The 72,089-nt window shown below is 46.5% G+C and overlaps 1 protein-coding gene and 1 long non-coding RNA gene across 2 annotated transcripts; one reads left to right on the top strand and one right to left on the bottom strand.

The window, feature by feature from the left end:
- Positions 1-28,041: 28,041 nt before the first annotated feature.
- On the top strand, positions 28,042-44,587 carry LOC142771672 (uncharacterized). Its single transcript, XR_012886058.1, has 2 exons — positions 28,042-28,802; positions 44,116-44,587. It is a non-coding gene; the product is annotated as an uncharacterized LOC142771672 (long non-coding RNA).
- A 6,526-nt stretch (positions 44,588-51,113) lies between these two features.
- LOC119167045 (uncharacterized) lies at positions 51,114-63,455 on the bottom strand. Its single transcript, XM_037418456.2, has 8 exons — positions 63,187-63,455; positions 59,681-59,790; positions 59,417-59,614; positions 59,265-59,352; positions 55,981-56,196; positions 54,240-54,414; positions 54,052-54,125; positions 51,114-51,435 (listed from the first exon to the last, which is right to left on the bottom strand). The coding sequence occupies exons 1-8, from the start codon at positions 63,325-63,327 to the stop codon at positions 51,175-51,177; spliced, it is 1,263 nt and encodes a 420-aa protein (XP_037274353.1). The 5' UTR covers positions 63,328-63,455; the 3' UTR covers positions 51,114-51,174.
- Positions 63,456-72,089: the final 8,634 nt, after the last annotated feature.

Genomic DNA, 72,089 nt, shown 5'->3' with positions numbered 1-72,089 from the left:
GGAAGCACCGCAGCCTGCGCTAAAGGGTCCGTAATGAAATTACCGCATCGATGTCATTGGTGCTTGAACGCGGCTAGAAGCAGCGTAATTGGCCGCATCACGACTTGTGTGCGTCTCTATAGCTGTTTGCCGAGTTTCGATCGGCGAACGCTCCCCACGCACAAGGACAACACCGAGAAGCTGGGGATCGGCAAGCGCGAAGAGCGTATGGCAGCGCTGAAAGGAGTGATTTTCGCTATTTTATTTAAAAAACACATCGTGGGGCGGGGGGGGGGGGGGGGGTCACGAAGTCAATGCCCCGGGTAGGCAGAACACAATAAGTTAGCGAATGTGAAAACAACCTTGCCAATTGGACTATATACAACTCTGGACATACAAAAAATACGCACAAACAAACAAAAAAAACCGCAAGCACGTTTTTTTAAGTAGACCACTTTAAACAATACAAGGGCGCAAAGTACAAAGTAAAATGATATACCGTGTCTACATAGGTAACTTGTTCCAGTCATTAAGGGTACGCGGAAAAAATTACTATCTGAATAGGTTAGTGTCGCGGCTTTTCGACTCCACGTAGCTTGCAGATGTTTGTCTCGTGACAAACATCTGCAAGCCACATCTATAGAGCCGAAGGAACGGAGCTCAAGGCCAGACCTCACGTAGCCGTTGCAGCGCTTTGACGCCGCGACAAAAAAAGCCGCGCGCTGACGCACTGCGACGGACACGTGGAGTCAGGCCTTCAGGTAAATCTACGAGCTAACCATCGTTCACATGCCGGCTGAAGCGTCTTGCGTTTCAGGTCCCTAGGACGCAATATAGCGCCACATTTTCCCCTCGTGTCGCGTTTAAAGAGACACAGAAGAGCAAAACGATTCTTCACGTACCAATGAAGTACAGTTTCACAACCCAGCAAAAACCCAGTCTTACCGCGGCACGACGCTCGGTGAGAGAGAAAGCGCACAATGAGAAAATGAGGGTAGCTACGCCACCTTGAGTTTCCCGCGTCAAAAACCGTGACGTAAGAAACTTCGAAGACGTCTAGCGGGTCCTATACGTAGCTTCTAATCGATAAAAATGAACTACAATATCATGCGTGGCTGTCATAGAACTAGTTTAGGAAAATCTCATCGAGCCAGTATCGCGGAAATACGAATACATTACGAAATTTCTTACGTCACGCGCGGAGAATTAGGCAAAAAAATCGAAAAGTAAAACTTCAAAGCTTAAATTTCTCCGCTAATAACGAACTTATGTTGGTGAAATTTATCACATTACAGTTCTCAGTGTGCATGCCGTCAATCAAAAGCTAGTCGCTAGTTATCTTTAGTGCCACTTTAACCACCGTATTCTAGAACGTCCCTTCACTCAACGCTTCAGCTTTACTTGAGAAAGCAGATTAGAGCGCCGTCTGTGGACACGGCATGTCACTGCATATCAGCAATATTCTGCTGTGATTCTTGAGCAGCGCAGCGTCATTTCCAGCGGAGCGGTGGCGCAGTGCTCAGCTCTGTCAAGTGAAGGAAGAAAGTCGAGTCGAGGAGCGCGTTTGTGAATACGGGGGTAAGAAACTCTATACGATGGAAGAACGTTGCGCTGAAACTGAGCGTCGGTTATCTGCCCTTTGCATAGTCGCAAGTAACACCGGCGCACGTCGGTACCGCACTGCAAGCATGCAGTATGCGGCGAGTAGTGACGAAGAGAGATTACGAGAGGCAAGTGGACGCAGACAGGCTTCAAAGGAGAAGAGGCGATGTGTGAAGCACGCGTGACGACATCACGCGATAGCGTGACTTGGAGATAAGCGAGAACGTGCCGAACGCTCGAAGATTGCGATCAAAGAAGCCAGATAGGAAATTAAAAAAAAAAGAAAGATCCCACCATCTCCCGCTAAAGGGAACCACGTGTATAGATGCGAAGCAGCGGGTGCTGACGCTTACATTGGCGGCGACGCTGGCGCTCATAGCGGCGGTGCGCAGAAGATAAACCTGGGGAGGTGCAAAGCACGCAGTGATGGACTGGTGTTTCCTACCGGAACAATCCAATCGCTGCTAATGGGCAATGAGAGACATACGACTACGATTACACACAGATGCACTCATGCAGTCCGCTTTCAGTTAAAGCGCTCGCTGTTAATTTCTATTGTTCGACAACACACAGGAGAAATCTCCCACCGGCACTGGATTGCATTGGGGGTGGCCAGTGGTTGTGCAGCGCGAGCCATAGAGCTTCTCGCAATCATAACTAGAGGAAAATCTGGCGCTAGTGTGCTGCTGGATGCAAGGGAATGACGGGATACGTGAGCTCCAAGCTTGACTCGGGTTTGTATACCACAAAGATGCGTCTGGCTTCACGTTATAATGATTGATTTCTTAATAAATGAGCGTGTAATAAGCTATTTATTTTTTGTCATAGCACAAAACGTGTATTCAACCCTAAAACCTTCTACGTTGATGTACAGTTTTACGAGGCGTAACAAGCAACCAACGGCCGCTAAACTTGGCAGGCAGATGACAAAGCGAGCGTTCTTTCCGCCACTTTTCTTTCCTTCTCCGTTTGCTTGTGCCTTCAAGGTAAGTGGACTTTTATTTTAGAATATAATACGCGTAAATGAGATCCGCTTATAAACGTTTTGTGTTAGACAAGCTTTATTTAAGCAGTCGTATTCGCTTTTGAGCCGAAGTTTCGCTAAACACCAGCCAACGCAAGCCTCGCAGACATATATACCGCCATTCCCAGCGCTCCAACATCGCCCCTTGAGAAATTCGCGTAGACGGTGGCGCCACACTTCCTCTATAGATATTTGTGAGAAACTATATGGCGCGAGCAATCGATTCTTTTTTTTTTCAATCAAGAAACTCGCCAGCAGACGCTGCCTGCGTCGGCGTTGGGAGGCGAGAGAGGGGGTGAGCGTATAGAAGAAAGAGGGGACGCGCACTCCTCCCCGCGGCGAGGAATGCCTAGAAGAAAAAGGGAGGGGAGCGAACGTAGCTTAGCAGACGCTCCCTGCGTCGCTGTTGCGAAGTGAGAGAGAAGGAACGGAAGGAAAGAGAGAGAAGGGCAGGCGCATGCGCAGTGAGGGCGATCACGCCGCACGCCAGATAGAGCTCAACTCTGAGCTGCTTCGCTTCTAAAATAATCACCGCCCGAGTACTCCGTTCAGATTGTTAACCAGAGAAGCTGACACTTGGGGCCCCGGTGTTTATCAGTATAGATTAATCCCGACGGTTTCTTAAACGCGTTCCCAGAAAATATTGATAAGGTATGCACGGGAATTTTTATCGGTGTTTCGCGACCACGTGTTCCCTTCTTCATTTCTTTGGCGAACCAGCGGCGAGTAATGAGTATCGCCCAATATCTGCCGCACGTACGCGCTGGGAGCTTTTGCGCGCACAGGACAACTGAATTTTGGTTTCGCTTGGTAATACACTGCGTCGCTTAAAAACAATTGGCCTCGTATCTGCATGTTAATCTGCAAATGTCGCCGAAAGACGATAGTCTTGCGTATGGAGGCTTTGAACAAAACGTTTATTTGATGTTCTGCGCAAGAAAATCGGTAAATGGTATTCTGGAGACGCTGCGCTAGAGTGCCTCGAATCTGCAGCGGAGGCGAACGAGCGCACTAAGTCACGTCACACGTGATACATGAGCGCTATCTGGCAGTTATCTTGGAAAACAGGGCGCGCGCGCCCTGCGCGCCCGTTTCGGAGGTGATAAAGTGTAGAACGCAAGGCGACGGGTAGGTGCCACCACCATCTTGTCTTAGCAAAGCGTTGGAAACACTCACCTTTGCGGGCAAGCTTTGCATGGTCAGCGCAGCGTGATAAGCGCTACGGTCCTCAAAATTACTTATGTATGCCTTTTCTAGTAAAAAAAAATGCACATGCAAAATATATACGTGTTGTTATGGTGCCCCAGACTTGCGCAATATTTGCTTATTAATTGACAATTGCACAAGTATGAACGCTAAACCTTGAGCAACATTGGTGGGCGCTGCGGATGGGGTTGGCCGTTTCGAATACCCGGTGCTGTTAAGAGTGGACAAACAGACAAATGTACAGACATACAGACAGACAGACAGACAGACAGACAGACCAAAAGTTTTGCGTTGAAAGTCCCCAAGAAAGACTATCGTCTTAAAAAAAAAATTAAGCCAGCTTAGCACTAGTGGTGCCGAGGCTGAAAGAAGGGAGGAACAGGACGGCCTGCCCTCGAGTTTCTATTTTTTTCATCCTTTCTCTATATCCGTTTTCTCTTTGTTTTGCTTTTGTTTACTTGTATTCTTTCTTCAAATATTTACCCACTTCTTTCCGTTTTTTTTTTTGTGACCGCTTTTTCTGTCTCTTTGATGTCCACGTTTCTTTCGTTCTCTCTCTCTCTCTACTTTCCCTATCTCATTCCACGTATCCCTCTTTCTCTTCCCCCCTTCTCTCTACTTCTCGCTTGGCTTTTCTTTCTATTCCTTTGTCCTCTTTTCTCTGATTCCTTGTCGTTCTTTCTCTTTCTTCGTCCCTCTTTGTATCTTTATTTATGTTTCTCTCTGTCTATTCCCTTTTCTTTATTTCTTTCTCTCCTTCTTTGTCTTTCTCCCTCCACACTCGTTCTCTAGGCCATCAAAGTTACTGCGTCCCACGCCGGACGAATCGGCACACGAGTTCTGGGAGCAAACCTTTTCCGCACGAAAAAAGGGCACGTGCCGGTTCGCGATAAGTTTACTGCGAGATCTGCACGGTGCAACGATAAGCTTACACCAGCTCCATAGTAAAAGGGGCACGAAGTGCCGCGGAGACTAGACAGTATACACCCAGGGACACACCGAAACAGGACAACGACACATGGCGGCGCCTGTTGCGATTGTCAGCCCGAAACGAAGAGACTCGCGGTCGGCTGGGAAACTCAAGTGGCTTGGACGGGGGCAACGTTTTGCGAATCGTCCCCGTCAAGCGTCCCGACGGTCCCCCCCCCCCCCTTTTTTTTTTCAATCTTTTTGTCTCTATCTCATTCATCGCTCACGAAGACGTCAGCAATATGGCACACCGCTGACAGCCAAAGGGGAGCCGCGCTTACTCGTCGTGTCATAAAAATGAAAGAAAAACACAACAAAAGAGGCGCACGTCTGAAGAGTCTCCCCCCCCCCCCCCCTCCACTTCTTCATTGTCGCCACGACGTCGAACCGTAACGCGGCAGTCATCTTGGCAACGCAGAAAGAAAGGCTGCATAGATAGACGCGAGTGAGAGTCCATTGCCGCTCAAGTACTGCGTCTGCAATACACTGGCGGCACAAGGGCGCCGGGTCCGCCGAGGCCCAAAAACAACTCCCAGTGAAGGAAGCGGTCCGACGCGAAAGCCAGGGACCAAACCCAATGCCAGCAACGGACGAAAACGACCACCCAACGGTACGGTACGCGACAAGTTGTGCGACATGGTTGTTGTAGTGTGCCGTAGTTTCCGGGATTTAACTGGCCTCACAAGACGCTTTCGGAAAATGACTTTGTATATAGTGGCGTTACAGATTTTCCGCTTCTCTTTCACTCTTCCCCTGATTTTGCAGTGACGTTAGGGACCCTCACCTTCTCTTTCACTCTTCAGCACTTTGTAGTGGCGTTGCAGATCCTCTCCTTCTTTCTTTTTCGCTTTTTAGCACCCGATAACTTAGCAGTGACGTTACCAACCCTCCCCTTTCTTTTTCACTCTTCCCCCGATATTGTAGTGGCGTAGCAGATCCTAACCTTCTCATCCACTCTTCAAACCCCGACCCTTTCCCCTTTTCCACATAAACGACCTCACATAAGACACAAGGGCTCCGCCCACCTTGAACTGTGTGTTGTGGCAGTGTAGGGTAGTATAAGGCACAAAACCGGATGTTTGTTCTCGTTAACATCCTTCTCACTGTCTGTCTGATCTCGTAAAAGAACAATGATTACAATTAACGGCAACAATGACAACAATAATAGAGAGAAGAAATACAACTTCGCGGTTACCTTCACGTACCAGCCGCTTCGACCGATGGTACAACTTTCGTCAGGGTATGCGTCTTGTTAAACCTCGATAAAACCGGACCCTTGCACCGGATATTGAGAGCGCGAAAAAATAAAGGACGCTGCAAGGGGGCAGATACAAACGTTTCGGAAACATACAACGACCCGTACTGCAGCCATCGGTGTTTGATTCCAGTGCCTCCTGTTGTAAACCCTGGCGTAAGCTCTAATGGAAGTCAGATCCCCAGGGTCGAACCCAGAAATTTTCAGTGGCGGGGGGGGGGGGGGCGAGGAGGCTGTGTGCAGAACATTGGAACTGGCGGTCGCTGCGAAGGCGTGTAAATATTTTTGCGCCACACAAAAAGTTCAAGCACGAAAAACTTTCGGCAGGAATAAAGGTCAGAGCCCCCCCCCCCCCCCCCAATATCCCCCCTCCCCAGTTACCAAACCGCGCATCACCAGTCAAAACGGCTCGTAAATAAAGCTAACGGCCAAGTTGTGAACCTCATTACCCCCCCCCCCCCCCCTTATTCTTTTCACCTATTGGAAGTCTGCCACGGTGGATCTTCACTTACGGTGCTTGCGGGGCTCAACTGAAGGTGGCGCTTGTGATCCCGGCCGTGGAGGTCGCATTTCGATGGCGGCAAAATGGTAGAGGACCGTGTACAGCGCGAGATGTTTGCACGCGTTAAAGAACATCAAATGGACGAAATTTCTGAAGCCCAACACCACGGCGTGACTCTTGACCACGCCGTGGTTTTGGCTCGTAAAACCCAGGCTTATTATTAATATTATTGTTGTTATTATTATTATTATTAGTTGGTACAATGGAAAACAATCTCTTACCATAGATAGATAGATAGATAGATAGATAGATAGATAGATAGATAGATAGATAGATAGATAGATAGATAGATAGATAGATAGATAGATAGATAGATAGATAGACGGGTGACGTGTCGCTGTTTCGTGCGACGTTGGCATTTCACGGCACGCGAAGCGCGAGCAACAAGTGGATTGGGGAGAGAACGAGGAGGGGGGTGGACATTGCCGCACCAACGACCTCCTCGCGGAGACACAAGCCACCCTCCCCGGTCGAGAGGGCGCGAGAGGCGATTGAGAACGCCGGCGGACGCGAGCCCCGCGACTGCCTTGTTGCTGTGCGCGCTCGTCCGTCCGCCGTGGTTGCGTGCAGCCGGCCTACAGGGTGGAGTGTTGTCCCAGCTACGCTCTGAAATTCACGGTGACAGCTTCAAGACGGATATATCGATGGACTCTATAGAGCCTGCTGTGACGACCCTAGAAGTGAACTGCCAGAGTGTGCGGTGAACTGACGAGTTGAATGGTGGAATCCTGCAGTGAATCCCGTAGACTGATGACCTGACTGTACGAAAAAGCGGTGAGATCTAGGATAAGTAAGATGATCGAAGCTGTCACCGCTTGAAGAGGATTACTTGACGGAATCTCGAGTGAAATTCATGGCTGATGAGACTAATTAACGGAGCCCGTAGTGATTTTTTGGTAACATAAAGTGATGGAAGCAGTGGTGACTCTGTAGTGATCCTACTTCAGGATGGATTTACAGGTAGGAAATTCGGTGACTAGAAAAATGGACAGGCGATGGTCGATGTAATACGCCCACTTCAAGCGAATCGCGTGACAAAATAGGCGGTAAATGTTCGGACGGATAGAGTGCTGAAAGCTGTGGCCACTAATGAAGAACGGATTGAGTCTGCCAGACCGATCAAAAGTGCAGTGAGATCCAGAACGAATAGGCTAATTGAAATTGAATTGATCAACAAATCAACTGAAAGAACATGCAGCGAACGCATTGACGAATCATGCAGTGAATCTACCGGAACGATATCGCAAGAGAAGTTGAGGTGATTCCTGGATAAACCGACTGATGGAACTTGAACAGTGAACTAGATGACGAATGGAGTGGCCCGTGATGGGCGAACTTGGTTCAGTACGTTGTGTGTTCTTGGCCACTTGAATCGATCTATGCTGCGGTGATCTTCTGCCGATGGAATATGCAGCGAGTGCTGAGCCTGTGAATAAACGGAAGCAGCATTGAACTACGGGGTGTCTCGACCGGTCCAAAACGTAACGGAGATCCAGGAGGTGGTCGAGTTCATGATGGACGGCAACGCAAGACAAGGACGAAGCCAGCCGAAGAACACGAGGCTGAAGAGTCGACAGATGGTGACCTTGAAGTGACCTGGATTGATAAAAAGATGAGAATCATGGTCACCTTCCGGGCGATTAGCCAGATAGTGTGTCCGATAAGCACCCGGCCGCATTCACTGGTGGTACCTAACGAGAATATCCCGATGTACGGGAAAGCGATGGCGACGTAAGCGTACTACACGAATACCATAGGTGTAGTAGCGTGCGATGGACTCCTAGCTCACGGAAAATAACATACTAGAGAAATTACTGAGTCTGCAGTGAACATCAGAACTACAGCGACCTCCAAGGTAGACTGAGATATTAGTTCACCAGTGAATCAGGTCTACAGCTTGTTACTCTGTGTGGAAATTAACACTTTGTGCGTTCCAGCGTATATCATTTTTGTTATCCTTGCCGCGAGTGTGACAACGTCAAAGTAAACCGGTGACTTCAGCAAGTCGCACAAGGCCGTGAACTGAGCACTTGACTACTAAACGTTAGGTGACGTCACTGTGAACACGTGGGTGAATGCCAAATTATGTAACTGCGACCCACCTCTCCGACAGCGATAAAGCTGCCAGATACCTGCCGTCTATTGTCGAGTGCTTTCGATTCGAGTCCTTGAAGGAGCCCCCACCGATGTATAACGATTCAGAAGACGCCGACAAGATAACTTCCCCACACAAGATTACTCCCGTAAGCTGTACGCCAGTAGAAACGTACACTGTCCGTGTCTGGAGATACGAGTCTGAGAGTTGTAGAGAGAAATTTTTCAAGTAAGCTTGGACCGAGCGACGAGGCATTTTCCACTTCCTAATCTGCAATCGAAGCTTACCAAGAGCATCCGAGGGTTCGTCAAAAGGAAGTCTTGTACGAAGGTAATGGCATCCATCCGAGCTGTTTCAAACACTGTGCTTGCGGTGCCGACTCAACGGTTTTGCCTTCTTCGAACGTACTACACAGTCGAGAGCAGCCTTTTCTGCAACGTATCCACCTCTAGTCCAAGAAAATCACTTTCGACGATAGAGACATCTTGGGAAGAAGCAGACAGCTGGATATCTCTCATGGACAATGACAGCTGGCTCATCAGGGCTGTGTAAAAGAGATGTGTACCGTGAGCCCAGCTTCCAGGACATGAATGTCTCTAAGAGGTCTTCACTGAAGCACATCATAAAACCCTGTTCACTATAATCAAGGCTTAATTCTTCAAAAAAGAAAAAAAAACAGGTTGCGGTCTATAAGTCTTGTACGCGGATGTGCTACCGCACCTATCAGTGGTTACAACAACTCTCGCTCACTCTCCAACGTGAGATTTTCAAGTTCTTGCACGGTATAAACCCGTGAACTGTAGCTGTGCCGTCCGAACGTGTGCCTATATGTATACAATACGGCAGATTGAAGGAACGCCCGATAAAAAAAGGCCATCGTTCTTGAGTTACCCGCGCAATGCCGCTTCGGTAAGGTCATCCGCAACAGCAAGAAGTTGAAACGACGAACTGCGGGTTTCACCCAAACGTCTACCACGGGCCGCAACAAGGAAATGGAAGTGGCGAGACAAAACAGGTTAGTCAACCGGGCTATGTAAAACGCAGAATGTGTTAGCTGCAAAGAATAAGATCAACGATAACCTGAAATACAACTAGTGCAGTGATGGCAGTGACTTTTTACTTTTTGAAGCATACTTTGTAGCAGGAAAAGTACTGTTTTGGAGCAGCCAAAAGTGTTTTTGTAGCGAAAAAAATGCTAGCTTGGAGCACCTATTGGTGTTCTAGGAGAAAATATTAAATTTGCGGCACATTAATGGGAGTTAAGAGCATTGCTGAAGCGTCTCGTAAATATTATTATTTATTATGAAATATAATAACCAATGTAAAATCTATGATGCAATCAATGGCGGGCGGTCAAAATGTGCTGTGAAATGAACTATAATTTAATATACTAGTATTGGTGGCAAAACTCAAATCGAACCGGTAAAAATGAGCGACACATCTTATAAGTAACAACACCCCTACATAACTGTCGCCAAATAAGCAGCAAATAATCGGTATGAAATAAAAGCAATCCTGCTCATTCTCACATTTAACCATACCAGCCTGCACATCCAGATGAAAAATAATAGCCAAATGAGCTATATGCCAGTTTTTGTTGCATGAATGAGATCAAAGCCGATAATGCTGCACACTAGCACACTGGGATGATAGTACACAGATTCTTTTCAGTTTATTCAGGACTTACGAGTGGGTCGGTCAAACAGTGAAAGTTCGTCATTCTCATCGTCGCATTGTCATTTCGGAACAGGCTTTAAGCAATCACTAACAAAAAGTGCTGTTTGGAGCAGCATGGAGCAGCATTTTCTTTTTGGAGCAGTTGGAGCAGCACTTCCATCACTACCAGTGGATATATATGAAGGGTGCCCACATGAACCCTATGATCATTAGCCGTGATTTCGGTGCCCAAGTTAGGTACTATTTATAGGGAGATGGGCTAGCATATATACTTCACATCTAACCACTTGGGGAATCGGTAGAGGAGGCGACTTTCCGTCATATGCCGCAGTGAATGGCAGTTTTGAGCAATGTCATCTCCTATTACGGCACTATATGCATAAATTCACATATTCACATATTAACGAGCATATGTACACATCACCTGGATGATAGTGCATACGTTGTTTGTATAATGGTTTTGATCATAGAACATGATACTACGCAACGATCGTAGGTGATTGCATGCAGACTACCACGATCACAGATAGAGGCACACTGTATGAACTTGACTTTTTGATCATTAGATGTTTTCTCCTTGAATCAAAACTCAAAAACACTTTTTGTGTAAACCCAGCATGCAACTGCCACCGAAATACGTTCAATTCACACAATATGCATCTCCTATAACAGCAAAAAAACAAAAACAACAGCAGGGCCCACGAACACTAATGAACTAATTTTCAATTCACGCGAACAAACGTACACTTCCGAGCACCGCACGTCATTTTCCGATTCGCGAAATTCCTAATTGAAAGATGCTGGAACTTCAAAAGTAAACAAAACATAACAATACTAGCAAAGGGTAGAGCTTAAAGCAGCTTGAACAGAAGACGTGATGTCTAATAGCAAAAAAAAAGAAGAATAGCAGGAACATCCGAGATACTTACAAATAAAAGATGAAAAAGAAATATATATCCTACAAGGAACAAAACGGGATTGCCCCGGTCACGGCTCAGAGTCCGCTAGTACGGTCTCATTACATGCATGCCGAGGGGTGAGTGGAAAAGCTTTCGGGATGAATATGCGGCCAGTGTCCAGGGTATTACCACATTACACGGCGCTAACACAGCGGGCCAGTCAAGTCCCTTCAGAGCGGCTGAAAAGGTAGAAAGAGAAACATTAAGCTTAAGGAAAGTAAGGTAAAGGTAGTGTAATAAAGCTTAGCGGCGGCGTGAGAAATTTAAAAGGTATTGGACGCGGAGAGAAATTATATGGGGGGAGGGGGGCTCAAGATCATTAAACCCCCTCCCCTTCAACCGACAACGTTGCGAGTTTAATTAAGGTGATTGGACGAGCACAACAGGATATGTGTAAGGGCGGAAGTAGATGGTAGTGGATGCAGTAATCGCAATGAGCTAAAGAGGTGAACCGCGGTGATGCACAGTGAAGCAAATTGGACCAAGTTGGTTCTTACAGCGCGGCTGCAGCGCTGCACTGATATATACATACAGGACAATTTCGCAGTTCGTTGTCAGCACGCAAGTGTATTGATATCTTTAAATGGTATCACAAGTCGTGTAACTGTGGGGTAAGTTTGTGTGCGGCGCACGCACGCACACACACACACACACAAACACACACACACACACACACACACGCACACACACACAACACACACACAAATACAAACACACAGACACACACACACACAAACAAACACGCGCGCACATGCGGGCGAGAATTAATTGTGAGCAAAACACATCGACCAATCACAATTAGAGGTATGTAATTATAAGAAAAGCGGCCGACGGCGAATACGATGCTTTCACGGACTGACTGCGACCACTGCTCCATTGTCATTCACGCGCGCAATCAACGGCGCGGAAAGCTGCGCATGCGCTGTATGTGACGTCACCGGCGCGAGCTAAGGAACGCACAACGAGTGCCTGCGCGGAGTTCTTTCGATTTATCTACGGGAAGCAAACAGGAAAAAAGGAGAGATGGGGCAATCTTTAATTGCAAGAAAGCCCTCCATTCTTCCGGTTTAGAAGCTGCAATCCAGTCAGTTAGTCCTAACGATAAAGCTCCCAACTGTTTGTACAGAGCAACATTGCGAGGCGCCGTTACCAATCATGGCAAAGAAAAAAAGTTAAGAAAAGGTAAATTAGAGCATAAGAAAAAAAAAAGGTAAAGCCATTTAGCGAAACTGACTACGGCTTCTGCGAGCGCATTGCCCATGTTCTCAGAGAACGTAAGGGAGCAGAAAAAAAAATAGAGCGATAAAATGCAGTAATTACTGTATTACTAGCAGGAATCTACGAATCAAACGGCCCGCAAAAATAAAAATAAACAAAGACGAGATCAAAAGCGAAAATTCCTTTTGGTTCCTGCTACCTGACGAACAGGCAGCAGGAACCAATCTTCGAAACGCAAATAAGCTTTAATCGGCTTCGTGAAGCTGTAAGGTCGACTGGGAAGCTATAACGTACTCGGTTCGGCTTGTTGTGCATATACGTGAACGAGGCAGGAAATAAGAGCTAGCCAAAGCCAAAGCGCACTGGCTCAACCGAAATTGGGAGCTAGAAAAAAAAGAACACTAGCGACGAATCGATGCAACAGACGACGCGTTGTGTACATTCGTAGCAGACGACGAAAAGTGCAAAAAAAAAAAAAAACGAGCTGGTAGTGTATGCACACGGGATTAAATTGTCGTATATGAACATCATAAAAATGCCGCTGTAAACGGAAACACGAGCCATCCGCCGAGGTATATACGCCGTCTGGCGGGCCCGAATGCAGTTATGGAGCTCGCTTTGTAGAGAAACTATGTAAAGAAGAGAGACACAGGGGATCGTATAACCATAATGGGGATATAGAGAGACTATACGAGGCCCGCGCAGAAACGTACGCACGCAAGAATAAACTCATTATCCACTTTCGATACACGCGCGGCTAATTTTTTCGCCCGCCGGGTTAGATGCCTCGTTTGCAGACGACGCGCCGTAATCAGCCAGCGCTAGCAGACGACGGGTATACACAATCGGGTTCATTTGTCATCAGTAGGGTGCAGTGTTTCCAACCCAGCCGTAAGTTGGGACACAGACGGCGTGCATTTGGAATTTCTCGAGCTGTGCAGTACATCCCCGAGAGTTTTCCTGCACTGTCTTAACTATAACGACTACTGCTCGAGATAGCAAAGCGCAAAGTGAGTACACGGTTTCGTCTGCTATACTAGTTGGGTGCAACGTTTTCAGCACAGCCATAAGTGAGGCTGTATGTGGTTTGTGTTCGTATTTTCTCGCGGTGTCTGTAATAACGACCACTGCTAAACACATGAAAGCACGGAGTGCACGGTACTGCGATCCTTCGTGACAACTTGTGAATGCAATGTCGTTCGTGGTGGCCAGCTTGTTCCAGTGTACTTATAGGTGGCAGAAGATGTAAGTGTTTTCCGTATGGGCTGCGTCGGACTTCTAAAAGGTAGGGCAAACACGATCACAAGAAGTTCTCGGGTCACTAAATAAATCAGGAACAAGAAAGCAAGAATAACCAGAACTTGTTTCTCTACACGTTGCTTTACATTCGTTGAAGTTATCCTTCAGCGTAGAATCGACACACACACACACACACACACACACACACACACACACACACACACACACACACACACACACACACACACACACACACACACACACACACACACACTTATTAACTTTATTTTTATATATACTTGGCAAAATATGGGAGGGTAGGCTGCGTTAGAGCCGGCTATCCCAACATCATGGTAGTAATGCACAGACGGCCAAATCTTCAGCTATCGTGCATGTGTGCCAGTTGTTTCTGTGTATCTTTGCCATGCGACTGAATTAGGTTCCAAGAAAGGTGAGTATAAGTCTATGGCCAATGAGCATATGTCCACGAAGCATTTTATTGGTAACTTCTTTTTATATTATGGCGCTGAGACACAAAAAAGTGGCCACTGCGCAAAATAGGTAAAGTTGTGGCCGACTGTACAAGATACACACAAAGATAAAAAAGTAAAAAGAAACAAAAATAGAACACACACACACACACACGCACACGCGCGCACGCACGCACGCACGCACTTGCACAAGCCGCAATGTACGCCCCACCGCGTTGGTCTAGTGGCTAAGGTGTACTCGGCTGCTGACCCCCAGGTCGCGGGATCGAATCCCGGCTGCGGCGGCTGCATTTTCGATAGAGGCGAAAATACTATAGGCCCGTGTGCTCAGATTTGGGTGCACGTTAAAGAACCCCAGGTGGTCGAAATGTGTTCTGTACAACACTTAGCTTTAACCTCCTATTTATAAGAGCTTTTGTTTTCAAGTTTTATGCGAATGGAGCCAGCAATCGAATTCTAGTTGCTTAGAGGCGCATTCCGGTGTGCTGCTTGAAAAACGAAATGTCGCTAGGTGCTAGAGCCATAAAAAAATGAATTATTTCGAAACGTTAGGAGTACAGAGCAGTAGTCTTAAACGAAGACATAAAAAAAAGGTGTCCCATGCACATCAATTTTACAGAAATGGGCTTCAGCGAGCGCGAGGCTGTTGGATGATGGAATAAGCACATTTTTTTTTTTCAAACGAGGGTAAAATAGAAGCAAATCTACACTAACGCACTAGGGGGGAAAATATAATAGATAAAATGATAGATACGTAACTATAGAAAAAACAACAAAGGGTGAATGGGTGAAGTAAATAGAAAATTTTCGCCGTCGCAGCCCATCTGGTGCTCGATCGTGCCGAAAGGTTTAAAACAGGCGGAGGATAATACAGGAGCGGATGGCGAGGGAAAGGGTGAGCGAAGAGGGAAAATGAAATATGAGAGATGACGTGGAACGGCAGAAGGAACAAGCGAGCCAAGGATGGAGCAGAGGGGAAGAGAGAGAGAGAGAGAAGAAAGCGCGATCGAATCCACATTGACGGAGATAAGTGCAGACGTGACAGGAAAGACGCGCAAAATGAAAATTTATCACATTGAAGAAGAGCTATAACAAATTAGACGGACAGGTAAGCTACACAACCAGAGATGCACGGATAGGTATAAATAATTAGATAGACGGATAGGTATAAACAGATAAAGATAAGAATAGATAGATACACCCGTAGACATAGATGGATAGACAGAAAAAATAACAGATACATAAATAGACCGATCGACAGCGAAAATGTAGGAAAAAAATATGCGGACATAAGCGAGAGCGGTTGAATATAGAAATCGCTGCATGGATAAACAGATATTCTTTCACAAAGAATCTCTACCAGCTTGCTGCCTTTTTTTGGTTTTAACGCACGCAGGCACACACACACACACAAACACACAAACACACACACACACACACACACACACGCACGCACGCACGCGCACACACACACAAAGAGAGAGAGAGAGAGAGAGAGAGAGAGAGAGAGAGAGAGAGAGAAACTGTCGCGGTGATAAAATTTGCCAGAGGTAGTTGAGCACTATACGACACGACATCACTGCTGCCGCTTTTGCTGCTCTCGCCGCCATGCATCATAAGTATCGGCACCGTCCATGGCTGGCAAGACACTTTTGAGAAAATAACTCAGGGTATACATAGCGCGCACTCTACACATCAAGAGAGGCGTTTCTATATCGGGCTCGCGAAAGTAAAGCCCGCTCAAGAGGGCAAGCAGCGCGCTCTACTGGACGGACAAAAGCTGTGAGCAAGAATAAGACAAAGAAAAGAATAAAAAGCGGCAGCTACTAAGGAAGAGTCTGGAATACAAGCTGGATAGCATAACACTAGTATAGTCTTAATGTATTACGTATAATTGCCATTTCATTTCTTTATTTTCGAAATCACCTACCATTCTTAAAATAACATTTCGAATTCTCAACGTCTCATTTATGGCCCATCCCCCAAAAGTGGGTACGTGGCATTTATTGAAGAAAAACAAACAAACAAAGGTCATTGTCACCGAGATGTCTGTTCTGCTGGAGAATGATTCTTAATCGAATCAGGGCGGTATTGATCGCATATCTCTCAATTAGTAAAATTAAATTTCGTCTAACCATTAGACAATTCATTAGACTTACAATTATTATGTGATCCCCTCTATCTGATTGTTCGTTTCTTGGCCAATCCCCTAAAGTGGGTGTGAGCCGTGCATTTAGGCCATCATCACCACCACCACCATCAACACCACCACCACCATCATCATCATCATTATCATCAAAAGAAGACGAGACAGACAAACACGACTACGGGGCGGAAGGGCCAGGGTCTGGCTACGCCGGCTGGCAGCGCGGCAGCCCCGGCGGTGACGTCACGGCGTGTCTTATGAGAGGGCGTAGCGAAAGGTTAAGAAAGCCGCGGCGCTATAAATGCGTAGTGGAGGGCTGCATACTGCGCTTGACACGTGCATCGCCGTGAAGGGTGAATCGCAGGGGGTGAGAACACACATCGAAAGAAAGGAGGGAAGGATGGAAGAGAATAATTACAAAAGAAAGCAAAGAAAGACCTAAACGTAGAAATGACAAAAAAAGGCAAAAAAAAAAAACAACAACACCAGGACACCTTCAGAAATGCGTCATGACGTTCGTTTTCTCATTTCTCGCAAACGTGCGTATTTGATTCATGCCCGTAACATTCATTTTATTCACGCATAGAAACATAAGGACTTTGGTGTACCACACTAGCACGTATGCAATGTTATGCTTTTTGTAAGGTGACATTTTTACCGGACTACTCCAACTTTCAACTCACCGTTCCGCTCTCATTGTACTGCCCAGATGCTACATGTTTTGCTTGTGACGAACCTTCAGGACGTGTTAGCACTGAAGATGGCGGCCACAATGACGTCATATCTATCTATCTATCTATCTATCTATCTATCTATCTATCTATCTATCTATCTATCTATCTATCTATCTATCTATCTATCTATCTATCTGTCTATCTGTCTGTCTGTCTGTCTGTCTGTCTGTCTGTCTGTCTGTCTGTCTGTCTGTCTGTCTGTCTGTCTGTCTGTCTATCTATCTATCTATCTATCTATCTATCTATCTATCTATCTATCTATCTATCTATCTATCTATCTATCTATCTATCTATCTATCTATCTATCTATCTATCTATCTATCTATCTATCTATCTGCCGATAAACTCATATTGTCAGTAAAGTTGCCCTGTCGTTTCATTCCTTTTGTGCCTTGTCTGCCTGTCTGGGTGCGCTGGTTCACCACAAACACACACGCAAGCGCGCGAAAGGGCATGGTTCACAATATCCTCGACACCGGCAAGTGCCCCAAGATGGCGTCGCCACAGACGTCAACGCGAATCGTCAATCTAGAAGCATCAGGAGCGCAAAACTATAAGGGACACACGCACGCGCGAATAGCGTACCGTTGCGCTACAGAGGACCTTCGTCACAATGCTCCTCCTATAGCGGTGCACACGTGGCGTCGACTCACTTTCGCAATCTCTATACAGACGCTCGTATAAATAAACTTCGGAGCACGGCGTGGCGGAACGCGGAGCCAAAAATGTAATGACGCGTGTTTTCCAGTCCGGCGGGCGACGTATACATCCGACTCCGTTGATACGTGTGCCGCCGCTGCGGCGCCAAAATAACAACACGCTATGGTTCATCCGGAAGCAGCCAACGGGCTGATGCGCCATCTGCAGACCATAAACGGAAGCTTTGGCTCGCACAAGCTTACCGGGAATGGCAAACACCATCAGCTCGAAGCGCGCTGCAAGTTCTGTACACATTTCAACCAGTCCTTGCAAATCTTCATAAACAACATGCGATGCAGTGTACTTGCAATCTTAAGACTATCGAAGTCGAACTGTACTCTGTGACAGCTGTGCATTTTGAAACCTCCTGGGTGTACGCAGTGAACGATGCTATGCATAAAAAACGTATTAGGTATATCATCTCTTTACTTCTTCATTTCTCTATTCGTTTCCTGTTCTTACGTCCGCTTCCCTTGTATAGAGTAGCAAAACCAGGTGCAACCTGTTTCTCCTCCATGCCTTTCATTCATTTTCCTCTTCCTCGTCTCTCTCTTATGGCTCGCTGCGAACTCTAATGTAAGCACGTGGAGAATAGGAAGTGATTCTGCTGGGCATCTATATTGCTGCATTCAAAGCAGTATTGGCAGCAATTTCGGAAGCTGTGCTTACCGGCACTATACGAAACTCGTGCATACAGACAATGCTCTACAACTGCGAATCTCAGGAAATGCTATTAAAGCACACTTATCAGACATATACCTTACGATGGCGCGGGGCTGCAGTTGCAATTACGGTGACTTCAAGTGCCAGTGTGGCTGTTTGCCATGATCATCAGGTACGAAAACACACAAAATGGGCGTTTGTGCGTCACCAACGGGGCGGAGGGACAACGGAAAGGTCACAAAATCTTGAGCGATCACGCATGTGATTGATAAGAACCACATACCACGCCACGACGTCAGGGTACAAAAGGAACGGGAATAGCTTTGAAAAAAAGCAAGATATTGCGTTGTAGTTTTTGTAGAGTAAGCTACACTGGGTCGAGGTATGAGCAGTTTCGCGTGGCTAACGTTGAACAGCGCTGCGCATGCGTTAGGATTAGTGGCGTCACACTGCGCACAGGTGGCGCACCGGACAAGGCCTGGAAGCTCCTGGAGTGACAGATCACTATAGCCAGGGTTGACGGTTGACTCGCGCTTGCTCGCCAGTCTATCCATCCGTCCGTCCGTCCGTCCATCTAGCAATACGCATAATAATTATTGCAGGGCACACGCACGCTTACCATTACATTCGCTAGGCCTTTGTGAACTTAGACTTTCAGTTGTCGCCCAAAAATAACCAAACAACAACAACAAAAACATTGGTCTCATTACCCCATTAAAGACAAATATATACTCAACCAAATGACTGCACGTTGTCTGGGGGTATATGTATGATGCACTATTTTCAAACAACTAACGATTGCTTGCTTTGGTTTGGCTTACGACGCCTAAAGGGGCACTGAAACACTTTTTTCGAGTAACCATGGAACTAATTAACCGGAAGAGCGTATTGCCTTACAAATTAAACGCCGCAAATGTTTTAAAAATCCGTCCAGTACGAGCGGAGTTACACATATTTGTCACACGCTGCAATCGCATTCTCTCTTCTCTCGTCCCGACAAAAGCGCTGTAAGCTAAGCAGGGAGGAATGGGAGGGGCCAACAGAAAACGTCATGCGCGCCTCGTGACCTTGGACACTTTTTTTTCTTTTTTTTCCCTTCGAATACGCGGCTTTTTCAGTGCGATCGCGCGCGCACGCGTGGATAAGTGTCGGCCTCTCGCGGCGATCTCTGTAACAACCGAGCGCCCCATGTTGGAATAAGCCAATGGCTGACAGATGGGCTTACTACGAGTGATTTTTAGGCTTATTTCCTGAGTTGTTGAGAGAAGAGAGAGCCATTTTGAGCTGACTTTGATATTTTATTGTGAATTCAAGGCCAAGTCCTGCGCTGTAATATTTGGTTCGCGTGTCCTCGGGAACCTCTACTACCGATCGGCAGCATTTTCTGACTATGCTCAAAAAGTGTTGCAGGGCCCCTTTAACGTCCCTAATCGACACAGACTGCAAGAGATCCCGCAGAAAAGGGAGACTCTGAAATTGTCGACTGCACGGGGTTTCTCGAAATTCGACTGCCGCCGGCCGGAACCGAGCCCGCGTATTGCGGATCAGCAGCATCCGAATCCCCTTCAAACAAACAAACAAACAAACAAACAAACAAACAAACAAACAAACAAACAAACAAACAAACAAACAAAACGAACGAACGAGCGATGGCTTAATCTCGATGCGTGAAAAAATAGAGCTGAAAAATTCCTTAGGGACTCAGAGACAATTCCAGGTATTACCTTATGCCAATTAACGCAAAACGCGATGCAACTTAGGATAACCGGTAAGGTCTACTGTAAACACAGATTCTACTAGCAATGATAGAGGAATGTAAGCGATGGAAGAACATCGCGAATATTTGACATGTTTCAGACGAGCCAATACTGAGAATAGTGAAGGTTGGTGAATATTTTAAAACATATATATCTGGAAATCGAATGAAAACTACAGGCGGATATCAATGGTGAATATCAATGAATCTAATTTAAGAAAGTCAAATTTAAACCACTCATGAATATTTGAGAATGTGATTCTCAAAACGAATATAAATTATTGAAAGTGTGCACGGATTATTTGAGATGACGAACTGAATATTGAATGCTGGCACATATTTTTCACATAATTATGAAAAGCTTTTACACGTAATAGTTGTGATTACTTGCAAATATTCCCGTGAAAATGAAGATAAATTACTGGTAAATATGAGTGAATTATTAGATGCGAATCATATTACGAGCAAGCTTGATCCGGTGGCGTCCACGCTCCATTGCGCATGCGCCTACCCTCTCTCCCACTCTCCTCCGTACGCCCTGCCGTGGTGGTCTAGTGGCTAAGGTACTCGGCTGCTGACCCGCAGGTCGCGGGTTCAATTCCCGGCTGCGGCGGCTCCATTTCCGATGGAGGCGGAAATGTTGTAGGCCCGTGTGCTCAGATTTGGGCGCACGTTAAAGAACCCCAGGGTGCCGAAATTTCCGGAGCCCTTCACTACGGCGTCTCGCATAATTATATGGTGGTTTTGGGGGCGTTAAACCCCACATATCAATCAATATATGTAGTTGCGGTATATAGAGACTCCGACAAAGTGGATGGATGCGCTTTCATTTTTAACTATGGGGTGAACAAAACCCCACGAAGCTCGTAGATAATTTCTTGATTTTATATTTTGATTCGTGTGTGTGGCTTGTCTAACTCAACTAAGTTTTCCTCCTTTTTAAAAAGCTAACAAATTTACGGGCTAGTTTTGTGCGCTTTATGGTGCAGTAACCTCAGCTTTCCCGCCGTATTTATGTCGTCTGCCGACTTTTTCGCCACCACTGCTCCGTCTTTCGGGTTTTTTTTTTTTTTTTTGTACCGTGGACCTGTTTACCGTCCCAGTGCTACACCATGTGCAATGTTCAATACGCAGAAATGTACTGACAAATATTCATTGAACATTCAATATTCACGATATTGACTCTTCTCAAATATACTCATCGATATTCAATATTCCCTCCATTGATACGTTCGCAAATATTCACTAGCATTTTGCATTCGCTTTTCAGACATATATTCACCATCATTTAAAACTCGAAAGTATTCGCTTTAAAGGAATATGCTCACGAATATTCGCCGCCAACCAATATTCATATTATTTGCTCTTCTCAAATACTTAACATACATTGACCAGTAATTTATCTTCATTTACTGAAGCATGTTCACAAGTAATCATCAGTATTTTATTTTAGCGCAGCGTTACATCCATCCCTTTTCTGTGCAGTTGTCGTCGAAGTTTCGGGGGGGGGGGGGGTAGGTGGGTGGGTGTGAGTGTGTGCGCACGCGTGTAGTATGCGCCTTTTTGTGTGGAACTGATTTTTTTTTTATCTCGCGTCTATTTTTCCTGTTCTCCGCAAGAGGGCGCCGGTCATCGCCCCTTCTTCAAATTATAAAGGAAAGACTGCAGGCGTGGATAGAGGATGAGGGGGTGCTGGGGGAACTGCAGAATGGGTTTCGGAAACACAGGAGGTTGGAAGACAATCTGTTCTCACTGACGCAGTGCATCGAAATAGCAGAAAAGGAACACAGGCCCCTGTGGCTAGCATTTTTGGATATCAAGGGAGCGTACGATAGCGTGGTTCAAGAGGAATTGTGGGGAATACTGGACACACTAGGCGTGGAACATGTAGTCACTAATCTTTTAAAGGGTATCTATAAAGGTAACAAGGTAGTTATAAAGTGGAAAAAACAGGTATCCAAGCCTGCAGAGGTAAAACGGGGGCTTAGGCAGGGGTGCCCCCTGTCACCCTTATTATTCATGATGTACCTACAAGGATTAGAGGCAAAATTAGAGGGAAGTGGACTGGGCTTCAACCTCTCCTTAGTCAAACAAGGAAAACTTATTGATCAGGCACTACCAGCATTAATGTACGCAGATGATATAGTGCTAATGGCCAACAACAAGGAAGATTTGCAGAGATTGATGGACATCTGCGGTAATGAGGGAGATAGGTTAGGTTTTGGATTCAGTAAGGAAAAATCAGCAGTCATGATTTTCAATGACAACGAAGGTAGTGAGCTTAGAATACAGGAGGTCACGCTAGAGATAACAGATAAATACAAATATCTGGGCGTATGGATAAGCAATGGGACCGAGTATCTGAGGGAACACGAAATATACGTGACGACTAAAGGTAACAGGAATGCAGCAGTCATGAAAAATAGGGCACTGTGGAATTACAATAGGTATGATGTGGTGAGAGGAATATGGAAAAGGGTCATGGTTCCTGGGCTGACGTTCGGCAATGCGGTCTTGTGCATGAGATCAGAAGTTCAAGCAAGATTAGAAATTAAGTAACGTGGAATAGGTAGGCTTGCTTTAGGAGCTCACGGGAATACACCAAATCAGGGAGTACAAGGTGATATGGGATGGACATCATTTGAGGGCAGGGAAGCTAGCAGCAAGATAAAATTTGAGAAACGATTGAGAGAAATGGGGGAAGAGCGTTGGGCTAGGAAGGTTTTCAGCTACTTGTACATGAAGAATGTCGATACAAAATGGAGGAAGCGAACCAGGAAGTTGACTGGTAAATACTTAGAAAACAACAGGTGGCCAAACCAAAATAAACTATCGGTTAAGAAGAAAGTGAAGGAAACGAAGACTGACATGTGGAGAATGGGCATGATTAAGAAGTCCGCACTAGAGATCTATCGAACTTTTAAGCAGGAAATTGCCAAGGAAAGGATCTATGATAATACTCGGGGTAGTTCTCTACTGTTTGAGGCCAGGACGGGAGTACTGCGAACCAAGACATATCGGGCCAAATACGAAGGGGTAGACACAGTATGCAGTGCGTGTGGAGAGGACGAAGAAACTGCCGAACACTTGATAATGTTCTGTAAAGGGCTTCACCCTATAGTTCAGGATGATGGCGCAGAGTTTTTCAAAGCACTGGGGTTTAGGGACCGGGAGGGCAAAATAAACTTTAAGCGGGTAGACTTAACCAGAAGGAGGTTATCTGATTGGTGGCTAAAGTCAAGACACGAGTGAAAATTAAACTCTTCACTGCAAAGTACGAATCCTCAAACTCACTTTTTAAGGAAAAAAATAAATATAGTTTTTGGTTCATTAGGTGTTACGGCTTGGTGGCGCTAGCCACCGCCCGATCTAAAGGGTACAGCCATATCCATCCATCCATCCATCCATCCATCCATCTTTTCTACACAAGTACACAAGTAATCATCATTATTTTGTATTCGCTTTTCAGAAATATGTTCACGAATATTCCCCAACTTCTAACATTCGCATTATATGCTCTACTCAAATATTTCACACATACACACCAGTAATTTATGTTTGCTCTTCATAAACATATTCACAAATATTCACAAATATTGGGGGTGGACACCAAGTTTCCGTTTACGTTCACTCGGTGGTTCTGTTTGTGTGTGTGATGTGTCTTTAGTGTTTGCGTTATCGTTACGTTGTATTTGTGCGTTGTCGGGGAATTCTTGCTTTTTTTTAATTAAATGTATGTAAGGAGAGGTTGGGAATTCTTGCTTTAACAGTGCGGTCGCTCCGTCGGTTCCCTGTCGCAGCAGTCGTCTCGAAAGACTCGCTGTACCCTCGCCGCAAGACTCGTGTTCTCTCTCTGTAGCGGAAGTGGTAGCTCGACGCTTGGTTTGCGCTTCCCTGACCCGGATCGCCTTGCCTGCGCGGGCGTTTGCGTTCGGCATCGCAAGCCCTGCGCTGATGCTGCTCCGTGACGATTTCGATGTCGGCAGAGGTTGGACTGCTGCTGCAACTGGCGCCGACGTTGACGTTACAACTCGTCGGAACGGGAGCGAAGAGGCAATGACGGGAGCTGACCGAGCGCTCGCGCCTACATGAAATAAGGGAAGAGAGAAGTGAGGGTGGGTTTACAGGCTGCAGCGTGGGCGGAGGAGAAGAGAGAATGTGACCGAACGCCTGCGTACGGAGGAGAGTTGATTGATATGTGGGGTTTAACGTCCCAAAACCACCATATGATTATGAGAGACGCCGTAGTGGAGGGCTCCGGTAATTTCGACCACCTGGGGTTCTTTAACGTGCGCCCAAATCTGAGCACACGGGCCTACAATATTTCCGCCTCCATCGGAAACGGAGCCGCCGCAGCCGGGATTCGATCCCGCGACCTGCGGGTCAGCAGCCGAGTACCTGAGCCACTAGACCACCGCGGCGGGGCGCAACTACAGAGATGTGCATATATAAGAAAGTTTTACGTGCCAAAAGGCGTTGAACAGGGGTTCAATCTGATTGATATGCAATTGTTACTACCCCTACGTCAATCTGGTTACTAGTTGACTGCAATTTTGGTCGAGCCGGAGAGGTGGCGTAAATAGCTGACGAAAGGTCGTAAGGCGCCGGCTTGCCGACAGGCGCTACCAAAGGTTTTTCGGGTGTTTCCAAGTGCAGAAAAAAAAGAAACACACCCACAATGTAAAGCGATGCTTAACAGAACATCCGCACAGACATAAAATGAAAATAAAATAAAATAGGGCACATAGTGATACTTCATGTGCAACGCAGAACTTTTGCAACGACATACAAAGCTGATGTATCATATTATCGCTAGAAGAGCCAAATAATAAAAATGTAACGCGGAAGTACAACCCGCAGTTTGCATATACGAACGTGCAAACTTCCGTTGGCGCAATCTGCCCTTTCGTTTTGCAGACATAACAGGAACCTTGTCTGCCGACAAGACAGCGCATGTTATAATTCCACTGATTCAGTCTCGCCAAACCTTGGCACGCAGCTGGGCTCGAGTGTGACGCCACGCGTGGCAGGACGTTCACTGGCACGAGCGCCCTCTAGCCGGAAGAACGCGATACAGTAGGCTCAGAGGAAAATATGTACAAAATCGACACTACTCGGGAGACGGGCGCTGCAGAAGCAGTAAGCAAAGAGTGCACTTGATAATAGTGTCACTAAAAAAAGAAAAAAACGAGGCGATAAGCTACACAGCCGCATAGAGGGATGCAGAGGAAAGGGGGAGCCCGCGCGTTTCCACACGAGAAAAGAAGGGGCGATGACCTACGCCCTCTTGCGGAGAACAGAGAAAATAGACGCGAGAAGGAGATAGAAATCAGTGCCGCACAAAAAAGGCGCGCACACACACGTACATACACGAAACTTCGACTACAACTGCACAGAAAAGGAATGGATGTAACGCTACGCTGCCAGGGGCCGTTTGTACGCAGCGTGGTTCAAACAAATATCGCCGCACAGCCGCTTAGTTTGAAAGAAAACAAAAAGAAATAAAGAAAGCAGGACAGGAAAAACAGAGGGCAGCTAACGGCAGCGGCTGTCTGGTGCATATATGGACGGATCGCGAGACGCTATAGGCGAATTACGTAGTCGGTTCTATTCTGATCGCAGAGAGAGAGAGAGAAAAAAAAAGTGAGCAGTAACAACGAAACAAGGGGGCAGTACATAGAAAAAAAACCAGCGAAAGCAAGAACGACGCAGCTGCCGCTAGGCGGCGAAAGAAAGGGGTCGCTACGGTCAAACAAACATTCGCCGTAACGCTCCCAGCATGTCGGAAAGACTCCAAGCCACATCCAAGAAAAGGGTATAAGCACGCAGGCATTAATGCGACGAGGCACTACACAGACGATGTACGAAACAAAAGTTATGGCCGTCTGGCCTAACACCGTTAGGGAAGCGTCTGCTATCCCCAGCATCGTCTGCTGCTCTTTGCAAGACCGTCGTCTGCTCTTGCAAGACCCGAGTCGTCGTCTGCTCATGCACAGTTGGCCGGTTATACTGGCCTCGTCTATTCCCAGGGCTCCACCGCTCGCCCGCCCGTTAGCACACTCAAACGACTTTATGGCTTAGCCAAGTCTCGCGCCGTCGCGGCTTAAGTGGGGCGGCGTAAAAGGATAACGCTCGTTTTATCCCTCTTGTCGGTGGCCATCGTAATGATTGAGTGCAACGCATTTACAACCGTATCGATAAAGACGCGTTAAGCGCGCTGAGAGCGCTAGCAAGGGATCTGAGAGAGTGCGTTTGAATGTGCTCCGATAACAACGAGTTCTTAAGAGAAGATCCGACATGAATGGCTGCGGTTCATCGCCGTCAATACAAAAACATAATACGTTGGCTGCAGCACCTTTGAACAGCAGGTGTGTCAGTAGGGAAGTTTTCTACGTCAAGAAAACCCTTGCGTCTAGTTGCGTTCATTCATTCATTCATTCATTCATTCGTTCATTCAATATTGCTCACTTTTTTCTGCAGGGTCTGGCATAGCGCCAGCATCAAGGAATCACGCCTAGCGAACCAGTGTTCGTAGGACGCACGAATCCATTCATTCATTCATTTAATGACTCGCTGAGGAGTGGCCATACTAACGCATCTTATCTTTTGGCATGCAAGTTTGAGAAGACACAGCCATGCGGGGACTGAACGACATAAAACCGAGAAAGCTTGATTATTAAATATCGGGAACGTCCGAGTCATTTGATGATGCCTGAAGTTACTGGCAACTTTCGTTCGTCACCCTGTCTGGCAGGATTTCGTTCTATAAATGAATATTGCAGAAACGATCTCAAGAAATTAGAAGTGGAGAGACGACTTATTCGAATAGCTGAGAAAACATAGCACCATATTGTGCCTCTTCAGTTCTCAGTTCGAGTGTAGGTGTCCTATACGTAACCGTGTTACGCTGGCGACACGCCGTAACTCGCTACTTGGCAACTTGCTGGGGCGCAATCGGCACCGCCCTGCACGTTTGTAGCGAAGGCAATTTATTTGGACGGAGCTGGCAGCCTAAAATGCGCGTATGTTCAAGTGGGGTGGGTTGTGCAGACGGGGGAGGGGGGAGGCGTGAAGGTAACGGATGCGTGCTGGAAAGGTGGCGCGGCAAAAGTGTGGAAGAGGCGTTAAACGAAGACAACAATAACAAGGACACAAATGACACAAGCTGAAAAGCCAGGCAGTCAAAGCCAAGATACAAAAGTGGGTGGTCTTTCGGACGCCCTCTTTACGAGAGAGGTGGGAAGGGGAGAGAGATCGAACCTTTCGCCCTGGAAGCGGCACTAATTGTCGTGAGTATAGTGATTATCTGGGACGCGGCTTGGAAATGCTGCAGGGTTGATGAGGAAGGGAAAGATGAGTGGCGAAAGGCACAAGGAAAAACTAAAACCCAGTCTAACGATGGTAAAAAACAAAATAGAGAAAGGAAGTCCAACAGAAACCATGTCTTCGACCATCTGGACGCTGTGGCTAGCTAGCTAGCTAGAGTTTGCGAGAAACGTAACGCTAACTAATAGCTTTTCCTAAAAGGCTACACTAACATACTTGGCGTAGACTAAACTGCGGCGTAAGCAAACAGAAAGAAATGACGAAGAGAATTCAAGAGAGAGCAACAAGCGCAAAGAGATAGAGAAAAAAAAAAAAGACCGCAGCCGCCTTGAGGAACGCCGGGAAAAAGGCGCTCGCGGTTCGAGACCTCCCTGGCCGGCCTCTTCAGAGTTCGTACCCACAGAAGCAGGAGCCCGTAGTTCCGTTTTTAGATCGCCGCGGTTATTTCTAGACAACCCGCTCCAGCGGGGCACGGCTCGCCGGCGTCTGCTACGGTAAAGAGTGAGGGATAACAGAGAGAGAGAGAGTGTGGAGATGCAAAGGAACTCCACCCTTTCCGCGAACCCCACCCCACGACGACGTAGCAGCCTCTCACCCTTTCCCTCAGACCCCAGCTGCGCAGGCCAACGAGACCGGAGCCCTCCACCCCACCATACTTCGGGTCTGAACCTCGGCACCTTATAAGGGTAAGGCCTAAAGAAACAGGCAGCAGCCCGCTGCGCGCGCCGTGCCATGCGAGAAGATTCGCCCGGCGTCGCCTCCCGCCCCTTCCTACTATAGCAGCCAGCGTAAAGTAGTCAGTGGGGGGTAAGTAAAGCCTCGCCGCTTTTCCTCTTCTTCGCGAACCGCCCGCCCCTCCGTGGTGTACACCTCGACCTCCCCGAGGAACGGTAGAAACACGCCTGCCCCTGGCACGGCCAGGACTTCTCGCAGAGCGCCGGCGCTTGGCGGACGTGCCACCCGGACCCCGAGGAAGCCAACGCCGTCGGCGCCGCGTTCGAGAGCCCGAGTTGGTCCAATGTCCCGAGCTCCTGGACTGCGACGCCCACACTGGGCACCGCAACACTTTCAGTTCCTCGCTCTCCGCAGTGCGGCGAGAGAATGAGGAGAAAGCGGGACTGAGTCTTTGGAGTGCGAGCTCACGAGGACGACACCGAGAGAGCATTTGAGGACGACTGCGAAGAAGAAGAACAAAACGAGAGGTACGCTAATACATTTCCCTCTCCCATCCTACTCCCCCCACACCTTGTCCTTTGGTCCCCACCCCCTCTGACGAGTACGTCCGATGGCAAGGTCACTATAGCTGTGGGGGTGGAGAGGGGTGCACCGCGTAGGCGTGATGTACTGGTTACGCGGCTACGTGGGGATCCCGCCCGTGTCCTAACGTCGACCGCCAGGGCCCCAAGTCGGCCAGCACGAGGTAATAGAGTCGACTCACGGCCCTAAGTTACGTCGTTACCTTTATCCGTGTTCTGACTAGAGTGCAGTGCGATACGGAACTTGTTAGATTTAGGCTCACGTCACTAACCAAAAACGCGTGAATGAGTGGTTGCTGTGCGCCTGATGCAAGCGACCTTCTGCCAGCCACATACCTACAGTGCGTTCAACATTGATTCGAGAAACAAGACGTTACTAATTAAATTTACCCAGCTTACGAAACACTCTTTGCGGTTTCCTGATTTTCTGCGTTAGATACATCTAGGCGATTTAGTGCTCAAGAACACAGACAAAGTTGTGCAAGCGCACAATATGACAGCAAATGTTCGAGAACTCGGAGATGAAACGCAACGTTGCGAATGCGCCATGTATTACGGAAGTACGCAGAACATGCAACGATAATGATGGCTCTAGACTTGCGGTTAGAAGTACTCTTTGCGAGGCTGCCCCGCCGCGGTGGTCTAGCGGCTAAGGTACACGGCTGCTGACCCGCAGGTCGCGGGATCGAATCCCTGCTGCGGTGGCTGCATTTCCGATGGAGGCGAAAATGTTGTAGGCCCGTGTACTCAGATTTGGGTGCACCTTAAAGACCCCAGGTGGTCGAATTTTCCGGAGCCCTCCACTAAGGCGTCTTTGATAATCATAAGGTGGTTTTGGGACATTAAACCTCACAAATCAATCAACTCTTTGCAGGGCTATTCGGTTCATGTTTCGGCGCCGGCCCCAATAATATGGCTGATATCGCGCGACGAAACTTGAACCTGTCCCCTTAGCCCCTTCTGTCGTTCTTTTCGTTGCGCAAAATCAGCCCTATTTTAGTGGCCTGTGCGGAAACTTACGGCTATGTCGTGGAGAGCTATGGTAGAATGTTTAAATGCCACGCCCACCAGCTACACCAAATTAAGCTGGAAGACATCAACACATTACTATGCGTGGGCATATAGTTGTGCGGTGAATGGGGCACGATCCGACGGAGCTCAGACTTCCCAATTTCACGAAACAGGCGAAGCAAACCAGCGAGTCACAACACCACGGACATTTGCTCAAATTTTTTTACGCTTTTCGAATGAAGCAGTCAAAACACTTGCCCGCCAAACGTCAAACCCTTGCTCGGACTTGGGTGAAAATGACCGCGAGTCGCTTCAAGCCTTGTTGTTCTGCAACACGACCTGATTACGAACCTGCTCCCGAAACGCCGAACCATACCTTAGGATTCCTTTCCTAAGCGGCGAAACGGGTTTGTCCCCCCCAACGAACAGCGCGCGACGCGCACTTGACGCGATGGGGTTCATGGCTTTGCAGCGCTGCCATGAACGGACGATTCAGAAGACCCCCACTTCGTACATCGGAGAGGGAACGCGAGACCCGAGAGACGAAGAAGGCACCCTGTGATGCGAGTGCGCTAAGCAACAAAAAGATAAAAAACCAAACACGCGAAGCCCTCACCCCACCGTCAAGAGAGTTAACGAAAAAAACCAAACGCTCGCCCGGCTCGACATCGGCGACTTCATCTCCGGTTTCAAATTCCCGTGCATTGCCAGTGGACGTCTACACCCGCCCGCCGCCGTTGTTGCCGCCAATAAAAGCGAAGCGATTTTACAATCCACAGGCAACGTTTCTCTTTTACGCTACGACCCATCTTCTTCACATTTTCACGTTCTTCAACGGGGGACAATTTTTTTGTTCTTTTAGTTTTTTCGAGCGTAAACAGCGCGAGCTACAAGTCGTTCACAGCCGGGACTGTCCCAGACGTCGAAGAAAAAAAAAAATAGGGGAGAGGAGATGAACAGGCCGTCGCAGAGGGTCCAAACATCACCGTCAGTGTCCCAGGCGGAGTTGTGAAAAAAAAAAAAAGTACGTGGGGGAAAGGGGGGGGGGGAGAAGGGGGCACACTGACGGTACCGTCAAGGGTCAGTATGTGTCTCAGAGGGGTGGTGGACAGAGGGAGGTGCAGTGCAAGCAAAAAAAAAAAAGAGAGAGAGAGAAAAGTAATGGATCGTCTTGAGACGCAGTGTAGGCTTTAGCGGGACCCCTGGAGAAAGGGCGGGGGAGGGGGGATACGTTATGCGAAACTTTTCGCGGCCAACCCCTCACTCGTCGCGTAGAGAGAACCCCAGCGGCTGCCACCGCTGGTTCCAATTAGGGGAGGCCGTGCACAAGCCTCGGCGAGCTGCGCCATCCGAGAAGCTCCGGCTAGGAGCAAAGACAAATAAACGAAGCCGCCCTTTCGCCGCTAGCCACGGCGCTGAAGCCAAGCTCTGTCTGTTGCGCACCCGTCGGCTCTAGTGCCCGCAAGGGATGGCGGTCTTGACGATAAGAGGAAGAAAGACGTGCCGACCGAGATTGAAGAACACGTATAGGACGGAGAGGCTGCGAAATGATGGCACTGATCTCTGTGACCTAACTGTGAGCTAACTAACGACGGAGCTTCCTGTTATTCCTTTCGTTTTTATAAGTAATAATAATTGTTGGGGTTTCACGTTCCAACAACACAATGTGGTAACGAAAGACGCGAATTCGAGGACTCTGGAAATTTTCTACAGCGTGCACGCGGTAGAAAATTTCCCTTCCAACGAAAGGCAGCAGCCGCGGCCGGGATTTGAAGCCGGGACATTTGGATCACTCATCAAGCAGTATAACCACTACACGACTATGAAGCAGAAAAAAACGCAGACTTGATCTGTGAAGCAGCGACCTCAGAACGAGCTCCGCTGTCAAACCGCAGTGGAGTGACGTATGAAAGAGGACAGCGACTGTAGACAACACAACCGCGAATTTCGACGTCGTATAGTGCTTATCTAATGGTATATAGCTTCAGAAAATGGGCAGATCGAGCTTATCGATAACGAAGTCGTCGGTGAAGTGATCGATCTTCTGTCAGACGTTTGCTTCGGCGACGTTTCCTCGCTATAAAGCGATTGTCAGCTTAACCCGAAACATTCTGCAGAGGATATGTTAAACAGTGGTGTTTAGGAACGTGTACAAAAGAAAATAAGGAAATTATCGCCAGTATGTATAAGTGTATACACCTACATCTGCTCAGCGTTTTTTTTTTTTATGCCACGTGAAAACCTAGTGAGGACGGCAGTGGACAGCGAACGAAGCGTTTGACTTGTGCCCTTTTACTGTCTCTTGTTGCTGGTGATGCCAACTCGTTTCGCGTATGTGTCCCGCAAACTTTTGCGACCGACTGTAAACAAACCTCGAGGACGTCGTAGCTTGATAGAAGATGTCTCACGAGAGAAAGGCGAGCGACTGCCTCTTGAAATAGCACAGAGCGGACGGATGCGCGTTAGGCAACGTCGAGGTCATTTTGAGCTACATTTATTTGAGAGGAGTGTATAGCAGGGGCTGGCCTCGGAGCATGACATTCGAGTCGCCACCGCCAAGCGAAGGCCGAGCGCGATAGCTGACACGAGCTTAGACGTGAAAATAAAGGGCGGCTGCATCGCCTTCTGTTTTTTTTTCCTTTCAGGAATCTAAGAAATATTTTCCTTTCACTTAATCGCAGCACAACAGGAAACCTCGTTCGTCTATCAAGTTTAGAATGGCCGGTACGAATAACGCGAGCGACGAGTCAAAAGCTGAAGACTACAGCGCCAACGCTTTGGCAACTACCGAAGTGGCCAGCATTCAGGAACATCGCACTGACGTCGGCGGAACTGTAAGATCGTACTTTTGGCCGCGATGAACCCGTAACTGTGCTCGACTGTTGACGCGAAGGTCGCGGAAGCGAATCCCAGCGGCATTTCAACAGAGACAAAACTCTAGATGTCCGTGCGCTTAGATTTTCGGTGCACGTTAGAGGGAACCGTGGGGTAGAACTTTCCTGAACCCTCTACTGCGGCATCCGTCATAATCATATCGTGGTTTCGGGACATGAAACGCCGCCAATTATAACTATATCAGCATCCCGGTTAAGCGCACAAGTAACGATTATTTGAGTGACGTCATCGAAAGGTGAAAGCCCTTCCGGAACGCGCAATCGGAGGAACCCCGTTCGACATTTCTGGCCCTTTCCGGTTCGAGTTCATTTCGCGCCGCAACAAATTTATGTGTAACCGGAACCAAGAACAAGAGTGCGGTACTGCGGGGGATACGGTGACGATAGAATGGCAAACAAAAGCCAAAGCTGCCTTCAAAGCGGGGACAAGTAAGTCACAGAGTCGACTGAGGCAAAGGCCAACGGAATGCGTCGACACGGGGTGGGGTACAACATAACGGTTGCCTAAAACAGATCGGAGGATGGAGAGGGGGAAGGCAAGACCAACGCGAAGTTGCACGCTCGAAGTTTTTACGTCGCTATGCTAAGCTTCTCCTGCCCAGCGAGGGAAAAGCTGAGAGAGAAACTGCTGCGCGTCACTTCTTCGTGAATGCCGTAAGAGAAAGTAAGGGAACGGCGTCCGCCATCTTTTCTGCACCGCCCCCTCTACACTCCTTCCATTCCATCCCGCTCCTTCTCCTTCTGGTAACGTTGCCTTCTGCTATGATGACGCAGACGAACTAAAACAGAATGCACCCCTCGTAGCAGACGAAAGATTCTAGCCGGGGGTCAGAGACGCGCCGCGTCGGTAGGAGAGACTAAACATGTGCTCGCCACCAGGCCCGTAGTTTCGAAAGAGAAAGACGGTTGGGGGAGGCAAAGGGGAGGGGGGCACCACTACCCCCCCCCCCGGGAGGGGGGGGGGAGGAAACTGTCCACGTTCTAGGAGAAACAAAATGAGAGGAGGGCTGCTGAGTAAGAGGAAAGTTGGAGCGGGGAGAGTTCTTGCTGGATGCAGCTCCACGCCTACACACAGCCTTTTGCAATAGCTAATGTCGGCCGGGGGAGGGGGCGAGGGGTTTCCCAAAATTTCCAGATGTGGCGCCGTATCTCCCGCTAGAGAGATGCACTCTCTTCCTCTTCTCCCCCTCTAACATCCACCTCCTTTCCCTCTCCGCCAACCGCGCGACATCTACCCTCGTCCTCTGATCCCAAAGGATCCACTTTCTTCTTGGCGTCTCTGTGCGGTGACGATGAGGAGCAAGACAAGACAAGAAGAGCGAGCAGAAGTCGCGTCAATGGCGGCCATGTTTCTTTCTTGATGGCACGTCGTCTGCAACCGTACGGAACTAACTGCTTGGAGACCACCTCATCGAAGTCGTGTAATCGACGTTTCGGAGAAGCCTCGCGGAATTCGTGGTGGGAAGTCAACGAAAGCGTGAGTATGAGACCGCTTATAGACGAAGCGGTTGAGGGACGTCATTATTTTTTTTTCTGGGTTCTTTGATGTTCTTGCTGTCCCAGAGTCTGTAACGGCACGGCTCCGCCTGCTTTAAAAAAAAATCGCTTTCGGATTATCTGCTTTGAAACGAAAAATGTGTTGCAAATTGTTATTGGAAAGACGCGTTGCTTTACCGTCCGTAAGCCTCTCGTGGTGTCGACTGCGAGATAACGCCTCTTTCGGAGCCGCTGATGTCAGCTAACCGATAACGGATTCTCCAGCTGTAATCCGAGAATGGATGTAAGGGCCGGCTTCTTGACGGAAACGCGCATCAGCAGAATAGGATACGCTCATGCTTTGAGATATTCCCTCGGTGCCCCGTTTCGGCATGGCGTGCGTCGCGACCATTCGGACGGACTGTTTAATACACGTCTTCCAAGGGGAGGATTATCGCGGCCGGGTTTCAATTTAGCGCTCGATTAGTTGCAATTCGTTAACCGTTTAGACGAAGGTGGTGCCACTGCGCAGCATATTAGAGGGCGGAACGCTCAATGCGCCGGCTGTTGGGACAACCGATTTCCCGCGCTTTTGAATCGCGCCACGTACGCCCGCTTCTGTAACGGCCTCCGAGGTTAGGCTTAGCCGCGATCGGTCACTCGTTCTCTAATTACGCAACTCCGGAAATAGTTGAGCGCTGCTGCAACGACATTACTTGAAACATCGGGAATGCGTAGTGTCCTGACGGACGGCGTGCATTTATGTACCGTCGAGTATTTTCGTCCTTTTAACCGTGAGCAAGGAGATTCATGCGCAACACGACTTCGAGATCAATTAACACCGGTTTCCAAACCACATGACTTACTTACCTAAGACGGACTATACCGCAAATTGAAAACAGTAGGGTGTTTTAGAATAACGTTATCAGGCGCTGCGGGCGTTGCCGGCATAGCGGGCCCCATATGAGTTTTAGAATAACGTTTGCCCCTCCTAGGGAACAATCTAGGGACTTTAGCTGGTCCGCGAACTCAAGTGCACGGAAACTACCCATAGCCTCGACACTAGCACTTCACCTGCGTCGCGGGCCGCGATCGCCGCACGCTATTTCGGGTTTTCTGCGGGCGGGCCGCGAACGCAAACGGCGGCTCGCGTACGACGCACGCGCAGTGGCAGCGACCGCACCGCAAAGGCTCGGGGTGCGCTATTCTAAAGCTCCCCATTCACTTGTACGGACTCCGCAGCAGAATGGAGATGCCGAATGGACGATTCTGAGCCACTCGATTACCGTAATGACCTTCGGGTGACCACTAGACGAAAACTGCACATCTTAGCACGTAAATGACGCGGTATGATTGGAACACGCAATGCCGACTAAACAGGTATATATTTACCACGTTGCACTAAGTTTACCTCGTCAAGCTTTGTCACAAATGGGAGCAGCGTGAGACGACGGTACAAGTTGAATGACTAGCAAACGGCCGCTGGTAGCGTAAGAGATAGATGTTACTATAGTGACCGTTGCTAGTAAACAACTTATCCGATTCTACTGAACCAGTAAGATGACGTACTGAACGGGCGTCAGACGCTTCGCCTTTCCTTTCCGTTCGTGAAAAAAAGATCGATTGGAAACTGAGCAACTTCGCCTCGAGCACTGAGACCAGACCACCAGACGAAAACAGCCACTTCTTTAACGAGCAACGCGGGAAGTTAGCGAAGCGTTCGGGTTTAAACGGGACCGGATTGTACATTACAAGCACGATGACTCAACCACGCGCACCCTAACTTTTTTTTTTCCTCGTCATTTCCGTTTCACTCCACACCAGATGCAGCGGGTTACACGAATTCCTGGCCCCCAACTTCGGAAGAAGCCAAACGAAAAAGTAAAAAAATAAAGAATGGCGGTTACGTATTCGAGTCAGTCAGCCAGTCAGAGGGGGTGGGGGGTCATATGGCTCATCAGAGGGGGGGGGGGGCGACAAAGCCTCCTTCCCTGTCATCGTATGCCTCCTCTCTTAACGACGTACGCTATTTCATTCTCTCTCTCTCTCTTGCAATCCCTTCCCCTCACGATCTGTTCATGCAGACTAGCTGGCTAGACGACGCGGGGGCAGACCCTCATTGGGGCTAATCAGGTCCACTTGGTGGCAGCCCCAGGGGCTTCCGGTCTATGTTCCGCGAGCGCTCCACGCACGGAGGAAAGGCGGGGTGGAAGTGCCATCGGCCACGCGAAAATGAAGCACCCCCCCCCCCCCTCCCGCGACTCACACGAAACAAAAAACCACTGAACTTTCGCCGCTACCCATGATTGGAACGCAACAGCCGCCGACTGGATCGCCCATATACGTTTTTTATCGACCGAAACGTTCAGTCACTGAAGTTCTCTTGACCGTGGCATTCGATTCTCCGTGCACCGTTCAGTCCTGTGCAACTGTTCCGCGGCCTGCATCTGGTTTATCGTCTGCAGCCGTTCTATGGTAAGAAGCACTCGGCAGTTTCTCGTCTGCGTTTGTTCTTCCCTACCGTGCCATTCAGACGACTGCGCGAGTTTTCCGCCGTCTGCAATTGCTATAGCGTCTGCAGCTACTATATCGTCTGCGGGATTCAGTCGTATGCAACTATCCCGTCGCCTGCAACATTTGAGTCATTCAACCGTTCACGTGTAGCGTTCAGTCGTGTGCAACTTATACCACCGCCTGCAGCATCCAGTCGGGTTCAAACGTCTCATCGCCTGACACATTCGGTCGTGTGCAATTGTGCTTTCATCTGCAGAAGTCTTCTGTGTACCTTTGAATCATTCGCAGGATAGGGCCATCTGTTCGAACTTACATGGTCGTATCTAGCAATCGCGTCTAAACGCACAGCTTACCCTGCGCCTTTCTTTTTTTTTTTTTTTTTCATTTGCCGCCTGGACCTTATACCGTCTTAAGCGTAAAAGGATATTCGTGCTACCGTTCTACCAATCTTAATCTTACGCCAGGCCGAACTAACGTCAAACCGCCATCGTCGTCGCCTCCACAAATAGTAGAGACACAAGGTACATTTTTTTTTGTTTTTCTCGGAGCGAATGGCGCCCTACGTACAAAGAAGCCTTCGAGGTATGCCTGCAAGCAACAGCCACCCGACAACGCCTGCAATCTGTCTCGGGGTCGCCCTCAACCACGGCTCGGGGGGGGGGGGGGAAAGGGTAATACGGCGTGTGTGCAACACGTTTCCAGCAACGTCTTTGTTCTCAATGGTGACGCATCTCTGCGGCCGTCTAGCCAATCGGTTGGCCCCCTGTATGTCTCTTCTATGTGCCACGTACACTATGACGTGCAAACCATGGACACGGCCGGCCCGCACAGAATGCTGCGTGTTGTATTTAGCGTCGGACGCGCCCAAGCTTGTCGTTCCTTCGAAGTGAAGGAAGCCTTTTCATGGCAACCAAATTGTGTCGTCTGCCGACGGCGAATGACGTCTGGTTCCCGCCAACCAGTGTGCATCCTAACGACGCCTTCTACTGCACGTCTGGGAATCGTCGTCGTCTGTTACCCTTTTTTGCGAGATGTGTCTGTGACAAGTTTGCACGTGGTACAAACTCAAAAGAAACGGCAGTGGTTCGTTCATGTCTGACGTCATCGAGCTTCGGATGACAGGCGAGTGAGTGTCCGAAGTGTCAAATCATCGACATAATGTTTCAGGAGAAGGTGATGCGTAACTTGCTGTTTCAAATATTGTAAGCTGCAGTTGCCCAAGCGATGTCACGTTAATTGTTAATTTGACGTGGAATTAGATGAGAGTAACGTCGGAATGATCAGCTTATAAAACATGCCTTCCGAGAATCTACTTCAATAATTTGTAACTTTCGAAGAAGCGTCCAGGAGCAGTTATAGTGCAACCATTGTACCACGTCGACGTTGAACAACCTATTACATCAACATTTTTTCCCTTAACAGCTGCGCATTAACAACAGCTATAGAATTGAGCCAGATGTACTAAAGACTGTGCTTTAAGGACGAAAAACACTGAATGTGTTTAGTTCACAAATACCATAACTGTATCACCCTCTCCCCCCCCCCCCCCACCTTATGCTGTAGACAGTATAGACCATTCGGGCTGCCAGCGTCAAAGTAAAACTAATCTTTCGAAAAACACAGTAACAAACACCAAAAGTTACAAGCATGCAGAATTCTTAAGCCATGCCAGTCACACCAAACCGATATCTCAGTTATGTTTGCAATCAACAGATGACGCGACAGTAGGCAGAAGCCTTTTTATGACGTTGCACGATTGCCTGTTATCCGAGCTTTGAAACAAATGGAAGAGCTTTGACTGCCAATGCTCTTCCTAAACCACGTGACAGGACAACAGCGGATGGCAAGATCCAGGATTTCATCGGGAGGCCCCGCCCCCCGAGTCGGCTTGTCCAGTTGGAGCACCGTGCTTCCTTACTTCCCATATGTGTCCTTGAAAGCGGTATGGAATGTAAAGAAGTATGGAGTTCCGATGGACGATTTATCAACGACTGCTGCTGCGTCACCCGCATCGAACTAGCGCCTGCGGATTCGGCTTTGGATCGTACACACCAGCTTGTACATGGATATGCGCGGCAGTAGTTCGCAGCTAACAGCCCAACAGTGGATCCTCACCTATACATTTCGAAATATTATTAATGGCATCCTACTGACGACGTCTGCTCAAAATCCAGTAACCGTGTATCGATAGTGCATTAATGGCTGGGATAACCAAAACCAAAAAGCGTAATGGATTCGAACCAACGCACGAAACTTTTAAGCTTCACTCGGCCATGCACATGGCACCTAAGTGCACCAAAGTTGCGAGTTAACTACGCACCTGTTCGTACAGAATCAGTTCAGTATTAAATGAAACATGTAATTAGTAATTAGAAAAGTAGAACTGGGGACACTCCTTTCTATGTATAAAAAGTGGAAGGTACAATTAATTCGGCGTACGTTAGGAGTAAAACTAGATGAACAATCATTCTACCAGTCCCTTACGGAACACTTCTGCATTAGTTAGACTGCAGTAAATTACGGGTAACTAAAATTATAGAAATGTAGACATTTATTCGTCTCTATAAGAAAGGACGTGGTAACATACCTAACTGTGCATACAATAAAGGTACTGATCATTCAATTGACTGTTATAGAGCAATATTATATTGCAGCACGCTACGTGTGCATTTTAACCGCGGACCATGGACGTAGACTGCTTGTACATCGCCACACTGAAAGACCCCTCCTCTCGGAGGGAAAGCTGTATCCCCATTGGAGGAATGCTCGACGGACAGTTTTGGTTCTCCGCGCATGCGCGGCCCTGCTGACACGTGATTGGCCGAGCAGGTCGATCAAACGCACTTCGTGCACAGGGTCTGCGGCCGAGCCTGTCTGATCGGGAAAACACAACGGGGGAACGCCGCTGCACTGCACCATCGACACGTATGCCTACTGATAAGGAAACTACCCCATAAACAGTACTAATTATTTTCTTACTCTTTTCTGGCAATTAGATCGTAAAAGTTAATTAGTGAACAGGTCGGTATAAAGACACTAAGGTACATGTCTACTTATTATGGTGCTTTGTGAAAATGAAATAAAGATGGCCGGACTCTCGGAAAAACCTGCGTACAAAGCCTTCAATTCCTTCTCTTGCTGACTATATTGTTCATAAGCAATAAGGATAAAAATGTATTCGGCCCGAAATCGAGATGAATAAGCAAAAAAAAAAAAAACATTACTACAGAAATGTTCGGGGACTTTTCGAGCGCACGTACAACAAAGCAACACGTATAGTAATACGAAAAAAAAACTACTCCTTTTAGGTTTAGCATCTTCTATTGAATAAGGAGAAACTATGAGAACAAAAATGGTTATCGCTCTCAATTATTCCTAATAAAGCAAACAGCCTTATTCACGATTCCACGTAGGAAACGGGAAAGTTCCGAGAGATACGTTGCTAATGCCAACATATCACTTCGGAATAATTAAATATGCGACGCACGCCGCTCCCATTAGTGGCGAGCTTCATTAGAGGGCGGTTTTTCAAAGTCCCGTATTATATCTTTCAGCTACAATGGCTCACAGAGACCCCCTCCCACTTTTCCTTTCCTCTGAGTCATTAGAGAGATAGCACTTCGGCGGCGTAAAAAAGTCAGTCAGTCGGTCCATTAATTATATTCCGGCGCGGTACACTCGTTGATTGCTCAACTTGTGGCCGATACATCGTTTATATTGTTTTCTGCCCCTCTTGCGCAGCTCGGAATTGACCGCATGCATAAGCTAAACCTCGATGCCCCCCCCCCCCTTCCGCTCCAATGGGAGAAGTTGCGCGATTGCAATTACAGTCATTAACGTTTCAACCATAGCAATGTGGGATGGGAGTGATGGACTGCTTCGATTACTCGCGATACTGAAATAACACCAATAAAACGAAGCGAGTGGCGCGTGCAGGTAAGACTCGGACGAAGCTTCAGCGAATCGTTAATAGTTAATTCGTTGAAGAAAAAGCAACAAACTACACAGCAGCCTCGAAACGCTAAGTATGATGGACTGCCGAAAAATGTGTCACATTCGCGCAACATAATTGCAAGACACTCGATGTTACATACCAACGAAGAGAATGAGGCAACCCGTTGTTTTGCGAAACTTTGAGTAGCCGATGGTAATTAGCCAGTAAGTAAATATCTAATTATTCGGCAATCAATCAACTTTCATTTTTTGCATAAAATAATACGCCCAGAACACCCGCCAGTTTGTTTTGGGTTCCACTTGTTTCGAGCAAAGAAAAACACTATCGAAGATGATTGTGGAATGCGTCACATCGAACGATCGCCGAAAATCTCCAGCAAAATGATTTTCCGCAGCTATGTGTAGACCGGCGAAGCCAATGACCTCTAGTTGTCCACTCAAGAAGCCTGTACGAATGTGTGCACCTGTTTCAAGCCATTCGAAGAAACACGGGGTCCGTGATTCGTATTAGATTGTACTCACCGCCGATGAAGGGGATCGAACGAAAATCAATACAGAAATAGGGAGGTTCATTGACTCATTATTACTGGTGGTCGCAAGCCCTCACTAGACACTAACATAGCTTCGTTAGGCCAGGAAGCCAGAACATTTCGGCTACTGAAATGTTGCACGAGACTGCCAGTTAGCTATCTCGGAATATTCCGATTGGCTGATAGGACGGACCTCTACGGATCGTTCAATACTACCGACGCGTCGACATTCAACATGACAGCGGGATGTCCTGGGTATACCACCACCGAGCCACACGGTGAGATTTGACAGTATGGTCATTTCAAAAGCCACGATCCAAACTATAAGCACGACCCTATATATTGTCAATGGAGGTAAGTACTTCAAAGGCGTGCTGAAAAAAAAAAAAAACTCCCAAGCATTTCCCCGAGGGTGAACATGGCTAAGTGCGAATACACGGGACGATGCTATGAGGGGTATTTATTAATTCGCACTATTATATTTATTAATCACACTATGGTGCCTTTATGGTGTAATGGTTCCTGGGAATCGCAATTTGATCACACGGGGGAGTTTACGTTAACTCACTGGCGAATGCCAACGGATTTTGACTTTACTCCCCCTCACGACCCGCTCTCGACGGGAGACTGAGAGAGAAGGCGGGCGCGCGAGAGAGAGGGGTGCGCGCGCAGCTGCAGCGAGCGAGGAGAGCGGAGGAGCGAGCGAAGGGGGAGGGGGTATAAGGCGCGTTACTGACACCGATATCAGCGTCGCGTCCGTGGCTTATTCGGTAGAGCGTCGCGCTGCGGCCCGCCAAGTCCTCTTTCTTTTAAAGAAAGAGAGAAGACTGCGGACGCCGCCGACGGCGGTGGATGGTTTGGGGTCGCTTATAAAGTGTATTCACACTTAAAAAAAAAAAAAAGGTAAACACTGAATACGCCCGGACGCTATTCTTTCCTACCGCGATTTCGCGGGTTCGACACCGTGCGCGGCGGTCGCACTTCGGTGGAGGCGATACGCCAGAGGCCCGTGTACGATGTCGGAGCGTAATAAAGAACTCCGGACGGTAGAAAATTTCCAGAGGCCTCCGTCCCACATAATCGCATCGGAAATCTGGGACGACAACCCCCGACATTGTTATTATCACGAGGAACTTCATACGCGCAAAACTACGAAGCCTTCTTTGTTCCTCATTCCTCATCGCAACAAGCAGTCGCGAGGTTGCGCTGGTGTTTCGTGCACGCCGCCTTCTCGCTGTGTTCAGCACACTTCTACAGCTTTACGAAAATGTCGCAAGTTTAATCGTCATTACTGTTATCACCCTACACCGCTGCACAAGAGGATTATAAGAAGGGAACTGCTTAAAGGAAAGTTGAATTTAAAAGTACGTTTATAACACCGATAAAAATTTTAAAGGCGACTGCGACCCTAGGGCTTCGGTGTTTAGTAGTGCCGCTCGCAGACCGGTGATCATGGTTCAACTTAATTTGCGTATCGCACACTGCCGAAACGGGGCTCAGAGGCAACGCAGAAAGATGCGCGAGTTCAAAATCCACTCCGCCAGGTGATGCGACAGTGACGGCTGGTCAAAAGAAAACTGTCTGCTAGTGAAATGAACTCATTCAATTATTTTCATTAACTATCCAGACAAGTAAGTGGCCCATATCCGACGTAAACTTGTTATCCGATATCAATGTATGCAATATAACTCTTAACTTCAACAAGAACCATCGACTTCGTAGCAGCTTTATTTTCTTTGAAAGCTTTGTGAATCACCGGAAAGTGGCTGATCGACCAGAAGTACTTGAAATAACAAGAGGACCGTCATTAGTTGCTCGAACCGCCAGAATATCAGGTACATACCACGTGTCTCTGATGTAGAGACGTTACCTGCCATCTCTGACGTCAAGGGGCACAGCCTGCATTGCTTGTTAAGGCTATAGCCTTACATGCCTCATCAAAGGCGAAAACAAACCGGCTTCCCGCGTCTCGTGAGTGACACGAAAATCCCCAACTCGTGATGACTGTGGCGTAGTTACCGCCCGCCCGTCCGCAACCGTCAGCAACAATGACGTCACCACACGATGCCATCATGGCGTCACAGATCGTCAACGTTTCTCGTCACATGCTGAGGTACGCGCACGACATTGCAGCTTGGTCAACGGCGGGCGGATGACGGAGGTAGTGCCAAACTGTAGAAGAGCTGCCCTCCGATCATGGAGGCCGTGGGAAACCATTTTAGGTGCACTTAGCTTATCGGAGGGGTGGCGGGGCAGTCCCAAAACATCCACTGAGAAGAAATAGAAAATAGCTTTCGCCTTCCACTTTGTCTTAGGTGAGTACACGGAAGACCCGGTGAGTTTTTTTTTTTTTACACGTTATCGCTACGTTAAACGTAATGATGATTTGATTGATTTGTGGGGTTTAACGTCCCAAAACCACCATATGATTGTGAAAGACGCCGTAGTGGAGGGCTCCGGAAATTTTGACCACCTGGGGTTCTTTAACGTGCACCCAAATCTGAGTACACGGGCCTACAACATTTCCGCCTCCATCGAAAATGCAGCCGCCACAGCCGGGATTAGATCCCGCGACCTGCGGGTCAGCAGCCGAGTACCTTAGCCACTAGACCACCGTGGCAGGGCTTACGTTAAACGTATGCATACGTATCGACAATGTAGGCACTAGTGGAAGTTCTCGCCATCGCTAGTGCGATTGCTTGTGCAAGTGTTCCGAGGTCACAATGTACGTGCAATTTAACGTTTGCGCGAACAGCATTGAGTTATTACTTCTACTGCATCACTTGTATTAATTTCATTTTTCTATATTGTAAACAAACTGTACACAAAACTGCAGTTTTTTTTTCTTTTAGAGCTCATCCCAGTCAACTTTTATTTCAGACGCCGAGCCTTTGCCCTCACCTCACCCCGAGCTCAACGGAGCACAGGCCGCCACTTTGCGTCTACTTCAAAGAAACACGTATCCCTCACCTGCCCGCTTACACCTCATATTCCCGGACGTGTACACAACCTCCCACTGCCGGTGCTGCGGCACTCACTTAGCTATGCTTCCGCACATGCTGTGGGATTGCCCGGCACAGTACAGACACACTAACGCCACGATCCTTTCGTCGAAGCTCCATGAGGCTCTGCGGAGCCCCACTCTTGACGACCAAACCTGGGCGACCCGCAGCACGCCCGTCAGGTGGCGTCGAGGCAAGCCCTTGACGTCCCCTCGTGGGAGGCCAAGGCCCGGCCACCTAAACCAGCTGGTTTCTTATAATAAAGTTTATTCCTCCTCCTCCTTTATCCCAGTCCTCTAATGACTCTTTATTGAGTTGACACTATCGATCAATAAAAGCAAATAAAACAGCTCACACGGTCCCCTACGGATTGTCCCAAGAGGGCACACTAAGACGAAAACCATTTTCCTGTTTGTCTTCTAAGTCGATGCGAATACTCTCCACCCCCCCCCCCCCCCCCCCCCTCCGACAGGTTTCAGAACCTAAGGTAGTTTTGCACTGATAGGAGTCACTGCAAGCTCTCCGCGTGTGGTGTTGGACTACCTCCGCGATCGGCACGTCTTTGACCGAGCGAAGATGTCGTGCGATGACGACATCGTACAGAGTGCCGTTACATTACATCACTATGGCATCCCACTTTTGATAACCTGCGACGCACTGATCACATCATGTGGCAAGGTCGCTACGTGATGACGATTCTTCTGCGTGCCGACGCAGCCGATTTACAAACTTCCGCGGTGTTATCCGGCATCTAAGGCTTTCGCCTCAATAAACAACTTTAACGGGAAGCTAACGCATCCTACGCACCCCTCTCAGACGCGTACTGTATAGTCAGAGCCTTGCGTCCCAGCGTGCGCGCCCAATTTCAGCGCTCCAATTCGAACGCCCGCGTATAGGCAGGCGGTCGTACAGGCGCGTCGCGACCTCTTCCAAACTCTTACTTCACCCTTTCCCTTGCACTCCCCACCCGTCAAACACTCGTCACTCAGAGCGGAGTCAATATGGGGGCTGATTAACGAGCGAGCACCCCCGCTTCGAGCCACGTCACAGTACACGTCCACCCGATCGGGGTCAATTACGCATTAATCCATCATCGGTGGTTCTTCGATCAAAATGACTCGCGGAGAGCTCATTAAGGCGGCGTTTGACGACATCGACGCGATGGGTTTTCCTCTTGGCGTCCCAATATCGAGTGAGATAGAGCGCGCATGAGTGTGTGTGTGTGTGTGTGTGTGTTCGTGTGCATGAGGGTGAGAGATAAAGACAGTGTCATGCTATGCTTAAGGTTCTGTTGTCTTTCGCAGTCGTAAACAGTAGTGTAAATCAGCTAAAAATAGGCAGATCGACCAACCGATCAATCGATCGATCGATAGATAGATAGATAGGTAGATAGATAAATAAATAGATAGATAGATAGATAGATAGATAGATAGATAGATAGATAGATAGATAGATAGCACGTTATATAAGTGCTTTTTTTTCGGTACCCTAGCTCGACTGCGAAATAGTGAAAAAGATTGCATGTGAGGTTTTCGCACATATATGGGAAGAAAAAAGATTACGATGCAACGTGCGCTCGAATAAAAGCGATTGATATGCAAGCGATCGAACGGTGATCCATCACAGCGAGGGCGCTGCGATGTGATTGAGCGGTCATCACGGTATTGGCAGAGAAAGGAACCTCGCATAACCTTTGTAAGAAAGGGAATGAAAAATAGAGAGAAGAAGCGGTTAGCAAAAGTGTACACCATTAAAAATAAAAAAAAGAATAAAATAGAAAAGAGACCCAGCTGCAACAGGGCAAGGCTGAACTAAGTGGCGTTACGACGATTCGACTTACACCTCATGGCTGAACGCGTGGCAACAACTCTGCTCAAGCCTACAAGTTTTCGGATACATCACGTCGCCGTTAAACCTCGCGCGCTCACTCCGCACAACGGGTACTGCACGTTCCATGCGCCGTACTCGGAAGCCTTCAGTAGGCATTGCGACTAGGCTCGTACTGTCACAAGTAATGAGTCCACACATGTGACAACGTCGGGAGTGCCGGAGATCCTGCGTCCAGTGCTATCAAGTAGGCAAAATACGAACGTGCGCGAAACGTAGCAGTATTTGTTTAGGCTCACGCGAAATTTTCCAGTTCACTTCTTTCTATCTACCTATGTTTAGATCATAAGGGTTTCCCAAATTTACCTAGTACGCATTTACGAATGCGTACTCTCGTTTTCTTGGAATGGCGAGCACTTCAACATGCAACATCTGCGCCTGCGAGGAAACAGTCGAGTGTCATTGCCCAGCATACCAGTCTGAAAGACGTATTATGGAAGCCAAGCTCCGTCAGCTGGATTCACGGCCTCTTTACAAAAGAGAAGATCCTGGGACCTTGGTTGACGGTCTCCCATACACGTAAAGCCACGAAAGCCCTCTTGCACTTCTTAAGAACCACCGGACTTCACGACCGCTTGTGAAAGAACAGTGTGACACCATGCTGTGTAGTCTCGAGCTGACTATTCATCCTTCTCTTTCTTACTACTCTTCTTTTCTATCTCTTTCCTTTCTATTATTCCCCCTTTCCCCACCCCAAGTGTAGGGTAGCCGACCGAGCCAAGCTTGGTTATGCCTTTCCTCTCTATTTATCTCTTTCTCTCCCTCTCTACCTAGGGGACTCGGGCGCTATACGATCATTCATTCACGCTTGGAATAGTGAGCAGTGTACAAATTTGCAAAAATTTTGTGCTTGCGCCTTTGAACGCGCTTTTGGCTTTGCCGATTGCTGCGTTTCGGTTTTATTTCGAATAAAAGAACGGACCTTTGAGAACTCCATGCGCGGATCAGAATTGGTGAACCTAAAAAAGGTCACAGTGCTTAGGCTTAACTGCTAAACTTTTGATTGATTTGTGGGGTTCAACGTCCCAAAAACCACCCAATGTTTTTGAGAGACGCCGTAGTGGAGGGCTCCGGAAATGTCGACCCCCTGGGGTTCTTTAACGTGCACCCAAATCTGAGCACACGGGCTTACAACATTTCCGCCTCCATCGGAAATGCAGCCGCCGCAGCCGGGATTCGATCCCGCGACCTGCGGGTCAACAGCCGAGTACTTTGGCCACTAGAACTACGCGGCGGGGCAGCTGCTAAACTTTTAAGAACTTCTTGCTGGCCAAGTTGGTGCATGTCTGTGGTATGCAAGTTGCGCATACAATCGGACGAACACAGGAAGTAAAGCAGCGCGAACGTTTGAACTTCTTTACTTCCTGTGTTCGTCCGACTGTATGCGCGACGTTACATACCGCAGACATGCTGAACTTTTGCTGAACTTTGTCTTGCGGCCAGGCTACTTCAGACCTTGAGAATCCAAACAGAGCCCAAAAGAACGAAGACTAGGCAAATCCGCGTTCTACCCATCATTCTCACGTTGGCTGAAACACTCTGCGTTGCAGCTCCAAAGACACTATAGCGTCAGAGTTTTCTCTCATAAGTGTTGTAGGAGACTAAATGGTTTTTATATCTTAAGGAGTACTGACGCGAGTTTTAAGCAGTCTCGGACTGTTATAAAAACAGGGGTGTCGAGAACTCTCGCAGTGTTTGAAATGCATCAAATATAATTTTAATAGCGCTACCTTAAAACAACATCGAGGCAGCGGCAACGCAGTGGCATGTCAACACAAGTCTGACGTCACGGGAAGACCACCAACTCACGACTAACTAGCAACAGCGGCCAGTTCACTATCAGTCGCACGTGTTTAACGCAAACAACGACTAGTGAATGAAAATACGAGATTCCGCGAGCGATTTCGGCGATATAGGCCGCATGCCGGACGCAGATTTCGAAAACCCGGTGGACTGTGTTGGCTCGTCTCGATAATGTCTGCAGCGAAGGGGCTTAGGTTGCAGATTCTGCGCGACGAAAACTTTTAAACCAAAGTAAAATATGCGTGTAAATACCGCAAGGGGGTTTAATAACGACACCTAGTAGTAGGAAGACAGCCCGTACAGAAAGAAATACTCGAACAGCTTTAACGTCCCCAGATCTTGCCCAACGCTGGCGCTTCTCACCTGGAGTTGGTCCCACTAGTGATTGTCTAGCTAGTTCACCACTATACAATACCTGATCAGGCACGTTTGATGCAGCGTGCAGCTTCGGGCTTCGAAGTTCCAGATTTAACGACCCAGCACATCGCCCACTTTGCAAGCGCGGTTTATTAACGGCACCTGGTAGTAGGCAGATAGCCGGCACAGAAAGAAATACTCGAACCGCTCAGCGTCCCCAGCTCGTGCACACCGCTGGAGCTTCGCACCAAGAGATGGACCCACTGGTGATTGCCTAGCTAGTTCACCACTACGACACATACGCATTTATGCGGAAATAAGATAGTGTTGTCTGTGTACGACGTGTGGAGAGCGTTGTTATAGCGCAAACCATGGAAACGAAAAACGTCCTTATCGGGTTGCTTGAAAATCGTGTCAATACGGCTACCATACTACAGTTTCACCAGTTTCACTAAACGGGTCGGGTGTACGCGATAAACGGTATAATAATAATAATAATAATAATAATAATAATAATAATAATAATAATAATAATAATAATAATAATAATAATAATAATAATAATAATAATAATAATAATAATAGGGGTTTCACGTCTCGAAACCACTATATACTTGTGAGAGACGCCGTAGTGGAGGGCTTCCGAAATTCTAACCATCAGAAGTTTAACTTGCACTGACATCGAACAGTGACACGGGCATCTACCATTTCGCCTCCATCGAAATGAGACCGCCGGGGCAAGGATCCAACAAGCGACCTATGGGTCGTCAAGAGGGTGCGCAGTACTGCATGGCTTGTTCGAAGTCGGCAGCGGCAGAATGATACGCTCCGCTTGATTACACGGTCTCTTAGCGCGACGTCTCCGATTGGTGGACTCTTGCGACAACAATAACCCCAGCGACGTCGTACGACGACGCAGTGGATGCGCGCAGTGGCGGCCACAAACCTTAAAAAAAAACAAAAAAACTCGGGCGACAAACCGGGGCAGTCAAAAACAACGCAAAACGCAGCATAGAAGACAGGAAATGCAGGGGTTGCCGGACGAAGCTAACTGGCTCTTTTCGCATCGAAACAACAACAATAAAAAGCGGCGTAAACAACAGCAAAAACAAAGAAAGAAGTCTTTCGTCACGATTTCTTGGTCAAGCAAACACGCTTCCACCGCGAGGAAGCGGCACACGACAGTACGTTGCAAAAACAATGGAGCCCTTTTGTCCTGCACGACACCTTCGCGAACTACGCTCAGTACCACGCAAGTCTGCCTCGTCGTAATAATAAAAGGTTCCCCGGAGCGTCTGCGGTGATAGGCGTGAGCGGCGATACCCACGAAGGCGCATAAATATTCCGTGTTTTCGAGAGGCACGCGAACTGACGCGAACGCCGGCGTATTCAGCGAAGGGCGTTTGAGCCACTTCCGGTGCACAATAAGAAGAGGACTATACGCTTAGGAGCTGGAGAAACATAGAGGCAGCCAGCTCGGCGCAACAGCTGCACGCATATCGTATGCGCTCCTTATGCACTCGTGAACTCTGCCGCACACACAGAGCACAACACAGCCACCACGCACACGTGCACGACATAAACATCACAGGGGTATGAGCTTGAGCCAGGCGCGTAGCCAGAAATGTTTTTAGAGGGGAGGGCACCCTCTGAAAATGGTCATTTTTCGCTCTGTATGCAATAGCGAATAAAAATTTCGGGGGAGGATTGGGGCCAGAGCCCGGTGTGCCACTCTCTGGCTACGTCCTTGGCTATGCCCCTGGCTTGAGCTGTTGGCTTGGCTTCATAACACGAAACAGCGTGCGCAAACGGCACAAGAAAGCGCCAAGGCTTGCACTCTTAAAAAAAGGGTTGTAATACTTACTAAGTTTCACTTACTAAGTGCTTGTCACATATGTTACTACCCTCTTAGTAACTGGAGTTAGTAACAAGAGGCTTAGTAACCGCTACTAAGCAAGTATGTTAGTAACGGATACTACCATCTTAGTAACAGGTGCTACCCTCTTAGTAACAGAAGTTGCAGCATCTTAGTAACATATACTACCCTCTTAGTAACTGAAGCAAGCAGCGTGTTAGTAACAAGTACTACCCCCTTAGTAACTGAATCAAGCAGCATGTTAGTAACAGATACTACCCTCTTAGTAACAGAAGAAAGCAGTACCTTAGTAACAGATACTACCCTCTTAGTAACAGGTTCTACTATTTTAGTAACTACAGCAAGCAGTCTGTTAGTAACAAATACTACCTTCTTAGTAACTGCAGCAAGCAGCATGCTCGTAACAGATAGTACCCTCTTAGTAACTGAAGCAAGCAGTATCTTAGTAATAGATACTACCCTCTTAGTAACTGCAGCAAGAAGTCTGTTAGTAACAGATACTACCCTCTTAGTAACTGCAGCAAGCAGCATGTTAGTAACACATACTACCCTCTTAGTAACTGAAGCAAGCAGCCTCTTAGTAACAGATACTACCCTCTTAGTAAATAAAGCAAGCAGCATGTTTGTAACAAATACTACCCTCTTAGCAACCAGTTAGTAATTGGTCCTAACCACTTACTAAGTGCAAATCGTAACACGTCCCACACTACTTGATAAAAACATTACGAACTTAGAAGCTTCAGTAACATACTAATCGCTAATCACTCTCCGACTGCTTTAGTTGCACGGTAAAGTGCAGGAAACCTCAGATAATGAGAGGATCCCAAATATAGGTGAAGTGCGGCTCTACAACTAGATTTCTTGTGCATGTTGTTGGTGAAAGGCTTTCTGCAGACATGACGAAAACCACAAGTTTCATCATCTAACATGCCATAAATACATAACTTTCAGCATTTGATACACACACTTCAATCTTTATTATATAAGCTCTGCTTATTGCACATTGCTGTCAGATCAGCTCTTGATCGACGAAATCGTCCTTAAAAGTAGTGGTGCTCTGGGCACACTTGGTAGTCCACAAAAGTACTCGAGGAGCGTTAAGGTGTTTTTGTTACTCTCCGAGTACATGATGTCCAGTACCCAATACAGTTCCATGATAGCCGTCATGCCGGCTATAACATCGACGACATGAATGTTGAATGCCTCAAACACTACGGTCATTTCTTCGGCCTCTCTGATACTTGTTCCCTCAAAACAAAGAGCAGGGTAGATGTCCTGTAAAGTTAAACATTAGTATTAGCCATTAGCAGAATCAAAATGCTAAAAAATGGAAAAGAGCAAATTTTTTTCAAATGGTGACAACGAATAATAAAAGAAACAACACAAATGAGAGTTGACTCGTGACTCAAATTTCATTGCACATGAAACGTATATATTGTCACAGAGTCATGATCCGGACGAAGCAAGCAGTCGGGCTGCCGAAGATTAAATCTTTATTTCGCTGAACTTGTGGCCGCGAAAGGAAAAGACACTTTGCAAATAATGTACAGCCGCAGTCACGTCTGCGTATAGTGCACGAGCAGCCGGCGTTGCTCTGTGGCAAGACACCTTGCGGCCGTTGTAGGTTGTGACGCCGCGTGCACAGGAGCATGCGCGGCCTTACAAACGTGCAGGCCTGCTCTGCACGGGTGACAACGTTGGCAGGTGTGCTTGTTTAACCAAAAATCCGCGCTCGCTCAAGGCACTTTGGTCATATCTATTGCATAAGAAGAGGCGCGTTTCGACTGATAACACACGCTGCAAAACAACGCACTCTTTGTGATCGTTTTGATTCTGTGGCCGTCTAGACTTTTTTTTTTCCGCAGCTGTTGGCATCATCATATCTACATATAATCGCATGCCTCAAAAAAGCCACAAAGCTTGCATCATTGGTGCAGGCTCGCTATATCCATCAAAATGCCCTTTGTTTTATGAAATAGATGTGACGAAAGTGCCCTGAGGGATCGCGAATCTTTGGCTAAACAGGTACACTTTCCACCATTCTCACCTGTGCAAAACAGGCCCGCATGTCTGTAAAGCTGTGCATGCTCCTGTGCACGCGACATCACAACCCGCAATGACCACACAAGGTGTCGTGCCGCAAAGCAAGGCCGGCTGCTCACGCGCTATACGCAGACGTGGCCCATCTGTACATTGCACTGTTAGTGGCGAACAAAGCGATGTCCATTGGTCCTCTGACAGGTGGTAAAGCGTGCTTGTTTTTATACATGTGCGATCAAAGATTCCAGCATTATCAATGGTGGCCGCGTAATCACTCAACGAAGCAAGACTACAGTCGACGTCGGATTTCCCGGACGCCCAAAATTCCGGACATGCCCGATTTCCCGGACTCATCTGCGGCACCGTCAAGTTCCCCATAGAGTCAATGTATTAAAAAGTCCGAAATTCCGGACGCTTATAGCCTTTGGCATCCAATTTCCCGTACTTTTTACTGTTAACCGCCGACCGAAAGTTACCATTGACGCCGCCATTTTGTTTGTTTTTATATCCTCGAACCCGCCATACTCGCACCGTTGCCAACTCCCGCACCGCGCCGCGGCTGCCGTAACCTCGAAACCGCATGTGTCAATCTATTGCTAGCCGCGGCTTAGCCAAGCCAAACCTCGCTGAGTTCGTTCACGTGTTGTTTTGTCAGCTCTGCAGTCGTGCCTGCGGTTGATCGTTTGCTGCTGCGCGCTATCTTCAGTGATCACGTTTCCCGACCTCCAGCATCCATCGAGTTCCTAGCCGTTTCGTGCTGCACTTTTCGTCTAGCGGATTCACCATTTACAGCGATGGCACCAACTGCTCCTTCGTCCTGCGCCCTGCCGGCGTGTCGATTCCAGCTGGGATAACCTTTGAGGGCTTCGCCGACGCTGACAAAGACCTTGAGCTATGTGCGGACTTAACCGATCACGAAATCATTCGTCAAGTTACGGAGGATTCCGACGACTCTGACACCGTGAACGAAGAGCCATCACCTACCCAGCCAACGAGCTCGGAGTTGACGTGAGCACTGATGACACTATCATCAATGTACAGCAGCAACATGACGTTGACTGAAATTGAGGCAGACATGATCGCGGGCAAGAGGAACGTCGTGCAAAAGAAAATAGGCGACTACTTCGCGCCCAAGTGCTGACCTATGAGGTAGCGCAGGCCACGTCAGATTTTTTTTATAAATAAACGGCTATTTTCAGAGCCACCTAAACGATGTATTGGCTGAATTGCAATGGAAATCTTGTACTCCGGTCATTACCCTCTCAGTCAGCGAAAAATACCTACAAGAAAAGGTGCATTTTCACGTGCATTCGTTTTTGCGGACGTTTTCGTGGTCCCTTGAGGGTCCGGGAAATCGGACGTCGACTGTATTGGCGTCCGGCGCGCAATCATAACGGAATCATCTAACACAATCGTGAGGCTTCCAACACACCACGCCGTGGTCTGAGTGGAGTCTTGTAAACAAACATTGCGGGTGAGACCCGAATACATCAAGATAATATGCATTGCAATATACTAAGAGAAAATTTATCAACGGAAACGCTAAAGCACGACATGACCTTCTGGCATAAGCACACGTGCTCATCTAGAAATGACAATTCCCTCTGCGACAAACAGATGCAGAAGAAATGCTCATTTCTAAAGAAGCAGGCATGGTCATTCCAAAAGGTCATGTCACGCTTTAGTGTTTATTATAATAGGGTTTTCCTTAACATATAAACTTTTAGGGTGCAATGAAATTTATGTCAAAAGTTTTTATTTTTCACTTTACCATTGTTTCTGTGCAAAAAAATTGTGCCGTTTCCTTTTCAATATGCTTTACTTTACTAAATGAAACGTAAAGTTACTTACAGGGCCCCTCAGAAATTTCGGCTTCTCTTTCAGCAGCAGTGGGAGGAGTTCTATTAAGGCAACTGCAAATCGATCTGGAAAAGGATTGTTATTGCAATATCACAGCAATAATATCACAATCACACAGCAATATCACAACAGTAATACAAAGAGAACCTAGAATGACTGAACATACTTTACATACTTACATTTACGGCTATTGCCTTCCAGTTTTTCAAGCTCCTTCTCGAGCTCCTTCACCAGGTCCTTTGTTGAATGGCGAGTTTTCAGTAGCTCCAGAATCCTGGGTCCAAAGTTGTTGAAAAATTCCAACAGCTTTTTTTCCATCTGGATGCTTGTTATTGCTGTAAATTCTTCATGAAGCTATAATCATAGAAGTATATTTAAATTAATTTGCAATTACAAATCTGGGCAACAAGTTTCCAGCTAACATATAAATGAAATGAAGGTCAAAAAGACACTTGGCAGTCAATTCGTCGTAGAGAAAACAAAAACACACATGGGTGTATCTAGATATTTACAGAGCAGGTCCCAATTTTTTTTGGCTGAACACATTAAAAAATTTTTATATCGCGAAGTGGCTTATTTTATCAAAAACAAGTTTATTTGCTTCTGCAGGTGTAGTTGTTGTCAGAATGATACTAACCTAAAAAAAAATGATTCAAATGCAGTTTATGGCATCATTTCAGTGCTTACGTCAGAGTGAATGCGAATGGACAATGCCCAATATACCTTGATGCATTTTCAGATTTGTCTGAATTTGAGCACGAAAAAAAAAATTGACTCAAATATTGACTCCACTGCAGGCCTTTGTCCTGCAGTGGACGTAATCAGGCTGATGATGATGATTCAAATTATCAACACTATGTGCCATCTGCTACCCAAAATTATTTTTTTTTTGGCAACATCATAAGACATTCTCGAAAATTTCTGTTGTAGCTGACAGCCATCATGAGTAAAAAAAGAAAAATAAATGCAAAAGCAAATATATAAAACTAAGCAGACAAAGTTGTCTCAATGCACAAGTCATTTACTGCAATCTGTTTTGCTATTGCTATTGTGGAATGGTGGCATAAACATGTTATTATTTTACATGTCGGCCAGTGTTTGCCCACTGAAATGAAATCAATTAAAAATGCTTTGTCAAACAAACAAAAAATAAATAAAAAAGCCAGGAGTTAGTGTCAAGTGCTTTCATAACACTGGTAGCGGCTTAGGCTTGTTGGATATTCATGACAGTAGAATACTAGCGCGAGAACACATGGACAGAAGAAGAGTGAACGGCACACTGCACTTGTTACAACATAGTTTATTGCTGCAGCCGTAACATACACCTAATTAAAAAAACACGAAGGTGTGTAACATAATTTTAATTATATACTTGAGGAGTTGCACCTACATGTATTTAAGCGCATGTTACAGCTGCAGCAATAAACTATGTTGCGAGAAGTGCAGTGTGTCGTCCACTCTTTTCTCCATGTGTTTTCGTGCTAGTATTCTACTGCTTTCATAAGCCTGGTAGTCAAGGATTTGGGACTGTATAATGATCGTATCGAACCATCCACGGGACGCTTTTTGGTAAACTTTGTTAGAGTGTGAACATACTTAAATTTTAAAACAGATTTGGAGCCAGTGGTCTGGGAAGCAGAAATATGCTCGAAATAGCTAAGCAGACAGCCTCTTGCTTCCCTGCATGCATTTAACATAAAAATGAGGCTTTAAGTCAGTAAAGAATGAATGAATAATTCCTTAAAAACTTGACCATAGCACTGTTGTGCAAGCAATGCCTGCTTCAATGTAGTACAGCTAAAGACCCACTAACCTGTTCACAAGCTACTTTTGAAAACCTATTCAAGTTTCAAAAAGACAGCTGGTAAATATCGTAAGTGAAAGCATGCAATGCAGATGCTGCATTCACATGATACTGACCATCTCAACATTTCCTAAAGCGGGATACTTTTCAAGTATCTCAGCTGTTGTAGGCACTGTATCTTTCATCCACGACCTCCTAGAAGAGCGTGTCTGCTTCATCGATTCGCTCAATTTCTGGAGGTCCGGAGCACGCTTCGACATCTCTTTGGACATGAATTCCAAGTGTCCCACTAAAACACCTTCATCGTGGTCATCATATGGGATGCTTGTTGTCTAACAGGGTAAAAAAAAAAAGTAGAACGAACACTTGTATAAGGCAACCATAGTCTTCCTGGAATTAAGGCAACATGCTGCTACCTAGTTATGTCATTAACCCCCCCCCCACATTTTTTATTTTTTTTAAAATGGGGCTTGTTGAAGCAGAAAAAGACAGCTCATGCGGAGTGCCGTTTTAGTGCCAAAACATTTCACTTACTCAAGCGATGATGAAGCCGTAGACTGTTATTAGCGAGCTAAGCCCCATGCAAATGTTACTTGTAAAACATTGAAATGAACTTAAAAACAGAAATTGCTACCACGCGGCGTTGCCGTTTAGTTTGTGCAGCAATGGCACTATCTTGAGGTTTCCGTTTTCCATAGACCTCCTTGGCTTCCTGCACAGCAGGCAGAGTACTGAGAGTTCTTCGCATGTACCCGAATTTATACTGGATGGATACTTTCCAAGAGTCCTGCAAATAAGCATATTGGACTTTGGAAGACTATTTACATAGAGATTACGTAGTGGTCTCATTGAAGTTCATGCTACATAAACAAATATTTGAGATAAAAAGAAACATGATGTTAGGTGCAACACATTAAAGGGACACAAAAGAGAAACAATGAATTTGTTAAGATTGATAAATTGTGCTCAGAGTTCTATAGCGTAATTTATTTCACCATCATAGGTGTATTGATAGAGGAGAAAATTGAGTTCAAAATTTCATTTTTAAATTTTGTGTGCACGTGATCTAAAATATTTCAAAGCGTATTGTATTTTGATAGTGCCATTTTTTGGGCTTGCTGGTAAATAGAACTTGACGACATATTGAGCGCTAAGAGACAGGGACATGAGGGAGTGGACAACACAATGCGCTAGCTTCAACAATTTTTATTTTCAGGAAACGCCAAGCTATATATCCGTGCACAGTGGTGCCACCAGTCTATCCACTAGCCACTTTCCCGATCTAACAGGTCAACTGACGGTGCACTTACGCACGTGTCACCTTTGCGAAAGATAGCATCAGCTTCAATTATCTCTCGCACGTCTGTATCTTCATGCTTCGCCACAGCAGGCCTGCTGTCAGGTGCTCCTAGAACTATCGCAAACATTCGCAAGCATGATACATTCGCAAGCAGAAACATTCGCAAGCAGAACTATCGCAAGCATGATATCTCGTTAAAGAGCCCTGAGCCTAATTTAGGCATGTGTCAAGTTATAAAAAAAACTTTTAAGCATCTGCAGGATCCTTCATCCGATGCAAATGAAGCTGCAATCTGCAACCACAACAATAGAGTGTTCTTCACACTTAAAAGTGGGAAGAACACTACGGTTCATAAAAATATATGTTGCTATATCAAGGACACATAATTTTGCACCAACCTATGGCACTGGTCAAACATCATCACTTGTATAGGATTGTGTGTGTTCATAAGTGCAACTTATCTGGTATATTCAAGCAACAAATATCTTTTTCTTTTCCCACATTTAATTAAATGTGTAGGTAACAAAGTATCACACACATGAGTGTTAATTACCCCTTATGTAATCAGACAATGCGGGCCATCAATGGAAGCCGTACGAGGTTAAACACACTCCAGTAGGGCTCGCATTTCTCACTGACCAAGGCTAATACTCAATATAAAACATTACAGTAAGCACAGACAACAATGCAACGATGATTATGCGATTATGTAGTCTAGATGTTCCGCTGCAGAACTTGAGCCAACGTATGTTTTACTTACTGCTAGACGCATTTCTTCGATGACAGAACACGTGCAAGAACCAGTAGTACACTTCACAAATATTTAACTTTCTTAAAACAAAAAGTAATTTGATAAAACTGTCTCCACGAATAGATAATTGATGTTGCTAGTAAATATGCTATTTAGCATAATTTTACTAGAACAACCTCAGTGTAAAATTTACGACTAAACTAGAGCAAAAATTACCTTTTATGCAACTTTGTCGCCAGCTTTGCAAGCCATTTGACAGTATATGTGTCTCAAACTATTTTTTGTGTGACAGTAAAAGCTTCTGACACTCAAACAATACAAAATATTGCATATCACTAAATGTAGTCTGTTTGTAAAAAAATCCCAAACATTAAAAATTGTGTCCATATTTAAGGTAACATAAAAACCCATGCAAACATAAAAGTTTGTTAAACCTATTTTTAGTAAAAAGCCTACCATCATTCTATAGGAAAAATTTTGTCCTAACTTAATTTGGAAAGACCAGATTTTTTCACTACGCGTGTTACAAGCTAAAGTTTCAAGCTTTCCGAAAAAACTTCATGTGTGGCTTGCTGCTCCCAGTCAGTCAGTGAAGAACTTTGTTTATTGATCCTGAGGACCTTTTTTCACCCAAAAATATTTCGGCGGGCCACTTCTTGCTTTATATGGATGGTCCATTGTTGATATCGCAGATGGTTGAGCGCCAAGGCTCGTACAAGTTGGCGTTGAATGACCCATACAATGACCCATACATTAGCTTACCGACTTACCCAACTCCAACGCACACAACATTTACATGAAAAAAAAAAAATAGTGCAAACCCCGATTCTAATGTGCACTTGTGCTCCTTCACCCCCCCTCCGCCCTCAGATAAAAGGACTTGTTACTTGCTTGTGCTACATTCTATGTTTAGCCTTGTAGCTCTCAAATGTTTGTTTTCGTTCTTTATTCCTAGTTTTCCCATTCACATACATTTTGCTTTTTTTTTTTATTGCCATGAAAGCAGATGTTGGTGCACAAATGAGGCACCAGCTACTCCTTAGTTCTAGAAGTGACAAAACATGCCACAAGCCAGGTTCGAAAATTGCACGTAAAATAGTGCATTCCGCGTGACACCAGATTGTTACTAATTAGCATGCAGCACACACAATATACAATTTTAATATCACCGTGCCGGTCCGATATGATGTCTCGAGAATGCAAAGAATATAGTTATTCAAACAATCTTATATGTTTCACCGTTTTCTTTTCCAGTCCCTTTTTCTTTCCAACTGATAGCATTATCATAATCTGCCAAACATTTTCTGTGGATATTGCGATATGTCCAAATCGTAAAAAATTTCACTTACCCAACCAGTACCAATTGTGTCTCTAAGGACAGGGTATTCAACAACGAGTGCCTTTGAAGCAGCCTCATAGAGCCGCCTTCCTGGGTATCTATGAAAGCAACAAATGTTCAGCCGGTATTCAATAATATACAGGAGAGTACGGAGGCACTTACACAGTGAAGTTCATCAAATGGTGGCTTAACCAAGACACAATCCTTGATTTTGTCCGACTCGAAACTTTTCCGAGTTCTGTATTGCCAATGGCAACTTTTAGGTCTAAGGGAAGGGGTGGCAGTCTATAATCACTTCCGTGAAAAGGTTGAGTAGTTGATGGCTCCAACTCGGGAGAAACCACAAGCAGTTCATTTGTGCTGAAAACAGGATAAAAATCAGCAGGCTTTCAGTTTGGTGCAACAATTCGAAGTTGAGCTACTCACCTGCAAGCATGAGGCATGGCCTCATCAGTGATTATTCTAATTTTGCTCCCATCACAAAAGACATGGTTCCCTGGAGGGTCGACATAAGCTTCAAATTGTGCATTGTAAACCTGAAAGAAATTTAATGCTTATACAAACACAATTACCGTGGGCAACAAATAATAAAACTTTCAGCTGTCAGTATTATTTCAAAGACATTACTATGCTAGCCACACAGGTGCAATTTGTATGCATGAAGTGAACAAGTGGCAAACTGTTCTTGTTCATTCTTTCCATGTCCCTGTCATGTTTATTTACACATACCAGTTTTACTTTCAAGTGGCAAAAGACAGGCTAGTTGGCGCGTGTACGAGATAAATTAACAGCGCAACCACAGGACGAAGAAAGAAAACATGAGGATAGACGCTGAATATCAACTGTATCAGATAAATTAACAGCGCAAACACAGGACGAAGAAAAAAAAAAAAAACATGAGGATAGGCGCTGAATGTCAACTGAATAGCAAATCCCACATACATCTTGCTGCATGAACATCGAGTGAAGCTTTGGGCTAGTTGGTTTTGCATAAAAAAGTCCATATCGCGCTGTATGTAATTCATTATGAACATCGAATTTTATAGACGATGCATGTGGCAGACTTTGTGTGTTTTTGGAACAAGCAGCACATCCTCTTCTCTTTTTGTTCACTAGGCAACACGTACCACCTGTTTCGTGGGCACTGAGAGCACATGTGAGCAGTAGCACGTCTGCCAGCCTCCTTGATTCGACACTACACCCTATGGATGTCGGGACTGACTGCAGCTTGTCAGATGAACTTCAGTACGACATGAGCAGATGATGCAGAAAACCAGCAGTAGTCAGTCTCGAAAAGCAGGGCTGCGTCTTGTGTGTGCGAGTGTGGTATAATGAATTTTGAATGATGGACAGTTCGATACTTTTTTTCTTCTTCAAATAAGTGAACTCAAAGAGCAACAGGCTCTGCTATGAATGAGGCTTTCAGGAACGACAAGTGCAATGTTTGTGAAGAGGAGACAGAGAAACATTGAAAGATGAAGAAATGCGAGGGGCGCACGAGGAGGCCAGCATGGAAGGCTGGAGTTTCATTGCTTGTTTCCAGTTGCTTGATTTCCATCTGTGCTTTTCCTATACAGCTGGCAGTGCCTATAATGTGCCAAAAACACATGTATTGACTCAGGCTCGGCACCAGTTCTCGGTGACTTTCTGGAGAATCGGTTGGTTTATAAGTGGTTCACATGTTCGGAATGTGGTCGATCTTCTAGCGATATTTACGTCTACAATGGGGAAGCATTAAGAAGCACAAAGCATCATCAGAACATTCGAAATCGCTCGGAATTTGTTCACACTAACAAATGATCTTTTGTCAAAAAGTAGCATAAGATTTCTTGACCTTGTTATGCACTTCTTCACCAGCTGTGTTAGCTAGGAGTATTCACCCTCTCATAGAGCTTGTTGCCCTTTTGAGAGCAAAAGGAGCTAGTGAACCATCTGCCATGTGGAATGCAGTATTTCGTTCCTGCACACACAGGGTGTGGCCCAGCTTTCCAAGCTAAATTGAGACTAATTACTGCTGGTTTTGCATGTCATCTGCTCGTGTCGCTGCTTGAAGTTCTACTGATGGTGGTGCATGAGCATGATGCAGAATTAGTAATACTACTGTCATTCCTTCTTTCCATAGTGTGTCGCATCAAATAAAAATGACAGCTGGACACACTAGTGCTCACATGGTGTTTTTCAGCACCCTTGAAGCTGGTTATACATCACTTCCTGAACAAAAGGTAAGAGGCAGTGCCACTTGTTTCAAGAAAAAGACCATGTGTGCTACAGGCAGCATCTAAGAAATTCAATGCTGATGCGGCAAGATCACGGTGCAAGAATATTCTAGGTGAGTGAACGCCGGGACTATTCGCTGCCTGATAATGTTCTGGTTCGCAAGAGGCCCGAGAGATGGCGCTACAAATTTTGCCCCGGCTTCTCTCCCCCCCCCCCCATCTGGGTGTAGGAAAACCCCGTGACGTAAGAAAGTAACGGCGCTCATTTATTGTCGCCACAACAACTTCGCGCCGCCATCAACCCCGTTCCCTTATCACCCCCCTTTTCAGTGGTGCCGCTCTATGGGTGTCGCGTGGTTGATATCGTGCGATAGGCCAGTTTTCTCAGATTGGGACCCACCGCCCACGTGCTGGATGTGCTTTGCGGATTTTGCCAACAGCCCGCCATGGTCCTCAGTCTGTCGAGCCATCTATCGGCATGCCGCAAACGAGAACATAATCGGTACCTCCCCGCCAAGCGCTCGCTTCGCAACGTTCGTTCACCTGAAGTATTCTTGCACCGTGGGCAAAATGTATGTGGGACAGGCTGAGTGGTGAATGAATAGGTGGCTTCGAGAAGATGCAAATTAATTAAACACTTGTGTCGGGAGCAGCAATTTTGCCATACGTTGTCAGCACTCGTCCTCATGTTTTCTTTTCTTCGTCTTATGATTTTACTGCCAATAACTACTTTGATGCAAGCATGGCTGATACTCTGCAGGATCATTTCTTGTGAGCAGCCTATTATATTCAATGAAATTTCAGTTTATTTTATGCTTTGCATTCTCTAGTGTTGCAAGGTATTCATCATAACATTTCGCAGTAACAGTAACATTTTGGCATTTTTCACTGTGCCAAAAGTGACCCTTTCTCCAATGTAACATAGATAACATAGTAGCAAAAAGGCTGGCATTATTTCTTGTCGTTACAGCTGCATTACAAAACGGAAAAGGGACGTCATTTTAGTGGAAGCAAATACAGCCAGGGGCTTAGCACTTTATTAAGTGCACAGTAACAGTGTGGCCACAGCAGCTAATACAGAAGCTACAACTACACCCTACATTCATGCTTCCCATTATCACGTTTCTTGGTGGCATTGGTTCATCCAAATCCCTTTAGCCATTTGTGCACTGACAAGGCCAGCATACCACAACCTACTATCCCTGACTGAACTGTTGGAGTGGCTTCTGGTGCTCACACAAATGAAACACTTAGGTTCTATTCAAATAAAGGCATCCGATTTTTTTCATTTGGTTTACGTCACCACTTCCTTCGAATTGACACATCACACGTGACACACTATGTATTTTACCTTGGTGTTTATCTTTACGCACATAAGGCCAGTGCTAATTACTTGCGTGAACGAGCACCGGTGCTGAAACACGACCGCCACATTTATGCTTTCATTAAGTGCTTAACAAAGGTACACTATATACGACAAAAATATTGCAGCTCCTCAAGTAAAAAAAAAAGACTGCCTCCCAAGTTGGGACACACTTTCCTTCTTTGTTCTCCTATTCGCGCGCTATTGCAGATGGGTCCCCTGGGTTACTCAGCAATGCCATGTATTGTTCTCCTATTCGCGCGCTATTGCAGATGGGTCCCCTGGGTTACTCAGCAATGCCATGTATGAGCAATGTATGAGCGAAGAAAACAAAAGGCACTTCCAGAACGTACCTCTATTCTGCCGGTTGACGCGACATCTCCAAAATCTGTAGCCTTCACGGCAGCCAAGACATCTTCCATGGTGTGTCCGTTAATGGAGATAATCTTCTTGCGCTCCTTCCATGACACCAAGCATTGAATCGGTGTCGACATTTTCACGGCAGCAAAAAGAAAAAAGCACACAAACGGAGAAGCAGTCCTACGGCAAGTTCAGCAAGGCGCGAAAGAGGCGAACGGCTTACGTGCTTGTCTTGGCTTGTACTACAGTGGCACACAGCGATGGAGAAATAAACACCTCGTTCTTTTACCTCTTTACTCTAGTTCTAGAAAGGCTTCAGAGGTAGTAGTGCGCGCTACCTGCAGTTTTTTTTTATTTGATAATAAAAAGATATTTATGACGTTGAAGAGTTTAGTTACGCCAACTGCATGTGCCTTTAAAAGAAATGAAGGCAGCGCAACATAAAATTAGCACATATTTTTTAGTAATTCCTTAGTAGAGCCGATCTCCTTCATCATCGTATTTGTCTTGGAATGTTGCTGTTGCTGTGATGGTATGCTCAAGCTAGTTGCCGTGGCTGACGTTTTATTGTGCTGTGCTCCTCTAGTTTCGGGCCCAGTGCGCGCAGATTGTTCTGCGGGAATGAATCGCCGTAGTTTGTGTGAGTGAAACAAATTCACGCCATGCATACGTGCCCACGGTGCCCGTTTTCGTCGGCAAAGTTTTGCAAGGTCATATGGCACATCAGAGATCATCGCCACGATACGGATTTTTCTGTCATGTGTGGTGTGCAAGGGTGTGCAAAGACATATCACGAGTTCGAATCGTACCGGAGACACATTTACCGCTGCCATAGAAGCTACGTGGAGCTCGACGAGCCTCAACAGGGGAACGCTGCAGGAAGTGTTACACCGCGGCTGGATGCTACAACAGATGTCACTGCTTTCGACGACGCAGAATTGCCTTCTTCGAGCTCATTTGCCGAAGATACGAGCAACGGACAAGAAAGTACCTGCACTGTGACTGCACACGGTTCTTCTAGCTCTATTCACGACTTCACACTAAAAGTCAAGAAGCAGATGTGTTTACTTTTTTTTCGCGTAGCTGAAGTGCACAAGCTGCCGCACTCTATAACAGAGAGCATTTTTGCCGATTTCAAGGACACCTTTTTTGACATAATGAAGGCATTTGCTTCTCAAATACAACAAAACATCCCCTTAGATTCTGCTGGAGAAGATGTGCAAAAGTTGCTTGCTTGTGACTTTCTGGAAGATGTGTTCCAAAGTGCCAGCACGAAGTCACTCCGGGAAAATTTCGCAAAGGAACATCTTCCTTATGTCAAACCCGAGGAGCACATTCTTGCTGTTGGCGAGACATTTCAGTATGTGCCTATACCTCGTGTCCTCCAAAACCTGATGTTGTCCGAGACTTTTCGTGAACGTTTAGACCAAAGCTTCACAATTGGGCAGCCATCACCAGTTCTCCGAAGTTTTTTTGATGGTGTATTCTTCAAGGAAAAACTGTCGGCACTTCTGGAGAACGGGGCACAATACACTCTGTTTCTTGTTCTTTACAGCGATGAGCTCGAGATTGTGAACCCCTTGGGGTCAAAACGAGGCATTCATAAAGTAATTGTTGTGTACTTTAGTGTGCTCAACCTACATGCTCGTCACAGGTCACAGCTACGCTCCATACATGTAGCTCTTGTTGCGCCATACAGGCTTGTTGACAAGCATGGCATGAAGGCAATCTTGGAACCTGTTGTTTCAGACATTGTGAGATTGGAAGCAACCGGCTTTACAGTGCACATAAATTCAGCTACTGCTAAAGTCAGAGCAATTCTCGTTGCATTTAGTGGCGACAACCTTTCTATGAATAGGCTGGGTGGATTTACCTGTTGTTTTAACAGAGGGCGCCCGTGCAGGTTTTGCACTGCACCATATGCAACTTTTAGCTCTGTATTCCATGAAATGGATGTGCGAATTCGAAACAAGAGTTTGCATGAAACTCACATTGAAGGTGCTAGGGTGAACCAGCCACTAAGCACTGCACTTTATGGTGTGAAAGGTGAATCGCCCCTTTTAAACATTTGGTACTTTGATGCAACACTGCAGCTACCGCCGGACCTGATGCACGATGTGCTTGAGGGAAGCATACCTCACGTTTTAAAGCATGTTTTGCAAGGCCTCATCAGTACCAATGTTATTAGATATTCAGACCTAGATTGCATCACAGCATTCAGTTTTGGTGCACATGACAAGAAAAACAAACCACAAGCTGTCGAAAAACACTTTCTTACTTCGAAAACTCCATATAAGGGCACTGCATCGCAGAAGTGGTGCCTGTTTAGGTTTTTGTCCCTTATGATTGGAGACATTGTTCCGGAACTCAACGAGCACTGGGAAGTGTACTTGCTTTTCAAAAGGATTGTTGACCTCATATTTGCTGACAGCCTTCCACATGACCACCTTGCATGTCTGCAGGATGACATTCGTTACTTTTCATCTTCTTTTGAGATTCTGTACCCTGGCCACGTAATTCCGAAACTTCATTTCCTGGTGCATTATCCAAGACTAATCAATGAACTTGGCCCACTGAAGCAATACTGGTGTATGCGCTATGAGGCCAAACATCAGTATCTCAAATCCATTGCTGTGCGTAACCAAAATTTCAGGAATATTTGTAAGACAATTGCGGGGCGACACCAGTTATTACAGAGCTATGAACTCTGTAATTCAGAGTTTCACAACTCTATTCAGACAACTAAAGCCAGGCCTTTAAAAGAGAAAGATTTGCCCCCTTGCATGGCTGAAGTTTTCTCACCCGGCGTTCCTGTGTGGAAAGTTAATTCTGTGACTGTCGATCAGATAACGTACAAAGTCAAAGATGTGGTCATTCTGCAGAAAGCCATACTACCTAGTTTTGGACAGATCTCAGAGCTGTACATATATTGTGGAGATGTGTTTTGTCTTGTGAATGTGCTCGGGAATACAATGTTTGACAGACATCGTTGGTGCTATGTCGTCGAGAAAACATCAGAACAGAAACTTGTCAAACCGACAAACCTTGCATCATCACAGATTCTCGACCTCTACTTTGATTCTCGACTTGTGTTAAGGCCTGAAGTAATGCTGACTGGTTGAACTCGCAACACTCATCGTATGCAAGCTCAAAAGCTTGAGAAACTACATGCAATACATCGTCGTGCAGAACGTAGATACATACGGACAAAGTGCATGGATGATTAGAGGCTGGCTAGACGATTTGATATATATGTGGCGTTTAACGACCCAAAACCACCATATGATTATGAGAGACGCGGTAGTGGAGGACTCTAGAAATTTTGACCACCTGGGGTTCTTTAAGGTGCACGCAAATCTGAGCACACGGGCCTACAGCATTTTCGCCTCTATCGTAGGCTAACTAGATGCACTCAAAAGAAAATACGACGGCACATGAATAAACTGGCTTGGTGACGTTGGGCATCCTTCTGCGAGTCGTCGGATCCGTGAAAAGCCCCTATTTCTGATATGGAGAACTGTCCGGGCTCTTAGCACAACCTTTGGTCAGCGAGACCCATTCACATCTCTGGCACTTCACCTACAATGTAGATAGATTGACCTCGCAGAATCCTTCTGTCGAAGAATCGCCGTCAAGTCCAATTTCATGAAAACAAGAATAGCAATACTCGACAACCCGCTTCTCTCACGTGATCCCCGCATAGAATGCCCACTTTCTATGGATGAGGTAGAAGTGGCACTGGCACTGTGCAGACGTTCTTCAGCACCCGGACCTGACTGCATTGTGTACCCTTTGTAACCTTGGAGACGAATCTCGGAAGGCACTCTTATGCCTATACGATGACTCCTGGCAGACTGGTATGGTTTACCAAGCATGGAAGTCAAGTCGCCTCATTCCGCTTCTCAAAGCTGGTGAATCTCGTGGATATTGCCTCATACCGTCATATTGTGCTTATCAGTTGTGTGGGAACAACAGTGGAAAGAATTACTTTAACACAAATGAAGTGGTATTTAGAGCACTATGAAATTTATCTAGTATCCATGACTGGATTCAGGCACGGCCATTCATCAATTGACAATGTTGTTAATCTGGTGACATATGTTGAACACCAGAAAGCCTCTAAGAAACTGTGTGCTGCCCTGTTTCTAGACGTTAAGGGAGCTTAAGACAATGTCGCCCATGAAGCCATCCTTAGTGCTTTGGAAACAGTAGGTCTTGGTGGAAAGGTATATGTGTGGGTGTACAGCTACTTACAGCTGAGATCATTCTACGTGACGATGGTGAATGGCCCAACACCTGAGTATTGCAGTAGCCGAGGAGTCCCTCAAGGAGGAGTGCTAAGCCTTACACTTCGCAATATAACCCTCAGTGGACTAGTCGAGCACCTACCAACCACTGAAGAATTTTCTATCTACGCTGACTTCATCAGGTGTGACAAGGCTACAGCTTCGAGACTGCCTTCAGAAAACTGCCACAACGACGTCATGCTACGTTCGTAAACAAGGTCTCGAGGTGTCCTGCGGAAAATGTGCAGTGGTAGCATTCACGCGGAAACCGATGCCTGCTTACAGCATCTCGATTAACGGAGAACACATATCGTTCAGCAGAAGCCACAGATTCTTAGGAGTCATAATAGACAGAAACCTGTTGTGGACTCCGAACGCGAACTATGTGAAGAAGCAGTTGATCGCAACATTCACATGTTCAAATTCCTTGCAGAAGAGAAATGGGGAGTGCCCGTACCGTCCATGCTACAACTGTACAGGGTGCAGTTTATCGGATTCTTATGGTAGAGTTTAATTACAATATCTAACACAGGCAAGACTAACCTGCATAAAATTCAGAGCATTCAAGCCCAAGCACTCAAGATATGCCTTGGATTACCCTGCAGTGTTTCAACAGCTGAAACCATTGTCATTGCCCGAGATCACTAAATCAAGACACATAATATTACCGAGACAACGCGTATGCACCACAGGCATTATACCAGGACCCCTTCCCACCACCCGGGGAGCCTCGCTGCTGAAAGGCCCCGCACGACATACGGTGCCACTGTCTGCAAGCAATGCTCATCATTTACTGAGGCGTATGCACCTGCATCAAAGCCACTGCTTCCTCCTTGGGGCTTGAGTCGGCCACGAGTTTACTTAATGAGCCCAGGAATGCGGAGAAAATCTGACCTACCGACACATGCCCTAAAACAACTGAGTCTATTAGTACTGGACCAGACCTGCAGTAACCACGTGCACATCTACAGAGATGGCACGTCTACATCGTCTAGTTCATGTGGAGCAGTGGTTATACCATTACAAGAGGTAACTCTGCGTTTTAAGACTTCGCATGCGACGATGTTCACGGCGGCAGAACTCGAGGCTTTGCGCAGTGCACTAGAACTCGTCAATTTTGAAGAAAGACCAAGTAAATGGGCCGTGTTTTCTGACTCAAAACCAGCGTTACAGTGCGTGCCATCAGTTCACCGACGCGGATGCCACGGGCAGTTGACTTATCGAACCGTGAAACTTCAGCACCTCTTAATACAAAAAGGCCACGACATCGACTTTCAGTGGTTACCTGGGCATTGTGGCAGCAATGGAAATGATTCTGCAGATCATGCTGCTCACACATCAGATCAGGAAGTAAACAGTGTTTTGATTCCGCTTTCAAGAGCGGACGCTGCGAGGCAAATTCGCCAACTGGCTCGCAGTCTCACATTGACTGAGTGGAACACACCAAGCATACGACGTACCAGACTACATGAACATGACCCTTCACTACAACTCTGACCTGCACCCGGCCTACATCGACGTGACACTTCGCTTCTCTATCGTTTTTGACTGGGACTTGCTTTCACGAAAGCTTGTACCACGTTAATCGGAATGACTGATAGTGCAGCATGCGATGTTTGCAACACTGATGAAAATATTGAACACCTGCTGTTCTCGATTGACCTCAGAGAGACAAGTACTTGCCAACGCATTGCGGCGACTGAATGATCGGCCTCTTTCTGTGCAGGTGCTAATACAGCACCGTCCACATCCCTCGACAGCCCACAAGACAGTGAAAGCCCTCTTATGTTTTTTGAGGACTACGAGTTTGTGTGAATGCCTCTGACTTGCGGTAGAGTTCTACACGCCACAGTGAATTGACTGTCTGTCTTTTCCTTTTTCTTTTTCTTCTCTCTTTCTCATCTTTCTTGTCCCCTTCCCTAATTCCCCAGTGTAAGGTAGCTTACCTGATGTCTTTCTGGTTAACCTCCCTGCCTTCTACCTTTGGTTGCTTCCTTCCTTCCTCACTGTACGCAAAATGCTTGCAATGACAATAAACTTATTAATTTAAAATCATGTTTATTTGTTATATACTACCTACACATTACTTGCCACAGTTTGATACATATCCAACTGGAGGAAAAATTTAGGCAGAAGACATTTTGATATGAGTGCCAGGGTTTAATGTTGTACATTCATAATCAGTTCACCACGTTCATTATTTCTATCTATAAACATTTTGTAGTCCTCTCATAGAAAATTTCAAGAAGCATTATATCACATTGTGGACATGAACGTTTTCATAAAGTGTCATGCCAGCTACAACAAAACTAATGTAAAGTAAACTTGCTTTAAGTGAGGACTGCAATACTAGTCAACTGTTATTTCAGAACTTGAAGCAGAAATATAAGATGCACAGTGAATGCAGTTTCATAATTGCATACATGCCCAAGCTAAATTTAGCCAGAAAAAGTAACAAAAAATTGCATACAGACTATCACAATACAACCAAAATAATGCTTGTGGTTATTGCATGGAGAATATTGCGCTATTTCGTTGCTTCATTTAACACTGATTAATTAGGCAAGAATTATGTATCAGCTTTTGAGGCAATGAAGCTGGCCGAAAAAGTTTTAAATAAGATGTAGTTGATCGGTTTGTGAAACATCCCATTTGACTGTTTCTAACTTATTGTGCTTGAAGTATTGCTGTTCTCTGATTATTGCAGATGCCCGCGAAATAAGAAAAAAGTTTAAGTGGCGTGCCCGCTTACGCACCTTGAATACAGTGCTCCCTAATGTTCCGCGCGCAAACGACCCCTGTATTTGACCGAACGTTCTGCCACCGCGGCCGCTCTGCGACGATGGCTGTGGCTCTGCGACGACGCACCTGGTGGTTGCGAGAGCAAAAGTGATAACCGCTGCGCCTGCCTATCGCTGTTATGAGCCGCCGTGAACGAAGCATATAGCTTATACGTTAAAGGGCCATTAAGGATAACAACAATTTTATCTCATTAGTGAATTTCCAAAATCGGCGCGCTTGCCACGAGAAGACCCACAAAAAGGAAGTGCGAAGAGAAAACACCTGAAGTTCCCGAACCAAACGCCTTGACGTGATAGAGTTTGATCGCGTCTACGAAGTCCTATGTAGTTCGTAATCAGTGAAAATGAAGTACATTCTCCACTGAGGGGGCCATCGGTATTACTTACCAAGTTTAAGAGAATATCGTTTATCATTCACGCGAAAGTACAAAATATATACGTGGACTTTGCGGCGCAAAATTTAAAAATGGAACAGTGATCAAAATTTTCTCTTTTAGTAGACTCTTAATAGTGAAATTACGACATTAAGGTTCTCAGAGAGCAACTTATCAATCGAAACGATTTCATTGTTTCACTTCGTGAAACACATCGTGGCGCGAAAGTGAACACGTCACAATTTTTTTTGTAATTCACGGGCTCCTCATTAAGCTCATTATGGTGAAACAACGCCTTACTAAACGAAGGACGAGAAAATGTGCACAGGGCGCAGTAGCGAGTTCAGCGCAGGCAGTGTTTGCAGCATAAACTCGCCTAGCAATGACGTATACACCACCATGCGTTCCCTAGCAAGGTGTTGGAGGAAAGAAAAGTGGATAAATGCAGAGAAGAAGAAGAAAAAAAAACTCATAGGGTCTCATGTGCTTTCACGTAAGACGAGTCGAAGACGAAAGCCATCATCTTGTTCATCTCCGTCGTCGTATTGATCCCTCCGAAAGCTTCTGCACCTAACGTGCATGGTTTTGCACATCATCCGTGATAGATCTACCTTTGACCAAGCTACAATGTCGTGTGATGACGTTATTTTGTAACGGGACGTGATAACGGCATAACGGCGTCACATATTTTGGCGATTTATGACGTAACATCAATAGTGACGTCATCACGACATAATTTCTCGCTTCACTTGTGCTTTGCCCGACGCCGCGGGACGCTGACGGTAACTTTTCAGTTCGATAAATCATCTAAGGCTATTTTGGCTCAAAAGAAAAAAAAAACAAATTTCTGGGCATAGTGGGGTTCAAACCCAGGGGCCCATGGTCCGAAGAAGAGCGTCGTATCCAGAGGAACAAAGATAAACACGACAGCATAAAATTTCGGGTGACATGCAGTTAGACTCAAATATCAATTCCTCTAAAAATGTTGGCCGTATAAATTATATGCATTCAACCTATGATAAAAAAAAGTGAATATACGGGAAGGGTTTGAGAAGGTACGAGGGGATAAATGGCAAAATTTATTAAAATCTTTCACTCAGTGAGTGAATGCGTGTTTTTGCAGCACTGTGAAGGGTTATAAGCAAGGTAGCTTTTTGTTACTAACTCGAGTTAGTAACTAGGCGGTTTGGGTAGTAACAACACGCCTGTTGCTTTCAAGTTTGTAAAAGGTTAGTAACTGTCTCAGAGAGTTAGTAACAGTGGCTGTTACTAACATTTTCCTTCCAGTTACTAGGTTTTTACGAACTTTTTTTTAAGAGTGTGGAACTCCCGTGTTCTAGAACATCCCTTCACTGAACGCTCCACCCTGACTTGAGAGAGTCGATGAAATCGCCGTCTCTAGGACAGGTTGCGAGATCGAATCCCAGCTGCGGCG

The sequence above is a fragment of the Rhipicephalus microplus genome, chromosome 9, assembly GCF_043290135.1.
Source record: "Rhipicephalus microplus isolate Deutch F79 chromosome 9, USDA_Rmic, whole genome shotgun sequence".
NCBI lineage: Eukaryota > Metazoa > Arthropoda > Arachnida > Ixodida > Ixodidae > Rhipicephalus > Rhipicephalus microplus.
Note: the sequence above shows the minus strand (reverse complement) of the source record. Positions and strands in the feature narration are given on the sequence as shown.

Excerpts from the sequence above, each read along its gene's own strand:
- LOC119167045 (XM_037418456.2), bottom strand. The coding sequence starts at position 63,327 with ATGTCGACACCGATTCAATGCTTGGTGTCATGGAAGGAGCGCAAGAAG. Across the intron at positions 56,197-59,264 it reads ACACAATTGGTACTGGTTGG|ACAACAAGCATCCCATATGA; the intron begins GTAAGTGAAATT and ends TTACCCTGTTAG. Across the intron at positions 51,436-54,051 it reads CGAAATTTCTGAGGGGCCCT|GACATCTACCCTGCTCTTTG; the intron begins GTAAGTAACTTT and ends TTAACTTTACAG.